This window comes from Molossus molossus, unplaced genomic scaffold (genome assembly GCF_014108415.1).
Source record: "Molossus molossus isolate mMolMol1 unplaced genomic scaffold, mMolMol1.p scaffold_m16_p_11, whole genome shotgun sequence".
Lineage (NCBI taxonomy): Eukaryota > Metazoa > Chordata > Mammalia > Chiroptera > Molossidae > Molossus > Molossus molossus.
Window position 1 is genome coordinate 98,326,852 of NW_023425346.1, and position 72,089 is coordinate 98,398,940.

The 72,089-nt window shown below is 43.3% G+C and overlaps 1 protein-coding gene across 1 annotated transcript; it reads left to right on the plus strand.

Annotated features, from left to right (window-relative positions):
• Positions 1-8,552: 8,552 nt before the first annotated feature.
• Positions 8,553-49,610, plus strand: DAW1 (dynein assembly factor with WD repeats 1). The gene is made up of 13 exons (XM_036254917.1): positions 8,553-8,607; positions 15,915-15,987; positions 19,628-19,772; positions 21,164-21,222; positions 23,426-23,548; positions 27,917-28,016; positions 31,711-31,818; positions 33,365-33,471; positions 34,576-34,678; positions 35,605-35,719; positions 39,633-39,709; positions 41,580-41,742; positions 49,576-49,610. The coding sequence occupies exons 1-13, from the start codon at positions 8,568-8,570 to the stop codon at positions 49,608-49,610; spliced, it is 1,248 nt and encodes a 415-aa protein (XP_036110810.1). The 5' UTR covers positions 8,553-8,567.
• Positions 49,611-72,089: the final 22,479 nt, after the last annotated feature.

The following is a 72,089-nucleotide window of genomic DNA, read 5'->3' on the forward strand; positions in this document are numbered from 1 at the left end:
TCATTAACTCTGCGTCCAGGTAGCACGGGCATCACCTGCTTGACGGCAGTTGGGGAACACAGAATCTGAGCTACGAGGACATCTGCAGTCTCCAGGAAGCACCAGGATGCCTACCAGGGGGATGACCTGGAGCTGTGAGAGCCCACCTGCCAAATCTGCACAGTGGTAAGAGTTTTGGAAATAAAAGGACTTAGCAGCTGGTTAAATAAGAGGACAAAGAGAAAGGAGAGTCTAGGGATTCTGAAGAAGGGCTGGTGTGGGAAAAGGATGCTGTTACGTAAGTCAAGGTAGAGATGGCAAGGAGGCTAAAACAGGAGAAAGAGGGAAACAGATCAGGAAGGCAGGAGAAAGTCAAAGAAGCTTCTAGAAAAAAGGGAATGCCAATGAGATCAGAAAAAGGGAAGGGAGGGAGAAAAGATTCGGAACCACGCCTACGGTAGAGCAGCTGAGATAGGCTCACCTACGTTTTCCTGTAATTTCCCACAGAAGTTGCCACTGTGAGGTGCTGGGCAACCAGGGGTTTCAAGTCCTGGGACAGCAGTAATAAGAGCACCATAGGTCTCAGATATTTCTCTTTTAAACGCATTTTTGTATATATTCCCTTGGAAAACAAAACCAAATAAGGGTAGTTTGACTTTTTCCATTTCAACTATTACTTTTTGGCAACCATGTATTCAGTTCAATAGACACGCGTGAAGTCAAAGTCCTGCTGAGCCACAGCCCGGGTATCATTGCCAGAGTGAGGCCTGCAGACAGTGAGCTGTCCAACCTGCACAGACTCGTCAGTGAAAGTGTTCACGCCGGTCTTCATTCGCCGTGAAAGTGCTACCTTCTAAAAAGGAAAGGTAGGAGGAAGTAGAACGTTAGTTTTATTTTTAAATAAAAAATTTAGACTAAAAGGCAAGCACAGAAGTTGGCTACATAAAAGAACTATTTTAAAAGGCCATAAACATACACCTGAAACATATAATATTGTATGTTGGTGGTAATTTTAAAAAGGAAACCAGACAAACAAAAATAAACAGCCTACCGTAAAAAAACAAAAAGGCCAGAAACAGGGAGAGGTTAGCTCAAGCCGGAGCCCCAGGTTCTCACCTGTTAAATGCGGATACTGGTCCTTACTTCATAGAGGTTTTGTGGAGATTCCATCAGGTAATAATTTTATAACACACTCAACCCCGGGCCTGGCACACACTCAGCACCCAGTAAATGCTGTCATTGTCCCATGGCTAGCAATTTGTGTGTCATTAGCAGGGATATTTAAAGCACAGTTTGATTTCATATAGTGATGTCACCTATAATTATCACGCTTTTATTATCTATTCGAAAAGTAATGGTTTTAAAAAACCTGTTTAAAATACATTAAATTGTGGTGAACAACACAGTAGTAACATATAAGAAAAGTTAAATGCAGTTGAAAACAATAATACATCTAACGCACCAATTGTATACGTTCTTTCAAAGCGAAGGGAAATTGGCAAAGCCTCAACAAATAACCACATAGTTATAACAAGGTAAAACAAACAGAAATCTGTCTTAGGTACTGTTTTAGTATATCGGGGCAATGGCTTTCAAAACAAGTTTCAGGAAGCCAGAAGGAAGACATGTGCTCTGTATGGACCCTAAACTCCTTGTCTGAGTCCCTGCTCTGGACCTGGAAAGGGAGCAAGTGTTACCCTTCATATATAAAACATGTGAACACTACTGCCTAGGGTTATTTAGCAGCTAAGAAGCCATAACTCCATTGTAAAAAATCCCTTGAAATTATATTTTGATTAGATAGTTAGATATATTGTGCATCTATGTATTTTAGAGTTAGCTAATTTAGTTACAGAGGCAGATAACTGCAGCATATTAATGTTTAAGGGAAAAATGTAGGTGTCTAGAGCTATCAAGGGGCATGCAGTACATTGCATATATGTTCACATCATTGCATCTGCTCAAGAATCCTGTGGGGCAGATATTATTATTGTTCCTACTGTAAGTAAAGGAAACTGAGTTTCTTAAAGTGACTAGTAAGAGGCAGGATGACAGTTAAACTTCAAACTCCTCGGACTCATGTTTGTGTCCTTTCTAAGCCACACTCTGTCTCTAAAGAGGACAGAGTCACCCACAGCAGCAAAAGTTTGACTCTTGGCCAAGTTGAACCTAGTCACATGTTACACCGTCTTCCCCCCACTTCTGTATTGAAAAGCGACTTGTGAGCAAATGCACTAACGATAGAGTATGAACCAAACAAGGAAGTTTATCGTTTTTCTTCATGGCAAGTAGGGTTAGAGGCTTTTGTGGGAACAAGATTATAAGGATCATCAATCTGCTGGGCATGCATGGAGGACTATTCCCACTGGATTCGAGGGGGCAGTCTGAGCAATTCACTAAGCCCTTCCAGGGAGGAGGAGGAGGGGGAAACCTGGTCCATGCTCTGGAAGTGTCCCCTGAAGCCTGGCCCTGGAGGCCCTGGAGGGGTGAAGGGACACCATTTGTAATCCTCCAACCCAGAGGTGATGTAACTGAAACCAAGGTTTGGTTGTCTGCTGCCCCGAAAGCCAAACTCATGAGACAGGTGCTGGTGAACAAGGAAAGAGGGTTATTCCAGTGTTGGCCACCGGAGAAGATGGGGGACTCTTGTCGCAAAGCCCATCTCCACATCTCAGTGCAGGCAGAGCTTTTATAAGGAGGGAGAGAGAAAGTGGAACAAAGAGCTCAAGGGGGAGGGGACTGAAAAGTTCTCTATGTGCAGGCCAGCACAGTCCATCCTGATAAGGACCTTGAAACTGGTCAAGTGATGGTCTGGTGTGCGTCATGCTGGTTCTACATCATCCTGGTTCTCTGGCTGAAGGTCACAAATCTCCGGGAACTGGGATGACTGAGGGTGGGAGTCTGTATCTTCTGAAGATAGTCCCTAGGATTCTTATACAAACATGCCGTTGGTCTACAGGTTGCATATTAGTCAGAGTCAGCATTTAGAGAAACAACGTTAAAATAATGGTGGGGTGGATTACATTTCTCCAGTGCTCCAGCAATAACTTTTATAATTTTCCCAAAGGCGTGCATTCAAGTGAATTTACCAGAAAGTGGCCAGCTACAGTCTTCGGATGGGGGCTTGAGGAAGGGGTGGCTCAGTAGGGCTATTTTAGAGTCTGTGATGGGAAACTCACGTCCGTCACATATGCTGTATGAATTGCATTGAGCATGAAGAAACGGTGATTCTAGCCTGGTAAAGCTTCAGAACAGATGGCATGGGAGGCTTATCAGGTGTAAGGAATGGCAGGAATAAAAGCCCAGAGCATGAGTATGCTAGTTGGGTGGCATGCTAGAGCTGAATGGAATGAAAGAAAATGATTTGCTGATGAGTAATCACAGGTTAGAATGACAAAGGGCTTGCTTAAAGGTCATTGATGAAAACATCAGGATCGAAATTTCTGTCTTCCAACATGCCATGCATTGCTGTTCACCTTTTCATTTGTATTCTCTTGTGAAAACACACATGCGAAGTCATGGAATCATTGCATTAAAAGAGAAATTAGACCTCTCCTCTCGTCCCGTGCCCCATCCAACTCAGTCTTGTGTTCTACAATGATCCTGGCAGCTGGTCAAACTGCCTCCTCAGCTAGAACATGTCCTGTGCTGGGAAATTCTCAGTACTTTTAGGTAGGACTGACACACAGCACAAAGTTCTTCACACAGAGCTGAAATCTGTCTTTATGTGTATGACTCTCTTAACCACGACTTCTACCTGTCCATAATAAGTTACTTCCTCTTCCAAATGGATCCCCACATTCTCAAGCATCAAGCATGAATGGAGGACCTACTGTGGACCAGGCACGGAAGGTGTTATTGTGTCCCCCGTAGGTCCCTTGTTTACATCCTTTAAACCTTCATTGTTCTTCTCGGGATGACCTCCAGACTTGTTAAGATATAGAACCTTCTCCCTTGTTCTAAGTTCTCACAGGCCACTTCTTTAAGAAGATGTATTTATTTGGACATACAGAGAAAATAGTTACGTCTTAAGGAATGTAATCTAGTTTTAATATTTAAAATAATTGTTCTAACACTAATTAACATAACTAGTAAGGTGAACCTATTGTCATGTATCATACAAAGGACTTCAGCTGCATGTCAATGATTACCAGAGTAATTATTGGTCTAGATTATTAATTTAAATGGGCATGATATGCATACACCCTTTTCCTATTTCCAAAAGATAATCTTAGGATAATGAGTAATATTGTTATCTACACCACCCTTGATACTTCTGGAGAGTTCCTGAATGAGCCAGAGTCAACAATACAAACTCTATTCATTGGATGCTGCAATCATTCTTTCCAATGAGGAAACTGAAGCTAGAAGAGATGTGAACTTTGCACCAGGTCATACAGCAGGTAGATGGGAGAGCCAGGCATCAAATCAGGTCTTCTGCTCTAAGGAAGTACGACAAATGGCAGAGTTATTGTTTGTCAGCCCTACTGGTGTGACTTGCATGTCTTAGTAGTAACACATCAGTGAGTGTAGATGTGGGCACATCTAGAGATGGCCCCTTCTCCATAATTTCAATAGTTCCAAATCCACCTGAAATCTGATTCTTTCTATGAATAATTTCCCTGAACTATTTTTTTTTTTCAGAATTAAGTCCCTGACACCCTCTATACATACTGATTGATTCAATTCGTGAGCCCTGGCCCACCAGGTAAGATCAGATGCTCTGTGAGTTCTTCAGTAGGGTGGAGGCAGGCATGAGGAGAAGGTAAAAGGTGATGTGCCATCAGTGTTCCCATGAGCCCCTCTGGGGCATCTGCAGAGCTGCTCCTAATGCCAGGCTCGGGACACCCAGACCTCCTCTTTCTGTCTGTCTCTCCGGGAGGGAACTGTACCTCTCTTTCCTATCTACTGCTTCCCATGAGGACTCCAAAGACAAGTGACACCATTTGTCATTGATTGATGCCATGCATCTCTCCAGCAGGAGCTGGGCACATGGAAACTGCCAAGCACCACTGTAGCTAGAACTCCTGCTACCTGTCTGGCCTCAGGGCCAAGTCTGAACCCCGCAAGGCTGCCTCCTGCCTCACTTTAACCTTCACCCCTCCCGCTCTCCCTCTCCCACTCGTAGAGATCCCTGCCCATCAATTTCCTTCGCAGCGATTCTTATCCTTCCTCAATCGAATGTCCATTGGTCTCTCTCGGTGCATTGGAGAATCTTACATTCAATGAACTAGGAAATGCCGCCTTATCCTTACATTGTTTCTGTGTCTTACTCACATCTTGGGATGTGGCCGAGCAACCAACTTCCTGTCCTTGGCAATCAGGGAAGACGGTTTAGAATACAAGAAAGGTCTGGTCATAGGGACACAGCAGTCCATTTTTTTGAGCTCTGGCCAAGCCAATGTGCTTTATTACATTTACTACAGCAGTGTTTTGAAAACTTTGTCACTCATTAGAATTACCAGGAGAGCTTGTTCAAACACGGATTGTTGGACTTCATCACCAGCATTTCTGATTCTGTAGGTGGTGGGGTGGGGCAAGGATTTGCATTTCTAAGTTCCCAGGAGATACAGAAGCTGCTATCCCAGGGACCCACTGTGAGAACTGAAGCCCAGAGTGGCTTCAATGCACTGGATTGAACTGGTTTGGGGGAGAAAAGTTAACACTACCAATTTTTTAGTTTCTTGCTTTTTAAGGCAGGTCTCAGTGGGAAGAAACCCAACATCAGATATTCCATTTATCTGTACAAATCCATATGGATGGCAATTATTGTGTCAATGGTCAAATCAACAGAGAATGCCATGAATTGATTAAAAGTATTGCCCTGGCGGATTTGGCTCAGCGGTTAGAGCATTGGGTTGAGGACCAGAGAGTCCAGGGTTCGGTTCCCGCTAAGAGCATGTACCTCGGCTGCAGTTTGTCCCCAGCCCGAGTTGGGGTTGTGTGGGTGGCAACCACTTGATGTGTCTCTCTCACATCGATGTTTCTCTCTCTCTCTCTTTGTCCCTCTCTCCCTCCCGCTCTATCTGAAGATAGATGCAAAAATGTCCTCTGGTGAGGATTAAAAAGAAAATGTATTATGCAACTTTTAGGAAGGTTTCTACAATAGCCCTGTGAGGAAGTCATAATAAGTCAGCCACAGACTGGGATGGGTGCTTGGCACTTGGGTAACATAGGAGTTTGGGTTTGTTTTTTTTTTAATTTTTTTTTTATCCTCACCCGAGGACATTTTTCCATTTTTTGCTCAGGTAGAGTGGGAGGGAGAGAGAGGAACAGAGAGAGAGAGAGAAACATCGATGTGAAAGGGACACATCGAGTGGCTGCCACCCTCACAACCGACCAGGGCCGGGGACAAACTGCAACAGAGGTTCGTGCCCTTAGCGGGAACCGAACCCGGGTCTCTCCAGACAGCAGGCCAACACTCTAACCACTGAACCAAACTGGCCAGGGCTGATTTTTTTTTTTTTTCTGGTTCAGGATCCAAGCTCTCTCTCTTTAGTGTCCTTTAATCGGGAGTCGTTTTTCAGTCTATCATTTCTTTCTTGACCGTAACAGTTAATTTAAACAATTTCTTCTATTTGGGAGGCTCTGGTGCGTCCTCATGATTCTAGGCAGGTAATGAGCTGTGGGCAGGACGTCCAGGGAACTGCTGTGTCCCTTCCAGGGCATCGTGACAGGTGGTACAGATGTAGTGTGTCCCAGTGCTGGTGATGTCAAATTTGATCCCGTGGTTAAATGGTGTCTGCCCTATTTCTGCACCTTAAAGTCACTATTTTTCCAAAGGCCTAATTTTCAATGGCACGCACTTAAATAATACGAGTGAACAAAATCTACTCGAGACTCCCTCGTTTCTGTTGGTGAACGCTTTGCCTCGCTGTACCCCAACCTTTTCCAGAGTCCTAATGATGAGGAGGAAGTTTGAGCTGGAAGGTAGCTTACATTTCACCTGGTTCCGTTTCCCTAATGTGGATGCTGCCGCGCGGGATCAGATGACTCCGTGTGTTGCCCATTAATAGCCAAGGCTTTCCCATTTCCATCCTCTCTGCAACCATCCGAGTGTGTGTATGTCACTGAGTCAGCTCTGACTCCTGGTGACCCTATGAATGAGTGATGTCCACAGTGTCCTGTCCTCAACCGCCCTGCTCAGCTCCGTGGACTCATGCAGATGGTTTCTTTTACGGAGTCAACTCAGCTCACGCTTTGTCTTCCTCTTCTCCTGCTGTCTTCTGTTTACGCCAGCATTCGTGTCTCGTCCAAAGAACCAGTCTTCTCGAGATGTGCTCAGAGCAGGACAGCTTCAGAGCCTTTGGACTCCGTGAAGTCGGCTCAGTGGGGTGCCAGCCTGTCTTGAAGATTTCATAGGGTTGCTACTTTTTTTTTTTTTTTTAAGAAGAAAGGGAAGGCCTTTGTTTCACAGTATATGGCAGGTCATAGTCTAGAGTAATTGGCTAACATTTGAAAAAGTCCTATTTATTCTTAATTGCTTGCTGCTCTGCATTGGAAATTAACACGAAAATTTAGTATAGAGCATTAGCAACAATTTTCATCTGCATTTTAAAGTGGGAAGTAAAACAAGTGAGTCAATTCGGAGAAGTAAGAACTTGAAGAAAACTCTGTAGATAGGGAGATAGGGCTGTGGTAGAGATATGGCAGGAACTGCTTCAGTCTGGGGAACCCCAATTTAGGAAGTGGGAGGCCAAATTCCTTAAAGGAAATCGAGTCTGCCTAGCCAACTCCTGTCAACAGCCTTCCTGATGAAAACTCCAGGGGCAGGCGGGGGCCCATGCTGGCAAGGAGTAGAACAGGCCAGAGACGGCCTGGAGAGCCTTAAACCCGGGGTTGAGGGTGCAGACGTCGGCCACAGGGTCCCCGCACACCACCTTCCCGTCCTCCACCACTAGACCCGGGGTAATTCTCCACCGTTTCTCATTCTTGACATGGGATGGTAATAAATGCTGCATAATTCACACCTTTCTTACGACTCTGTGATTATAGGAGTGTAACGTGCTTGGCACAGTGTCTGGCAACGGGTCAACAGATGTAGGCTGTCACATCGAGGTCATTGTTCTGTAGCGGGGACAGGGCCTGAGGAGGAGCCAGGACTGGAAAGTGGCGGAGGGATTACCCTCCCTCTCGGTTTCTCAGAACCCAAGGCGAGCGGGTGCGCAGCCCAGGCGGTGACCCAGGCCAGCGGTCCCTGCCTGCGCACCTGCCCTTATGAGGTCCCCCTTCCTAAGGACAGGAGGGGACCTGGTCCCAGGCACCCAGAGATGCAGATTCAGGCGGTGGCAACGTGGGCGGGAGCGCTGTCCAGGCGCCGCACTGTGGAGCCCCGCCCGCCCCGGGAACCCCGAGGCAGATGCGGGTGATGGCGGGGGCCGGTTGCGCTCCCCTCCTGCGTCTCACCCGCCGGGACTCACTTTCTGCCCCGGGTCACCCGCAACCCAAGCGGCGCCCGGCGAGCCTGAGCTCCAAGCTCCCCACCCCGGAGCCCTCCAGGCGCCCGCGCATGCGCCCCGGCGTTCCGCAGCTGTTTGGACGTTTCCATGGCTACGAATCCAATCCGTGTGGGGTCCGGGAGCGAGAAAATGAAGCTCAAGAGCCTCCTGCTCCGTTATTACCCGCCAGGTACCGGGCGGACCCCTCCGGCCTGGCGCGGGACCTGGACCCCGGCCCTGGGCGGTGGGCGGTGGGAGAGGGTGCGGGACGCGGGCGCGGTCCCTGGGGGACAGGAGCCGCCGCTCTCCGACGTCGCTCCTCGCTCTTCAGACGCAGGCTTCTGTGGCTCAGAACTTTCACAGCGACTTTCGGGGAGTCTACACTTTTAGATCGCCGAGTTAGGCTTTCTGGTTCGTAGGGATGGGGCCCGTGCAGAGCAGAGCGGGTGGTGGGGGAGTCCTGGGCTGCCGGTCTCCGCAAGGGGGGGCACCAGGGCCACCTGGTTTCCGTCCAACACGCCAGCATGGTAAGGTCAGGTGCGCCAGCGTGAAAAGAAAAATGCCCGCTCAGCCTGGCATCCCGTTAGTGACTGTTTTGCAGACTGCGAGCATCAGTCGGGCCGCGCGAGCATTGAGGGCCTGTGTCCTGGGTGCTTGGTGCTCCCCGCCTTGGGCCTCAGAGCAGGTTTCAGGCCCGGATTCTAGTAAGTTAAGGAAATGACGAAATTAGCCCCTAGAATGCTATACTGTTGATAAACTTGCCTAGTTCTCTTGTCTCATAGAGGTCACGGTCACCTCTTCAGAATATTGGAAATCCACTAGCCACCCAGCTTGTTAGGGACAGGAATAGGAGCAGAGCTCTAGGCTTCTAATGCAGAACTCACTTGAAGAAAAATGTAAAGTAAAAAGTCTGAGAAACTTGCCATGAGTCTGTCGATGACCCCCCATGCTTGCCCAATGTAAAGGTCAGGTCGGCGGCCGGTGTGCACCTGGGCAGCAACTCTCTCCAGCTCAAGTTAACATTTGTAGTGAGGACATCCACTTTCTCCTTCCCAGGCTCCCAATTAAAATACCATGAAAAGACCCCCAGGGAGAGAGGCAGTAGATGGGCAATTGTGTTCTCTTTAAGCATTCCACAACCTGGGTGCTTGCCCAGTCTGGGGCTGGCTCCCATAAATAGAATGATAAATGAATGCCTTGCTTCTCATTCCTCTGCTGTGACGTGTAGGTCAAGAATGTGAGCCCTGGGATCAGCTACTCTCACCATGTAAAAATTTAGCTACTTGGACAATTTGTTTCGATGTGTGGAGCTGTCAGTCAAATGGTGTTAATGGCTCCAGTGTCTCAGGTCTGCTGACCCTTTCCAGCTACTCTCCCATTTATCTCCCTCCTTTCAGAGTAAAAGTCCTTGAAAGAAAGTTGTTTCCAATTTCTCTTCTCCCTTCTGTCTTGAGCCCGCTCCTGTCATGTTTGCACCCCCACTGTGCCACTGAAACGGCTCTTTCCAAGGTTCCCCGTGACCCCCAGCATGGCTGAATCCCCGGGCATCTTGGTCTTTGCCTTTTTTGACCTGCATGCAGCCTCTGACCCATTTGCTCATGCTGCCTTCCTGCGGCTTCCAGAACACTCTGTTGTCTCCTGCCTCATTGTCACTCGTTCTCTGTCCATCTTGTTGACTCTTTTTCCCCCTAATCTTTATGTTGGAGTGTCCCAGAGCTTGGTCCTTGAACTTCTCTATCTGTATGCATTGGCTAGGTGATCTCATCTAGTCTCAAGGCTTGAAAACCACTCTGAGACATCCGGAGTATCTAACTGCCGGCCCGATTCTTCATTCGGATGTCCTAGGGTGCATCCTCCACGGACCTCCTGTGTCTTCCTCACCTGAGTCAACGGCAGCTCCCTTTCTCCACTGTGGTTCATGCCAAACCCTTGGCCTCATCCTTTTCTCCTCTCTTGCTCACTCCACATTTGGTCCATTAACAAGCCCTGCCAGCTCACCTTCAAAATACACACAGGCATTCACCGCTTCATCATGGGATACGTTCCGAGCCCATTTCACTGTTGTGCAAACATCACAGAGTGCACTTACACAACCTGGGTGGTCCCGCCTAGTGCACACCTAGGCTATGTGGTCTAGCCTGTTGCTCCTAGGCCACAGCATCTTACTGTACAAAACACCCCAAGTTTAAATCAAGCACAAGAGAAAATGATGCAATCAAGAGATGCGGTAAACACAGGCGTATGAGGCTGCTGCTGGCATAATACAGCTTACTGTTTTACAGCAAACATTTTACATAAGTAGAAAGAGTACATTCTAAAATCACGATAAAAGTATAGTCAGTACATGAACCAGTCGTCTATTATCATTATCAAGTATTCTGTACTGTACACACTTGCACATACTACACTTTTGCATGACTGGCAGCCAATAGGTTTGTTTGCTCCGGCATCATCACAAACACGCGAGCAATGTGTGGCCCTAAGGTGTTACAATGGCTGTGACGTCACTGGGCACTGGGCATTTTTCAGCTCCATTACAGTGTTATGGGACCACCGTGGTGTACATGGTCTGTTGTTGACTGGAACATTGTCCTGTGGTACCTGACTGGACAGAATGGAGCCGCTTCTCTCCACCACAATGACTGACATTCCCTTCATTGCTAGAGTTTCTACCCTTGCTCCACGTTAGTGTATTTTCAACACAGGAGCAGGCTGACTGTTAGAACCTGACTCCAATCATGTCACTCTTTGGCCTCATTGCCCGACTTTGCCTCCCTGACTTAACCCTGGTTCCTGATCCAGGGACACACGTTTCCTAGGCATTCTTTGGGTGGATTGGTTGTGCCCCGATTCAGGGTTTCTGTAGTTGCTGTTATGTTATTTACTTGTTTAGCCTGGAGTCAGCTTCCCCTGGGCATCTGCATAGCCAGCCCTCTCATGTTTTTCTAAAATTTATTAGCTCTTTCCTCCAAAGCCAGTAGTTAGTAAAGTGAGACCTCCCTTTCTAAAATTTCCAACGTCTCAAGATATTTCATAGCCCATTCCCTGCTTTAACTTTTCTTAGCATTATTGCAATTCAGCATCATTTTACTTATTGATCTTAGTCTCCCCAACTAGAATGGAAGCTTCACAAGGGCAGGCACTTTGTCTGTTTCATCTGCACCCATATCTCTAGCACCTGGAATAGAGCACAGTGCATAAATAGGCGCTTACATCTCTGTTGAACAAATGAATGAGTTCAGTGAGATGATGCGTGTTAAGTAGCATGCTTAGAATTCTGCTTGAACTGCGAACGGGTTGAGTAGGCGATCTCCCAGGTCGGCTCCAGCTCTAGAAGTCCAGGGTTCCAACAGCAATCTTAGATTCAAGTGAGGCTTTAGACTCCTACTTGTAATTCTTGCCTTCATAATCTTCTAGTGAGGGCATATCACTAGCATGCTAGACACTTCATTACTGAATTCCAGTCTTTGGTGAGCCATGTATTGTATACAAATTTCTGCGGTACAGCTGAATAGCAGGTGGGTAGTACAATGCCATTATCAATCAGGGAAAAATCACTCACCACTGAATCATCACCATGCTATCTTTATCCCATGGGTCTATAAAGCAATTTTGTTTCACCTCCAAGTCCTCTCATTTCAGTCATTCCACTTTCCTTGGAATAGTGTATAAATCAGGAGCATTATCTTGTTGGCATCCATTGGATGATCCTTCTCCCTACTTAAATTCCTGATGACTAAAGCCACAGAGCAACAACATTACTAATCAAACATGGGACATTTTCTTTTTATCTTGATCACATTTATTGACTGATAAACACTTTGCTTCTTGAAGAGCAGGTGTTGAATGCATGCTTTCCAGCTGACTCAGTTATGCCAGCCTTTGTCTTTTATTTATCATGTACCAGTCCCCATTTTTATGGCCAGGAGATGGAGTCAAATAAACATTCATTAAAATGATGAATATTCTGAGCACTTTAAAGGTTTCTGATGTGTGAATATGATCTGGGTAAGGAACACTCACATCTTTTGAAGCTTAGCCTTTAATACATTGCAGAATTTGGAGGGCAGTGGCTCCTTACCTAAGTGTTTTGGGAATCACGCCAATGGAATGATGATTCACAACCAAGGGAAGTCAGGAATATTCAGATACCATAGGGAACAATCACTGAAAACTACATGCATTCAGGAGCATCTTTGTCTATTTTCTGATCATATTCTTTGCTGCACAGCCTCTAGCTCATTTTGGAGCTCAGTGACCATGGAAGGGAGACTGTGCTCCTTGATGCTTGTCACAGTGAAACAGTCAATACACGTTTTAGATTTTGCACTTCATTTCTTGAGACTCATAACTCAACTAACTTTCAGTGGTCAACCTAAAGACTTTTAACATTTTTTTTCATTTTATTAGATAGTTGTGAATAAAGAAAGTGAAATTGTATACATTTGTTCACTATATTTTAAAGATTTATTTCCTGCAGATGTTAGATTATGCTGTGTTACCTGTCGAGTGCTAATTCTTTCAACCTTTTCCTGAGTTACAGGTTATGACTATGTTACTTATTCATTGTTTATATCATGTGTTTACTCAGTGGTTTACTGAATGCCCACTTTTCTCAATAATACATAGTAAATATTAAGTACTTATATAGACTGCAAGGCACTTAAATTCACGAGTCCTGGATAATGATGCTTTAAATTGACAGAAACTTTGCACCTGTCGAGGTGCTGGCTCTTGGGTTTTCCATTAAGTTAATGGGCCTCTTGCTCTTGAAGAGTTCATATTCCAATAATGTCGATTGCTATCATTTTTCTTTTTCTTTATGGTCTTATTCTTCTCCTACTTATTTTTATATAAAAGTAATATTAACTTATATCCAAAATTTTAAAGATACATAAAAGGATGGTTAAGCTCACCCTTAACCCACTGACTGTGTAATAGTCTCTTGGAAGGAGTCACCTATCATGTCCACCAACACGTATTTCTTCAACCTTGCTAATATTGAGTGTTATCAGTCGTTGTAATGTTTGCTCATCTGATAGGCAAAATTATATCTTTTTTAAAAAAATACGTTTTTATTGATTTTTTTAGAGAGAGAGGAAGGGAGAGAGAGAGAGAAACATCGATGTGAGAGAGAAACATTGATTGACTGCCTCCTGCACGCCTCCTACCGGGGAGCGAGCCTGCAGCCCAGACATGAGCCCTGACCTGGAATTGAACCAGGACCTCTCAGTCCATGGGACAACCCTCAATCCACTGAGCCACATTGGCTGGGCCAAAATTATATCTTTTATTTTATAATTTTGTATTTCTTTATGAAGTTGGGGACATTTTATTTTGGTCTGTTTAATGGTCATTGTCTTTCTTTGTTTGCAAATGGAATGTTCATGCCTTTTGTCCATTTTATAAATAATTAAAATTATTTTAGATTTTTCTATTAAATTCTTTAGGCTTTGTATTTATAGTTAAAATTATTTTGCTGATTGTCACTGTTTTTAACTTTGTGGCATCCTTTACTATGTAGAAGCTCAAAATTTATTTAGAAAAATTTATCAATTTTTTTCTTTTTTAGCTGTTGAGTTTCATATCAATCTTAAAAAGCCAATTAAAAACACTAAGATAAAAATATATTTTATTATTTAGACCATATTATATTTTATTTTAATGTTAAAATTTCTAATCAGCCTAGAATGTATTTTGTACATCATGTGGTAGAATTATAGTTTTATTAATTTTTTTCAAAATTCAGACAATTATTAAATCATTATTTATTGAATAATCCATTATTTCCACATTAATTTAAAATATTACCTTCACTTTATTTATTTAAGAAAGTATTTTTTTTAATTGATTTTAGAGAGAGAGGAAGGGAGAGGGAGAAAGAGAGACAAACATTGATGAGAGAGAACATCGACTGGCCACCTCCTGCAGGCCCCTCACTGGGGATCAGGCCCACAACCTGGACATGTGCCCTGACTGGGAATCAAACCAGTGACCTCTTGGTGCATGGGTCGATGCTCAACCACTGAGCCACACCAGCTGGGCCCTTCACTTTATTTTTAAAATAAAGGGACTTCTCAGGTAAAGGTGATTTTATTCCACTGATCTAATTTTGTATCAGAACCACACTCTATTGTCATATAGTTTGTTATAATAATTGGTACATTTTCACATTTCAGAATATAAAATCATTACTTTAACTCCATAGATTAACTTGACATGTGTTATGTCAGATTATGCTCTCTCTAGCGGTGATTCTCAAATTGCAAGGGCCCTTGAACCTCTTCAAAGTGGGACCTCAAGGTCAAATCTTTTTCATAATAATGATAAGGTATCACTTGTTTCCCCCCTGTATTGACATGTGCACTAACGGTGCGGAAGAGTGGAAGGTGGTACTGCTGCTACCTTACTACAGATCAAGGCGGTGGCCACCAACTCTAACCCCGGGCCTCGTGTCCCTCAGTGGCACGCGCTTGTTTTGGCTCCAATGGCAGTTCGGTTTTCTGAGGCCTGCAGTGCCATCCTGGTCTGCTTTGTGTTCTGGGGCTGCTGAGGCTTCTTCCTGCTCAGGTCTTGCCGGCGCCACCTCCAGGGGCAGAAGGTGTATCCCAATATGCCTGTTCTCACTGGGTGACCTTCTGGGGGGAGGGGATGAAACGCTGGGCCTGGGTATGCCACTGCTCGAAGGGCAGAGCTACAGTGCTTTGGTACCTGGTTGTAGAGTGGCATCTGGGACATCCTAGGACCTCAGGGCTGCCCCTTTCGGAAGTGGATGAAACTGCCCACCAATGGCCTGGACGTGAAGTGGGTCTGGAAGACCCTCCGTGGCAGACTAGATAGCTCTCTGGCCCAGCAGCGGAGCACGTGTTGAGAAAGTCCAGGACTCTGTTGCTGGGTCTGCTGACCGGGGAGCTGCGTGGCCAGCTTTCCAGTGGGAACTGGGGCAGCACAGGGCTTTCCCTGCTGCATGGACTCCTGCAGGGCCCCCCACCCTGTGGAGCAGGGTTTCGGGCTCCCCCTAAGTTCTTTGTGTGACTTCCCTTCTCTTGAACTTTTGGCCATAACAAGCAAGCTTTGTTGTTGCGGTTGTGGTTTTGTTTTTGTTGATCTTTTTTTTTCTATGCCTTTTGGTGGCTCCAGGCTACAAGTCCCTTGGGTCCCCAGTTTGGGGGTAGAAGAAGATAAAAAGAAAACCCAGGAAATTCATGACATTGTCATCCGTCAAGCCTGGAGGCTCCTGGCCAGTCCACTTTCTTCTGCACACCTCTCCATTACCTTCTCTTTGCCTGATGCGCGATTTCAAGGGTGTTTAGTTGTACTTAGAACCAGGGAGAAGTGAGTTCACATGACCTCGTTTTAGAGTTAGACATCACTACAGATGTTTTGAAAATTTCAAGAAACTGAACAATGAAAATGAAACAAATTGTCAAAGTAGATTAGCTTTTGACATCAGTTGCCATCATACATATCTTATGACATGTTTGTTTATTTTATCAGGAATTATGTTGGAATATGAGAAGAGTGGAGAACTGAAGACCAAATCCATCGATTTGCTCGATCTCCATCCCAGGTAAGCTAGGTATACAACGTAACACGTGCTTCGTACCCAGTTTTCTGTTGGAACAGCCTGGCACAGGGTGATGTATCGGAGGAGCTGCGCACACCAGACAATACATTGCTTTAACAATGTTCTGTGGTGTTTGAGTTCCTTTTTGCTTCAGTGAGTTCTACTTGAGTGCCTTGTTGAATGAGGAGGTGGAAAATGGATCATTAGTCTGCCTTTTTATTTCCTAAATAAACCTTTCAAAAATAAACCTTTTTGTAGTTTAGAACAGTTTTTGAAAAGTGAGGAAAAAAATTCCCACATAACCCACACTCAGTATCCCCTATAATTATCATCTTAGATGAGTGTGGTACTTTGGTCATAGTTAATGAACCAGTGCTGATACAATATTATTAACTAAAGACTGTATTTTACTCAATTTTTCTTGGTTTTTGTCTAAATCTTCTTCTCTCTTCCCAGATCTCCTCCAGGGTCCCACATGACATTTTGTTGTCTGTGAGGGTTCTCAGACTTGCTTTATTTATTTATTTATTTTTATCCTCACCCGAGGACATTTTTTGTTCAGATAGAGTGGGAGGGAGAGAGAGGAAGAGAGAGAGAGAGAAACATCGACGTGAAGGGATACATTGAGTGGCTGCCACCCGCACGACCAACCAGGGCCAGGGACAAACTGCAACCGAGGTACGTGCCCTTAGCGGGAACCGAACCCGGGTCTCTCTGTACTGCAGGCCGACGCTCTAACCGCTGGGCCAAACCGGCCAGGGCTAGACTTGCTTTATTTTTGATGACCTGGACATTTTTGAGAACTACTGGTCATTAAATTTTAAGACTATTACTGAGCCTATTATTTTCTTGGTAGATAAAACATCTCATAGGGCTGACTGCACAGGATCTTCTTTATTAATTACCACAGGGCCAGTGGAGAGATCAGATTTTTGTCTTTGAGATTTGTGTGCCCAGAGGAAAACCCCATGAGATCACATTGCTCAGAATTCATTCCCTTTGGGAAATCTTATGCAAAGCGTCACTTGAAGAGGCAGAATCAGCACAGTAAAGATACCCGCGGGAGCTCGCATTCAGATTAGATGAAGATATTCTAAATGGGAGAGAAAAAATAGAACAAAGATACTGTAATATGAGTTCTAGAGTAATGGCCGGAGAAAGGAGTGATTTTCCATTGTCACTATCCAGAGCCCGTTGGCAACGGGACTTCTCACGTAGCCCAAGTTACACAGGAGACAGCCTGCTCTCTAGGTCAGGACACACCCAGCCGGCTGCGGACAGGTGCCCGCCTGGCCGTGCTGGAGGTGGAGTCCAAGTCTTCTTCCAGGTGCCTGGCACAGAGAAGCTATTTTTTTTTTTTTTAATTAAAGAGTGAACATTATTTGCTTTCCAGGTAGATTACCCAGATGTTTTTTTTTTTTTTTTTTGGTAGTGCCCCTAGCGGGAACTGAACCTGGGACTCTCTGGTCCGCAGGCTGACGCTCCAACTGCTGAGCCAAACCTGCCAGGGTCAGAGTGAACATTATTGTCTGACGAAGATAATGTCACCAAATCTTATCTACATCAATCCCTATTCAACCTATTTTCAGGGAAGACAAGGCCTCAGATCAAATCAAGCCTTTTTGCTGCTTTAGTAAAGGGAACGTCTTACTGCTGCGTGTGAGGGTGTCAGTGGGCAGAGAGTTCTGTGGCCAGACATTCATTTCTTCAGTCAGTAATGATGCATTGGCACCTTCTCCATGTCAAGTTCTAGGTTAGAGTCTACGAGAGGCTGTAACGATACTAATCACAACTCCCACCTCAACAGGCTTATTGTCTACTTTGAGGAACAAAGAATATGAAACAGATTAACACACGTGAGTGGTGCAGACAGACTTCTGCATGAGAGAGTAACTTCCAGGTGGAGATTCAGAACAAGGCAGATTTCTGTTTAAAGAGTGTAGATCTTTATTTAGTATGCCATAGTCATCTGATAGAGTCAATTAATGTCTCACAGTTTTTTTGTTTTCAGAAGTGGATGGGTCTTATATCTAGTTCTGCCCAAGAATCTGGAAGTATTCTGCACACAAAAACAGTTGCCTTATATATGACACACTGGAAAATGGCAATTAGAACAGGACCGAAGGGTTGGGATGCAGCGATTAACTTTCTGGTTCATTTAGATCTTGCTGGGAAATCTGTATGGATTCATAACATTTGTTGGAAACTTTCCCAAAAGGCATTACGTTTTTAATTCTTATGAAAGTATAATTTTTTTCGATAACCGTCTGTCTTGGAATTTATCAAAGGCATCATTATAAACCGTCTGTGGTTTATTTCCGTTCCGAATACTCACTCCTATCGTGATGGAGCGTGTTTCTTGAGAGCTGGGACTGTATCTTTTACGCCCCCAGCAACTAACCCACCGTGGGTACGCAGTTCATGTTAATGGGATGAGTAGTCTCCCAGCTCAGTGCCTTGCACACGGCTGGAGCTCGGGAGATGTGTTTTTACAGGGAAGGAGGATGCTCATCAGAGGTAGGTGGGCGGAAGGTTACTGGGCAGTGACACCCGGGACAGACCAGGGGCTGAATCAGGGTGGGGCAGAAGGAGCCATGGAATACGATGGTGCAGATTTGACAACAGCCTCCGGCAGCCCAAAGGGGAGCTCCTGAGTAAAGATTGCTGGTCAGAGGGGTTTCTCAGGCGCCCCAAATGGCCAGGCTCTTGCTCTGTCCCTTTGCTCAGCCACGGGCTGAGGGCCACTGAGAAGAGCAAGCCCTGAGCTCACATATGAGGTGGGTCCCGAAGCAGCTGTTGCTGGAGGCTGCCCACGGACTCATCACCCTCTTTGCAGCCGGGCCACAGGCCTTCTGGAGGGATGGGCGCGGACAGCGCATCTTTGACTCGTGGTTTGCAAAACTGCCCCATTGCGGATGCTTTGCGGTTTAGAGTCATTCCTGTTCATATCATATTATATTATTTGTCTTGATCAAATATTATTCTGGCCCAGCAAAATGTACCAGAATTGTTAAAGATTGTTTGAATACTGGGGAAAACCACGGATCTGCCCTTTCCAGACCAGCTCTCTTCCTGGGAAGTCATCTTCTAGCCAAAAAGAAACAATAACAATCATTGCTATTCTTTGAGTGCTTCTTTTTGGTAAGGTATTTTCTTTCCCTAAAAAATATGTAAAACCTAACCTTGCTGAGCCTCAGTTTTTTGTTTTTTGATCACAAAAACAGTTATGATGAGAGTAGTAAATTAGAGGGTCGTTATAGGATTAAATTAAACGAGAGAACATATGGAAAGTGAAAAGTATAGTATCCCAGGAACATTCAATATATGTTCATTTAAAAGACAGAGAAGCAGCAGGTGTTCAGAGCCTTGGTCTTCTAGAAGTAAACAAGTCAGAATCTTTGCACCCCGACCTCGGGAGGTCTCGGGAAGTGCACGGGTTCTGGAGAACCCAAGCGACTTCCGTCCCTGCCCAATGCTCTCTGTTGATTTGCACGACCCCCCTTCCCCCTGAAATCTCTTGGTGAAGATGATGGTGTTCTTGACATTTTATAAATGCAACTCTTCGTAAAATGATGCCACTCTTCCATGAATGTCTCTGCGACTTTCTGCATGGGAAAAGTGACTTTCCTTTTGTGAATTTTAGTACCGATGTCAATGCCTTAGTAGAAGAGATACAGAGAGCAGAACCTCTAATCACAGCTTCACGGTCAGACCAAGTGAAGCTTTTAATACGGAGGTTACAAGAAAAACTCGGACAGCACAGCAATCACAAATTCTCTCTTTTCAAGGTAAGATGTGGTTTAGAAACGCAAGAGGGAGGGCTTCGGCGCTCGCTGATGTCCTGTTGGTTCGGGGCGAAATGCACATCTCGTCTTTTCTTCCACTCAGCGCCTCCCATGCGTTTGTGAACACTAAGTCACAGCGGTGTTTGCTGAATGCATGAAATTCAAACGTTTATTTCTTGAGGTTTAATAAAGATTTGTAGTAAATATAGCTGTTTTTTTACACTGACAAATTTAAAGAATAACCACTAAGGCAACATTAAGTTATTGAATAATTAAAATTATTTTTCCCATTAGAGTAATAGTATGGTCTGTTTCATGATACATTGATATTTCAGACATTCATGTGACCCAAACGATACTTCAGTAATTTATTTATAAATATAACTTATACAAAAATTTTACGCAACACAAATATGATTATTTTTCTATAATTTTGATTACTAACTTAAAAATATAACAAATGTGGTCATTTATTATTTCAGAAACAGCTCTTATTTTTTATGAACAATATTTAATAGTTTTTCTAGAATTGCTTCATATTACATTGATTTCATTTTGTAAAATTAAATATAATTATAGTAAAATATAATTATTATTGACACACTCAGCATATTCTATCTGATACAAAATATTAAGGCAATCTTGGTAGTCATCCAATCAATTTACTGAAAGATGAGGTTATGCTTATAATATTTCTTTGTCCAGCAGGTGGCACTGCTTAACTTTAAATATGAGCCCTATAACTAGCACAACCTTGTTACTTACCCTTCAAAGGGAACATTTTTGATAATGAAAGAAAACACTATTAATAGTTATTACAATCCAGTAAAAGACATAACTGAGTCTGTCTCAGCCTAGTCTATCACTCTTGTCCATAAGCAGAATAATTTATGTATGTTTATCTAATAAATATTAAGCATCTACTATGTGTTAGATTACGTAGGGATTGAAGGATAAAAAAAATAAGACATATCCTGATTCTAAAAGAGCTTTAGGATTCAAAATGTGATAATACATTATAAACATATTTAATGTATTTCCCTTTATACACTGTTCCTATATACATACAAAACCATGTCTCCTACATTAAAGAAAATATTATAAATTAGTGCTATTTGATATCTTATTTAATAGCAATAATTGATCTTAAGGGCAAATTGATGGACAACACAGATTCTATTATGTTTTTGTAATTGCTCATAACTACCTAATGTATTATCGGTCACAATAATAGAAGGTACAATATATTTTTTCTCATTTGTCCATATATTGGATGTTGTCCCTTTTGTTATATATAATTAACACAAACTTGAATAATTTATTGGTTTGAAATAAAAATTAATTAAACTTAATTTTATTTGAGTTTAAAAAAATGGCATTTTCTTTCATTACAGGTCCTCAGAGCACATATACTACCATTGACTAATGTAGCACTTAATAAGTCGGGCTCTTGGTAAGGCTCTGTGTTCATTGTTGAAAAAAATAATTGTGTTAGTCTTCATTTTAGGGCAGTTTTAGGTTCACAGCTCTACGGAGCCAAAGGTAAAGGGGTTTCTCACACATCCCCTGTCCACACCCACACACAGCACCCCCCCATCGACATCCCCCAAAGGGCCGGACATTTGTGTCCACTGATGAGCCTACACTGACACGTCGTTATCCCTCCAAGTTCACAGTTTTCATGAGGGTTCGCTCTCGACTTTGTGCATTCTCTGGGCCGACAGACATGTAATGACAGGTATCCGCTGCTACTGCTCGAGACTCCTCTGTGCTCTGCCTATTTCTACTTCTATTTTTTATGTATCTATAGATTTCTATTATTTATAATTTTTAACATTCAAGGGGTGAAACTTTTTAAGTAAAAACTGTGTATATTTAAGGTGTATAACATAATGATTTGATGATATACCTGTAGTGAAGTAATTACTGCAGTCAAGCTACTTAGCGTATCATCTCATAGTTAACCTTTTGTGGGTGTGAAGAAAGCACCTGAAATTTATTCTTTTAGCGTATTTCCCGTAATCAAAAAATAGTATTATTAACATCATGGCTGTATGGTTAGATATCTAGACTTATCTTACACAATTGCCACTTTGTAACCTTGGACCAACACCTCATTTCTCCCACTCTTCAGCCACTGGTAAGTCCCAGTCCACTCTCTGCTCCCATGAGTTTAACTTCTTTTTAAGATTCCATGTACAATGAGATCATACAGTATTTATCCGTCCCTGTCTGACTTCCCTCACTTAGCATAATGTCGTCCAGGTTCATTTATGTTGCCACAGTCGGCAGATTTCCTTCTCCCTCATGGTGGAATAATATTCCATTGTATACATCACATTTTCTTTATCCCTTCATCCCTTGACCGACACTTACATTGTTTCCATATGTGAGCTGTTGTGAATTAGCTGCAGTGAACACGGGAGTGCAGATATCTCTATGCGATCCTGGTTGCATTTCCTTTGGCTTCGTAACCCGCCCCACGTAGAACTGCTGGATCACATGGAAGTCCTAGTTTTTATTTTTTGGGGGAACCCCCATACCGTCTTCCATACTGACTGTACCAACTTTCATTCCTGGAGAAGCTAAGAAGAGAGTACCTAGCGGAGAATCAAAGATGCCCTGCTTTGTCAACCTTCCTGTCTGGTTGGGTTTAGCTATCAATCTGCTTTCATCTTTTATTATTACCCCTTGACGTTCAGACTCACTTTTCAATTTTCTGCATTTTTTCCCCTGTGTTGGGGAAATATTATCCCTAATGGACCATGTAAAAAATAATGAAGATGCTATTATTTTACTTTAAATGATTAGAGGTCAATATACTACCTATTCCTGTACTAGAATAATCATGTTAAACATTGTTAAATATTAAACAAATATTTATTGAACATTTGAACGTGTGCCGTCCTGCTCCGGTGCTGGGGATGATGGAGGTGAGCCAGGTGGGCAGAGGACAGGCAGGTGTAAACCAAGCAATGCGGGTCTTAGAGAAGGTGACTCACGGGCTGCGCTTCCGGCCGTGGAGGGCCAGGGCCGCTGGCCTCTTGCGCAAGAGCAGAAGGTAGACCCTTCCTCTCATTGCTAGAAAGCCATTTGAGGAAGGTTAAAAAACAACTCCGAATTTGGCGAGGAAAGTCAATTCGTAAGGATCATTTATGAGGCAAGCCCCATTAGACGGTGGTTTTCTTTGTTTAGGTAAGAGATGGAGGCGATGGAATTGGCGAGAGTGACCAGAGCGGGATGTTTTCAGGGGTTGGGGCGGAGAATTTGCTAACAGATTGTGTGACGTGAGGAGAGGAAGACGGGGACCAAAGACGATGCGAAGATTCTGTGGTCTGACCACCTGGAGGAACGATGCTATCCATTGAGATATAGTAGAGTTTCCAAAAGTGTGAATACAATTATTTTTATTGTAAGGCTGATTATTGGCAAGATCACTGTTTATTTTATTTAGTGACTCCTTTTTAGTTTTGGAATATAATTGGAAAGTTGCTCAGGCAAAGGATTTAGATATTGCTCCCACCTAACTGTTCTACAAACACAATTTCCATTATAAAAAGCATGATAAATGGGGTTACGATCTTGTGGGTAAAAAATGGCATCTTATTAACACACTGCAATCCTCACCTTGTGATTAATGGATATTCCTGCGTTAGCTTTATCACAGGCAGCTACGACCGGACCTGCAAAGTCTGGAACACTGCGTCCGGGGAGGAGCTTCTCACCCTGGACGGCCACAGGAACGTGGTTTACGCCATAGCATTCAACAATCCTTACGGGTAAAAACACATTCTCTCACTCACTTATTCCCTGTTAATCCATTCATTCATTTATTCATCCCCTCCTCCATCTAGCTGGGGGAAGAAGGGAGGAAGACAGAGAATGAATATCTACGGTGTGCCTGATGTATGCTTTGCAAGCCTTTTAAATGCTACTTCCAGTGCTTAAAGGAGTTTGGGGACTGGTATTACTGTCCTCAGCAAAGTATGCTAACTCCAATCCCCTTCCCAGGACCACACAGGGGCAAAGAGGAGAGCAAGGAGGGCTGACTGCCCTTGGGAGTTCCTGCTGGTGCCTGTAGCCCTGGCTGGTGCTCCTGGAGAACGTGACATCCACATTGGCAAACCGGTTTACTTCGTTCAGAAGTTCATTTACAGTCTTTCCAGGTAGACAGGCATGTGTATAATGACATGCTAAGTAACAGGAGCAAGTACAAAAGGAGCGTTTTAAAAGCAATCTGTAGTTCATGGAGCCAACAGACCAGCACCCTTCTCCCTTCACCTTTCTGCAGGACCTACTACTGACGCCCACGGATCTCTGAAGGCTTGTAGCGACCGGGCTGGCCACCGGCCGGCCCCCCTTCTGTGCCCGCTGCTGAGGTTCTAGGCTTACCAGGAGTTGGTTGTAGTTACCCGTGCATCTTCTTGTATCGGTTGTGCTTTCGGTTGTAATTATGTGATTTAATTACATGTTGCTCATGACTAATGAAATATAAATGCGAACATGCAGTTGTTGTTTTCTATGAAAACACAGAGGAGGCAGATGTTTGAAAAACCTTACTAAGTGAAGTTGTCGATGATGAGATCATTGTAAACACTGGAGAACACACTGCAAAATGTGAAACAATTCTGTACTCAGACTTTGCAAGTATTTTTAAGTTTAGGCTCTCATTCCACTTGAAAGAGAAAGAGGGGAATTGGAGAGGCTGGACATGGTGTTTCCAAGGCAGACAATGAACGGGACGACGGGCTGAGCCGTGGTCAGAGAAAAGGCCCTGGCCTCTGGTCAAAAGACTGGCAAACCGAACGTGTATTTGTACATATTTGGGTAAAAATTGAAATGTGTGTATGTATATTTTATCATGATTGCTTCCTTTAACTGACCTTTCCATTACCAAGCTGCGGTTCTTTATTATAGTATTCTGATGACTAGAACAAACACCGTTAATGGTTTAAAACTAAGACCATTATTATATATTTTATTATTTTTTTCCCCTTTTATTGATTTTAGAGAGAGAAGAAGGGAGAGAGGGGGAGAGAGAAACACCAATGAGAGAGAATATCGACTGGCCGCCTCCTGCATGCCCCCCACTGGAGATCGGGCCCACAACCTGGGCACGTGTCCTGACCGGGAATCAAACTGGCCACCTCCTGGTGCAGGGTCGACACTCACACTGAGCCACACTGGCCAGACGAGAAGATCGTTATTATTCCTCCCAGGTAGAGTCTTTGAGGACGATATGAGGTTAAAGCAGAAACGTGAAAGATGGGAGCTGGAAGGTCGGTGAGGACACCTGGGCGAAGGGACTAGGCAGCTCAGGTGCGCCGTGGCCAGCTCTGCAGTGCACGTTCCCTGATGAGAAGGGGGGGAGGGGGTCAGACCGCGCCGTGCAGCTTGAACTCCGTTCTGGAGGACTGAGCACTACGAACGGTGTGTGAACAAGGGACGGGGACACGGTGGGAGTGCCCTCTCAGGAGGATACGGGGACACTGCAGTTTCAGGGGGTATGGGGACACGGTGGGAATGCCCTCTCAGGAGGATACGGGGACACTGCAGTTTCAGGGGATATGGGGACACGGTGGGAGTGCCCTCTCAGGAGGACACGGGGACACTGCAGTTTCAGGGGGATATGGGGACAAGGTGGGAGTGCCCTCTCAGGAGGACACGGGGACACTGCAGTTTCAGGGGGTATGGGGACACGGTGGGAATGCCCTCTCAGGAGGATACGGGGACACTGCAGTTTCAGGGGGTATGGGGACACGGTGGGAGTGCCCTCTCAGGAGGATACGGGGACACTGCAGTTTCAGGGGGTATGGGGACACGGTGGGAGTGCCCTCTCAGGAGGATACGGGGACACTGCAGTTTCAGGGGGTATGGGGACACGGTGGGAGTGCCCTCTCAGGAGGATACGGGGACACTGCAGTTTCAGGGGATATGGGGACATGGTGGGAGTGCCCTCTCAGGAGGATGGCTCTGGCAGGAAGAAGCAATCCGAGGCTTTGGGGTGCAAAGAAATGGGGAGAAACAGGAGGCGAATTAGGAACAGATAACAGTCACGAGATGATGGAAACGTCTAGGATAGTGGCAGAGGCGATAAAAGGTAATTTATAAAGGATTGCTGCACAGTAACTATTTTATACCACAAATATTAAAAACATGGTATCTAGGCAGCTGATGTCATATCTTTGAAAAGTGTAATACAGTTTCTCAACATGTTAACTATGATGGCACAATTAGACCTCATTGGTACGTTAAAATGATTAAACATTCCAGTTAAACTGCAGAACACTTCACTTTGATGTATGCATTGTTACATTGTAGAAAGTGACACTTTTCATCATATCTTATTCCACCCGCTCTTGGGAGAGAAAGATTTTATTAAAATGATACATGAGACTGTTTCACTTCCAGTATAATTCTTAGTTTGAATTGAAATATTATTTAAAGGCTTTTGAAAGTATGTTTTCGACAATACCATATCCTTTAGTAGTCTACCTGACATGGCATTTTGGGCTGTCTCGCTGAGAACCAAGTGTCTGAGGCTAGAGAGAGGAGAAGCACTCTTCGCTCGTCGGCTCTCCTGTTGGTTCTGCAAGTGTCCTTGGTGAGAAACACACTTGTCTAATTCCTGGTTGTCCAAGTGTGGCCATTTCTGTATGTGCTTTCCAGTGCACTTTGGGACATTAGGGTTCCAGCAAAATGAGTTGAAGGCAGTTGCCAAAGAACAAGAGGGAGTGTGTGTGCGTGTGTGTGTGTGTGTGTGTGTGTGTGTGATGAATTCAACTAGCTGAGTGTTTATCTGTTTTATATTTTAGTCAGGAGTAAGCTTTGATACAATAAAGTAATTCTAAAACACATTGGAATTATTAATATCTTTTATAATGCGGCATTATGTAGATGTAGAGAACGTGATAGATCAGAAATTGATCAAGAAACGACAGCAACGGGACGGATATGTTTGAGGCACAGGACACATGAAAATGGTTGGGGGTGTTGATAAAGAACTCACAGGACGTTCAGGGTATCTCGAGCAGGATTTGAGAGGCACAGGACACATGGAAAATGGTTGGGGGTGCTGATAAAGAACTCACAGGACGTTCAGGGTATCTCGAGCAGGATTTGAGAGACCGCTGCTGGTGGCACATGTCTTAGACTGGAGGCCACAGGAAAGAGCCAGTGCAGGGACTCTGGCACAGAACCAGCCTGTGTGCCAGGACGTTTGTTGGGAGGTGGTGTGTCTTACCCCCAGGACAGCTGTCCCTGCAGCATCACAGAAAGGGCCTTGCTTTCCTGGAGTATCAGAGACCACAGAGGTGCTATGTGGGTGGACTGGGAACAAAGGAGAGAAGCCATAGAAATTCTGCAACTGTGCTGAGCACTTAGGTTTGCCTTGGGATGCGTATCTTAGATCTTAAGAGCCCTCACACTTTTTAACTCAGCTGGGCGAACACTTCGATGAGCTCCTGTAAAGGACAGATGGGATGAGGGGTAAATGGGGAGGTGTAAGTTCCACAATCAAAGGTTAAACAGGCTCATCTATTCTTACCTGTTGGGTGTTGACAGTAGTGTGCTCCACAGCGAAGACGGGACTGAAGCTGATCACATCTCCTTTCTAAACCCTCTTTCTTGTTCAAAGTCCTTACAACTGGAACAATATAGGCATATTATTTTTCCTAGGAGATGTTCACTATCTAACTTCTTAAAGCCTTATCTAGACATACTGTTAATTGGATTTATGTTATCTTTGTTTTGTTTTTTAAATTCAGTCTATCCTTTTTAGGAGACCTACTCGCAGAATTTTTCTATGTTTATACAACTTATTATACATTATTAATTTTCATTTGTAAATAATATTATAAACGAAAACTTTTACCATATTTATTGTACTAATTAAAAAGCATTTTAAATCCTAAGCATATGCCTCTAATCTAATGTATTTAAAATTAAGCACATAAACGAATGCCATTAAAAAAGTAGACCTTTATTTTGTTACCCAGGAGACACATACAAGGTTGTTTCTTGTTTTAAAAGTGCAGTGAGTTTCTGAGCAGATAGAGATCCATGTATTTATATCTTAATTCAGTGTGTCACATACTGTGGTTGAATTGGATTTCAAAATCCGCATTTTTTTTTTCTTTTTACCTTAGTGACAAAATTGCCACTGGGTCCTTCGATAAGACTTGTAAACTGTGGAACGCAGAAACGGGGGCGTGTTACCACACCTTCAGGGGCCACACAGCAGAGATAGTGAGTACATTTTTACTTTGTTATTTTTTTATATTGCTGTTGTTTTGTTTTGTTTTATGTCCATCCTTTTCTTTTGATAAACTTCATTTTTTAGAGCAGTTTAGGTTCATAGCAAAACAGAGGAAGGTGGAGAGACTTCTCAAAGTGCCCCATCTGCTTCCCACCCCCCACCTCTGCCCCATTAGTAACAGCCTACACAAGAGCGGCTCATGTCTTACAAATGATAAATCTGCACGGATACATATTATTATTTCTTTTTAATATTCCATTATAAAAGTAGTGGTTCTAGCTTTATAATTAACTTTTAAATTCTATCCAGTATTTTCATTCTCTATATATTTTACATGGTGGTGTTGATATAATTTACAGAATCCTCTCATTTTAACATCTTGCAGATACCTGCATTGACGAAGTAGACACATAATATAAGAAGCCTATGAGTACAACAGCCAAACTGATGTTTTTTCTTTCTCGTTCATATTTCTTTAAAGGACAGACTTGATGGGGGCTGATGAAGTTCGTATAATAGCTTTTAAAGTAACTTTGTATATCATGTAAAATATTTAGGCTGATTGTTTTCTCCATAGCATTAGAACTCAAATTTGCATAAATAGTCTGATACTCGAAATAGCTCTCTCTGTTGGGAAGCCCTTGCCCTTGGCCAATTCTGTGATACATCTTATAGCAATTAGTAAGCTAATTGGCACCCCGTGGAACAAGTGATAGCTTTTTAAAAATAAGCAGGGTGCTTATTTTAGGAGTAAAGTGTATTTATACTTATTCTTAAAATTCATGGTCTATTTATACAACAGGAGCTCATACAATGTTCAAGATACTTTGTTAGACACCAAGGATATTGTAGTGAAAAATTATAACTGACTCCTTAATGGCATTCCGCGTGCTCGAAGCATGGTCCTAAGCCCTTCACACACGTGTATATTAGCTTAGCTGTGCCTCAAACCAACCCTAAGAGGGAGGCATTTTCCCATTTCTAAGTTGAGCTGAGGCACAGAGAGTTTGAGTACCTTGCCCAAGGTCCCAAGAAAGATACTCTTTATTATCGGCATGTGGCCATGTGTCCACAGTCCCTTGGAATTTTGCTTTATAAATGGTTTCTAGGAAGATATTTGGGGTCAACATCCACTCAATGCACATCTACTAAGAACTGACGGCGTGTGGACTCTGGCACGTGTGCTTGGCGTACCAACTAGAATCAGACCTCGCTCTTGCCCTCCAGGGATTTCTCAGTGATGGAGAAGGAGTAGGGGCTTCAGTGAGTAAGTTCAAAGTTGGTGGGGAGCTCAGTGAGGGCACAGAAGGGAGCGGTCCAGTCTCCTTGGCCAGGGCAGGTGCTCAGGAAGGATGGCAGAGAAGTGGCAGCTGTGTCCCAGGCAGAGGAGCCACACGGGCACCATGTGCCATGCTGGCGCGGGCTGGAGAGCTCAGGGGCTCTGCGTGGCACGGCGTTCTTGCCAAACCTCTCTGCGAAGCCAGGCGCAGAACCTGCTGACATGGATCTGCAGCACACTGGGAAGAGCTGCCTGCTGCGCAGTCAGAGGTCACTGGGCAAGGATCACAGGGTGTGTGACTGAAGTGGGAGAGGCCATGTTGTGGACACACAGAGGGCCTCCTATGCTATGGCAGGGGATTTGGACTTTACCCTGTAGATATTGCTGAGCTGTTGAGACTTCTCAGCTGGAAGATGACATGGTCCCTTTTGGTCTTTGGGAAGATCATTCTTCTGGCGGAATGAAGGGAGGTGGGTAAAGTCAGAGGCAGGGGTCAGAGGGACCCTTGTTGCAGGCCAAGCAACAATGACGAAAGCTTGTCATGAGGCAGGTGAGTGGAATGTGAGAGAGATTGGGGTCGGGAGGAGTAGGACCAGGTTACCAAGTCGATATGAGGCATGGAAGAAAAATGGGGTTCCAGGATGAATCCCTGATTTCAGGCTTGGATGACTGGCAGTGCCGTCCGCCAATTCTGTACATCAAAGAGGAGGAACAGGCTTGCTTCATATGACCTGAGTGTCTCAGATTGATCAATCCTGCCTGTGTGATATCCAAACATAGGCACCCACTGGGCAGTTGGCTCGTTGGGCTGAGCATGGAGGTCTGGAAGCGAGACATGGGTGTGTGAGTCACTGGCATCTGGGTGGCAGTAGAAACCAATGAACAATTGAAATTTCCCAAAGGGAAAGGTGGAGTATGGGGAAAAGATGGAATCTTGGGAGGATGGAGAAGAGAAACCATCAAGCGATATGAAGGAAGAGATAAGAAGTAAGAGAAGGAGAGCAGAGTGCTAGGAAAGCCTTCAAGAAGGAAGAAAAACACGGAGAATCTCGGGGAGGTTAAGTGGAATACGGACCCCACCGCTCGGATTGGACATCTAGCCAGAACGGTTAAGCAGCGTTGAAGAGTGGAAGACGGGCGGACACTGAGTGACCGTAGACTATCTTTTCTAGGAAATTAGTTTAAAGGGAAAAGAAGGTAGTTAAGGGCTACATACAAGGGAGGATTTATTTTTTGTGTGGGAAGAACTCAGACCAATTTGGCCACAGGGAGGGATCTAGTCTAGAGGAAAGGAAGGTTGATGGTGTCTCTCCCAGTGGTGCTGGGAAGAAAGCGATGTTTAAATTGGGCAAAGGGATCCCTCTTGATCTGAGACCGGAGAAAAGGAAAGTGAGGACATTTCCACTTGTTGGTGAGTTTTCTCAGGGAAGTAAGTGGAAGGCAGGTTATCAGCTAAGGAGGGTGAGCACCGGAGTGGGGGGGGCCGGCAAGAGCGAGGAGTGGGGAATATATTGAGCTAGAGGCACGTTCAACAAAGTAGGGTCAGGGCCGAGGACACGGCTGAGGACAGGAGGAACCAATGAGCAACACCAGCGACCTGCGACGCTGTTTTCTTAAGCTGCTTTTGCGGAGAGATGAGGTAGGGAGGGCGAGTGAGTGGATAACAGTGTAGCTTGATACACGTCGCTACAAGTTTTGTGGACGGTGCAGTCGAAAGCGGAACTACGTGTGTTAAGGAGGCTGGCGGAGGAGATGCTTCCAGTGTTCGCTGAATGGCAGATGGTGGGCCAGGAAGAGGGGAAGGGTCTGAGTGAGATGGCAGGTACCCTGGCTGGGGGAGGGGTGCGGAAAGGAAGAGCGAAAGCGGCAGTATTGAGAGATTGTCCCTAGAGACTGGTGTGTCGGTGGTGAATCTTCTAGAGAAGGCGATGTCAGGGTCTAGGGTGTGGGAGTGATTATGAGGAGGAGTCCAGGATGAGCGTGTGCAGGTGTTGGAGGGATGGCCCATGCAGAGCCTCCTAGGCCTTGACACAGGCTGAGCAGAGGGTCAGAGCCCTTGGTGAGTGAAGGGATGTGGTTGCAGGAACTGTGCTGACTGCAGCAGGAGGGTGGGTGCCCCGCAGCACGACTCTCAAGGGCATCAGGTTTTGCTCCCGTTCTTCTGTGGTCCGGAAGGGTGAAGGGAGCCGGCGCCCCTGCAAGCGAACAGCCGCTTCCTCCCAGGAGGAGACTCCTCAGGGTTCGACCTATAGACCGCAGGCCGCTCATAGCTGGTAAGTTGCCGAGTGTTTGTACAAAGAATTAGGCTGAATCTGTTGAGGTAATGCATCTAGAAGCGTTTCTGTGTAAAATCAACCATTTAAAACGCTACATTTCTAAAGCCTTTTTCGTTTCCTGCCATCCAGGTGTGCCTGTCATTCAATCCTCAGAGCACGTTGGTGGCTACGGGAAGTATGGATACCACGTCCAAACTGTGGGACATTCAGAATGGAGAGGAAGTATTCACTTTAACCGTATGTGAACGGTGTTAATACCTGCCAGAGTTTTCTGTTTTCATCAGCCCTTCCTCGGGAGGAGCCTGTCGTTTGTTTCTATTTGTATTTGTACTACAAAGTTAGCTCTAAAGCAGACAATGGCTTTCAGACGGGAGTGAGAGAGTGTTCTTCTTGGGTTGCTGCTGTCCTCAAAGTCGTGGCTGGATGTGCTGGGGAAGCCAGACGAAGCCAGTTATTTGGACTCGCTCAGCCTGAAAGCCGTACCTGTTACAGCTGAGAAACCACTGCCTCTCTCTGGCTAAAAGCAAAGTACCTGGAGGCCGAACGGGGAAACCTGGCTGGAAAATTCCCCAACGGGCTGACTCAGCAGCCTTCCGTATCACAAAGTCTGCAATGACGAGAGGCCAGCGGCAGGAGGGGACAGGGCAAAGGGCAAGCCCCAGAGCGCATGCTCCTGGTGTGACCTGCTACCTTCTGCTTCTTTCCACCCCGCCCCAACCACCCAACAGAAACAACGAGGCCTTCTAGGGCCATCAGTGGGAACAACCGGATAGGAAATCCTGTTCGTTTTCTTAGCCTTTCACATGAAAAACGAGTTAACAAAAATAGGATCCTTCTCCTGGGAGACCTGTTTCTAAAAAAATTTAAAAAATCGACTTAAGCCAAAGAGAGAAAACAAACAAAAACACCGTGTTTAACTGGCACCGAGAGTTTTTCTTCTTAGCTCAGAGGGCCTAGCATTGCTGATGTAAGCATTCGTCTTCTCGTCCTGGTTCGCATCACTTCTGCATGTCTTTGCCTCTTGGTGGCTCTTCCTCCGGAACATTCCAAGGGGTCAGCCCTGCTCTGCACACCTGTCTCCTGCCACAGAACACATTTGTTTGTGTGTGCAGAATTTGAATGTTTAGCTACATTTGACTTTTGTTATTTGGAACAAAGCAGAGATTTAATTTGTAAATGACCTTTTGTATTGTTTTAAAAAAGTAATTACGTGAATGTACTAAAATAGTCAGGAAAACTCTGCCGCAGAGAGGGGCTTTTCTCGCGTCTCCGTGCGAGCCCTCGGCCGGACTGTCAGGTGCAGGCAGCCCGAAGGCCGGCCGGCATCTATCAACTGGTTCATGTTAGATTAGCACAGGAATTGCTTTCTTCAAAGTTATTTGTCACAATCTTGTTTTGTTTTTTTTAATCATCACCTATTTTCTTAGCCCATAAAGCTTATAGCCTCTCATTTCCCAAAACACGCCCCTCGCTTTAAAAATCAAACAAATAAGCAGACAGCTTTATTGAGTTAAAATGGACTTGCTCCAAGTGTATGTCCACTTAAGTAAACCTACAAAATTGTGCACTCACCACCAAAATGTAATTTCACAGCATTTCCGTGACCCCAAAAAGACAGCCCGTGGCCGTCGGTACGCGCGCCCGTTCCAGCCCAGCCGACCACTGACCTTCCCTTATGTATATAGCTTCGCCTCTTCTGCGTTTTCTATCAGGCGCTGATATTGTGCGTCTGTAGGAATCACTTTAGCTGAAACTGTGCGTGACAATATCCGCTGTCTTTTAGGGACATTCGGCTGAAATCATCTCCTTGTCCTTTAACACCTTGGGAGACAGAATCATCACGGGGTCTTTTGATCACACAGCTGTGGTGTGGGACACCGAGACTGGAAGGTATTTTTTTATTTGCTTATTTAAAAATTTTAATTTATTGATTTTTTTTTTTTAGAGAGAGAGAGACAAGGACAGGGGGATAGAGAGAGAGCCAAGTGATTGATTTGTTGTTCCAGTTATACATGCATTCATTTGTTGATTCCGGTATGTGCCCTGACTTGGGATTGAACCCACAACCTTGGAGTATCAGGACAACGCTCTAACCAACTGAGCTACCTGGCCATGGCTGGTATTCTAAATTTTTAAGAATTTTTCAACCTGGAGCAGAGGGTTAAGAAGACAAATCTTTGTTATTTATTAGTTTAATATTAAACGTATTAACTAAGTTTTGGAGTCCATAAGAATAAGACACAATTATGTATTTCATTTTTTAACAATATTTTTAGTCCACAAAGAATATGTGATTGCTCAGAATTCTGAACAAAGAATGCTGATTAGTAACATAAAAGGGGAATGTTAACAAGAACCTGGTTATGTAGCTATTATTCATCCCTGTACTGGTAATCAGATTTCAAGGGCTTGTCATTAGGGCACGCATGGATATCAGGAGTAAATAAAATCTCAGCTAATTTCCTAAACTTAATTTAGTTTGAGAACTTCAGTTTCCTTCCTAATTATTTTTGGCTCTAGTTGCTAAGAAGGTAACTAAATTAGCCCATTTGTGTTGTAAGACGCCACTCTTGAACTTGTCTGCGTTTTGATAGAAGGGTTAATTATCGGGTTCCGAGCAGGATGGAGCCTACACGAAACGAGAGACCAGGAAGGAGCCCTGAGGCACGGACAGGCAGTGTCTCAGCTATCAGGGGTTCACTCACCTGGTGTAAGAATATCTCCTGAATTTTACCTTTATTCTTCGCCCGTGTCTTTCTGGAGTGTTATCTTAAGCAATGTTGTCGTCTTTGATTGTTTAAAATGTAGGTATATTTGTCTTGACATGAAATGAATAGTGGACTCTCTCTGAGCTGCAGTAAGGCCATCTTTGTTTTGTCATCAAGGACATTATTTTGTAAAAACTAGAGTTTAGACTCTTCCGCCAGGGCCTGCCGTCATTAGTTGTGCATGTATGCTGACGCAAGGCATCTCTGAATCATCTCCACCTTGCAGGAAGGTGTACACCGTCATCGGGCACTGCGCGGAGATCAGCACTGCCATGTTCAACTGGGACTGCTCCATGGTGTTGACTGGCTCCATGGACAAGACCTGCATGGTGAGCTCAAGAAACGCTTTTGCTTTATTTATTATTAGAAAATTTTTTCTTTATTGATATGAGAGAGAGAGGAAGGGAGAGGAGAGATGGAAACATTGATGAGAGAGAACATCAATTGGCCATCTCCTGCATGCCACCCACTGGGGATTTGGTCACAACATGGGCATGTGCCCTGCCCAGGAATTGAACTGGCGACCTCCTGGTGCATGGGTCAGTGCTGAACCACTGAGCCACACCGGCCAGGCAATAATTGGTAATTTTAAAATTTCAAGTGTTTGATCCCTGAAGTTTAGAGGAACTATGATGTAGGTAAAAAATTTTAATGGATTCAAGTGTATTAAGAGATATTATTTTTAAAAGGCACTTTGTTTTTGTTTAATGTTCTTCTGCTCACTTATTAAACACTGATCAGAGTGAATGAAGCTCAAGAAGTCTCAACAAAGGGTCTCCCTGCCTTTAAGTTTCCATTACTAAGTGCTTGCACTCTGGAATTACTATTTGATTACCTATCAGATGTATTGTAATCTTAATGAACTATCATTTTCTGGCATTATAGCTTAAGATTAAGCTCCTTGTCCTTTAATGACCTTGTTATGAAAAGTGGATACTCCCACTCCAATCAGTGAAGTGGGCACTTTAACATTTTTTTCCCTCATGTAGTGTCAGATTTGCGCTGCCTGTTCTAGGTGGCTGTCTTTGGTCTCTTGTGTCCAAAGTGTACCCTGTTAGCTGATTGGGTGTGGTCTCTTGTCAGAATCACGGTAAAATTAACAGAACATGTGAAAATTATACACATGGTTTTGGCACGGTTATTTAAGGAGCCATAAGAATGCCGTAATCACCACTTTTGGCCTTCATTGCATCTTAGACAAGAAGTCATGATGTTCCTCCTCCTCCTCCTCCTCCTTCTTTTTAAATAATTGCAGTTGTGGGACGCTACAAATGGAAAATGTATAGCGACATTCACAGGCCATGATGATGAAATACTAGACTGCTGTTTTGATTATACTGGAAAGCTTATCGCAACTGCTTCAGCCGATGGTAGGTCATCTGTTCATATGTTTAACTGGTGGAGGGATTATGCTCTGCTTGATGAATATGTGTGATTCTACACTGTAGGTCCTCCTCCTGATGACCAGCTATGATAGAAACTGTAGCTGCCTCATCTCTATGCTGTCCATGTATGTTACTACACCATGCCTGTATCATACTCTCGATAACCACGTGTGATGCTGTACATTACAATGTCTGCATCACCTCCTGGACAACCACATATGATTGTATACTAGATCTTCACTGTCTCCTTGATAACGATATATAATGGCATATTCCAGCCTCTCCCTGATGTTCATGTATTATGCTACACAATGCCAACCTCATCAACTAGACCATAGTCGATGGTTCTACAATAAATCTGCATTATCTCCTTTATGACCAAGTATGCTACTCCACTATGTCTAGCACATCTTTGTGATGAACATACATGCTGCTCTGCTATACATCATGTCCCTAATGACCACTTATGATTCTATACTATGTCTGTGTTTTTGATAACCACAGGCTAGTGCTACACTATGCACCTCTACTTCATGAAGACCACACATGATGCTACAATGCATCTATGTCATTTTCCCTGCTGACCACATATGCTATTATATTATTTTGCTGGTGACTCATTTTTAACTACCCAGTTTTTATTTCATCATTGTCTTTCTTTAAAAATTGTATTTGTGCCCTGGTCAGTTTGGCTCAATGGTCAGAGCATCGGCCCACTGACAGAAGGGTTGTGGGTTTGATTCCCGGTCAAGGGCACGTACGTGGGTTGCAAGTTCGATCCCAGGCCTTGATTGGGGTCAAATGGGAGGCAACCAATTGATGTGTCTTTCTCACATCGATGTTTCTCTCTCTCTCTACCTCATATCCTTCCACTATATCTAAAAATCAATGGATTAACAACAACAACAAAAATATATATTACATTTGCATACTTGTTCTCTTACCAGGACTTTTCAAAGGTAATCTTTTGATCATACATACAAGTCATTTTTATATCCTGGAATTATAAACCCTCTGAATCTGGACAATTTTATTTTTTAAAGTAATGACTTTTTCACTTTCTCACAGATCTTGACTTTTAAAAGTCATCTCTCAACTATAATTAATCTGCCCTTTTCATTTTAAATATCAATCTCATTTATACAAAAAACTCCACTCAATAAATAGATATATGAAATACCTCTTTTGTGCCAGGAATTGTTTTAAGAACAGGGGGAATATCAGTGAACAGAAGAGAGAATCCCTGCCTTGTGGAGGAGACCGAGCGGTGCCGTGCACGGTTCCGTGCGCAATGTTAGCTTATACGGGAAGTTACACTGTGTAGAGTGGTGGGGGCGGGTCAGCACTGGGGGGCGGGTCAGCACTGGGGGGGCGGGTCAGCACTGTGGGGGCGGGCCAGCACTGGGGGGGCAGGTCAGCACTGTGGGGGTGGGTCAGCACTGGGGGAGTGGGTCAGCACTGGGGGGGCGGGTCAGCACTGGGGGGGCGGGTCAGCACTGGGGGGGGCGGGCCAGCACTGGGGGGGCGGGTCAGCACTGTGGGGCGGGAAACAATCAGGGCTGGGGGATGAAGACGTGGAGGCATGGATGACAATGGAGTACAAGTTCAAATCTTCCAGGTTTGTTTTTCCCATGATCTGCTCTTCTCCCTTTCTTGTTTGGTAAGACATTACTTCAAAAAACTCTCTCTCCGCTTTTTTTTTTTTTCTTTTTTCTTTTGGTAGTTTGTAAACCTCTTCTCATTCTGTGCTTCCTGAGAAGAGTTGATGTTTGGACCGATCTTTATTTATCTTTGGTTTTTGTTCCTCATTTTCTTCTTAAAATGGAATCGGCCAATGGAGTGAGTTCCCTGTGAAGGTGGATCTGTGTCCTTGAATTACCTTTCCCTCCTCATTGGAATTGCTCTCAGGGCTACGTTTTTTTTTTTTTTTTCTCTTATTCATATTTCTATCTTTAAAAAATTACATTTTCAGGCTATCTTATTTCTGTGTTCTCTGAAGATTAAAAATGATTCTGTGTTAATTTAGAGTATTGCTCTAAAACACCCCTTTTGTGTTATTAACAAACTCTTAAAATGGGTTGGCCACTTTCCTTAAGGTGTTTGAAATGTCCCACTGAGTAACAAGTTTTATATTTTCAATTATATTAATTCTAAAATGGCAATTAAAAAATAATTTTTCTTTTTTTTAAGTAATTAATTTATTTTTTATTAATTTACTTTTGTTACAGATGTTTCTCCTTTTTTTCCCCATTGACACTCTCTTCCCCATTTCCCCACCCCGTACCCTGCTTGTTGTCCGTGTCCATCTGTTATGCGTACATGCATATAAGTTCTGTGGTTTATCTCTTCTCTCCACCCACCACCCCCTCTTCTGAGGGTTGTCAGTCTGTACCCTACTTCCACATCTCTGGGTCTACCTTATTCTTCAGGCTGTTATGTTCATTATATTTCACAAATAAGTGAGATCATGTGATATTTGTCTTTCTCTGCTTGGCTTGTTTCGCTTAGGATAACACTTTCCAGGTCCCTCCATGGCATCTCAAAGGATAAGAGATCTTTTGTTCTTACAGCTGCATAGTACTCCATTGTGTATATGTACCACAGCTTAAAAAAAATAATTTTTCCATCCTCTTAAGTTGACATTGTCAGGAAGGTAAGTAAAAATTAAGATATTCCTCAGGCGTATGCTTCAGTGTTAGGAACTCTGGCTAAAAGAGGGGGAGCAAACCCTGTGCCCCGCTGACCTTCACTTTCTTGCTGTCGATATCCAGGGAGCGCCCAGCCGGTGTGGCTCAGTGGTTGAGCATTGACCCACACACCAAGAGGCAGCAGTTCAATGCCCGTTCAGGCCACATGCCCAGGTTGTGGATCCAATCACCAATGGGGGGCGTGCAGGAGGCGGCCAGTCGATGTTCTCTCTCTTCGATGATGTTTCTATATCTCTCTCCCTCTCCCTTCCTCACTCTTTAAAATCAATAAAGAAAAAAATGAAAAATAAATAAATAAAAATTAATAAGATAAAAAAGTAAAATAAAAGATTTAAATATAAAGCACGAAATCATGGAAGTACCAGGAAAAAACATAAGTGTATTCATTTTTATCATTGTGGAATGAGAAAATTGGGTTTTTCAGTAGGACAAAAAACCCAGAACATCTGTGATAGTATCAACAATAAAAATTAAAATAAAAAAAAGATAAGGCCCTGGCCGGTTTGGTTCAGCAGATGGAGCGTTGGCCTGCGGACCAGAGAGGCTCGAGTTTGGTTCATCAAGACTTGTTTTCATTCCCTTTTTCCTTATTTTTTTTGGTACCTCCAGTGTCCAGAAGTGCCACTCATTAAACAGATGTAGGGTGGGGGGATGGATGATTGGTTGGATGACAAATGAATGGATAGACACGAAGAAGAAAAAGTGTATGTTTATTTACAATTAAGGAATGGAAGAGTTAAATAAGTATGGAAGAGAAAAACAGCAGTAATGCCATTGTTGTCAGAAAAAAGTTAAAATTTGTCATGCTAGGTGAAGAATACCTTCTTATTATAAATTACAGCATTACACAGAGGTGAAATTCTCAGGAATAGAGTGTTTGAGGTCACTCAATTTCCCCCCCCCCCCCCATTCTGAATTGCTGGTTCTTCACCTTTTCTACCTTGGAACCCATGATCTCTTACAATAAGCTCGGGGCTAGAGAGGCAGTCCTCACACCCCTCACCCACCGTGGGGTCACCTTGCACCTACAGTATCAAGTGTCTGGCTCTCACCACAGAAGACAAACCCAGCGAGAGCTGTATATCCGAACAATAGATGTTTAGATGAGTCAAGGCCTGTGGTTCAAAGTTCTGTATTTCAGATGAATTTACATGTATATCTCTCTATATATCCCCCCTCCTCTCAAAAAGGAACAGCGAGAGTTTTCAGTGCAGCCACCAGAAAATGCATTACTAAATTGGAAGGTCATGAAGGTGAGATTTCAAAGGTGGGTTGCGTTCTCATTTGGAGCAATTTATTTACTGTCAAAAACATAGATAGCATGTTTAGTATAAGCATTGGACCTAAGCTACTCAGATTTGTCCAGTGACCTCATTCTTTCTAGAAATGAGTTACCTATGAAGACATTATTTTTAAATGTGTCCTCAAACTCAGTATAATAAATTATTTCTAACACTTTTCCAAAACGATAAAAGTGTTCTCCTCAGCCATGAGCAAAAGATTTAGTTAGCTGAACATACTTATTAAAGCTATTTAAGAAGCTTACACAGTGCTTTTCCGGGTTCTAGTAGACACACACGTTTACGTTGTGCAAAGAAAACATGCTTTGTAGTAAGTATCGAGTGTTCTGTAAATTGGATGCAATTGAGGAAGTATTTCATGGAAATATTTAACACTCAACGAAGTTTAAAGTGACCTGTTTTGAAACTCCAAGGCTGTAGCTTAGAGTTTTGTATTAACTCCTCCCAAAAGCTTCTTCACAGAACAGGGCCTTCCTGTCAGTGATCTGAGATTTAGAAGTGTCCTCAGACATTTTAGAGAAGGCTGGGACTTGGTGACTGACACCTCCTAGCTCAGCCCAATTCCTTGGTCTCATCCCTGAGGTCAGAGTTGCTCTTTCTTTGTAAAATATCAGCCAGATGGTTTCAAGTCTCTGAAGGTTGCACCTGGACCCTCAAACCACCCCCTGCCATGCTCTTTCCCCTCCTGCACCCACACCCGCTGCTTGCTGGTGCCCATGGCCAGCCCAGCAGGCCTGGTCTCCAAGGAAGTGCGGAGCACATCCCCTTCGTGGGCTGGGAGACCTTAGGGCCTGGCAGGACGTCGGGGGGAGGGGGGGTGGCAAGTGTGGACACGCGAGACAGGCTGGGGAGCGAGTATCTGGCTTGATGGCTATTGATATGTCTGGCATGTCTCCCTGAGCAGTTGCACATCTGCTTTTGTGTGTGTGAATATGACGAGCTCTAAGATTCTATATTATTGCATTTTACACATAAGTGACAATTGCTTCCTGAATTGCCACCCAGTAATGGCATTTCCATGGACTATCAAACTAAGGGTTCATTTTTATTCATTCATTCATTCATTCATTCGCTCATCCATCCATCCATTCATTCATTCATTCATTCATTCATTCAACAAATGCTTCTTTAGAGCTTGCTCTGTGCTAGGCATTGCTCTCGGCACTGGTGACACAGTGATGAAAAAGAGACACGGCTCTGCCCTCACCAAACCCTCGGTCGTGGAGGAGGGGGCACAAGTCATTGTCTTTTGAGGTTTTGGAGAGGGATATAAGCATAGTACCCAAAGGAATGGCAGAGCAACAGTTCTCTTTGCTGCTCAGGCACCATTAGACAATGCCTGGCACGTGGGAGACACGTCTGTGGAAAGTGCTGCACTTTGAGTAGCAACAGACAGAACGCCCTGCCTTGTAGGCCCCGATGCTCACTTCTTCTCTGGCACAGTGTGTGCTTTTGACCACGGAAAGTTGGGTTGCAGAGGCAGCATCGGGGTTTGGGTATAAAGGAGACTGACGTGGGCTCTCATCCACTTTTTTTGTATGGAGAAGGGCATCAGGAGTCTTTGGGAAGAAGTGGGTGTGGACTATTCAAACCGTAAGGGTGCTTTGGTCTTTGTCCTTAGAACTGTGAGGGGTAGGCGAGTCAATGTTTCTGTCTAGGTTTTACTTGGCGTGTATTAGTCCCTGCTCTTTTACCGATCATGAAGGAACTGCTCTGTGTAAGAATAGATACCAGCTGGGAAGGTAACAGGTGCTTAGTAATGTCCCCTTTTACCATTAAAAATATGTTGGGGTTTGTTACACAAAACAACCGTGTTTTTTTCTTTCTCTCTTGTAGATTTCCTTCAACCCCCAAGGGAACCGTCTTCTCACGGGTAGCTCTGACAAAACGGCAAGAATCTGGGATGCCCAGACTGGCCAGTGCCTCCAGGCGCTGGAGGGGCACACTGATGAGATCTTCTCATGCACTTTCAACTACAAAGGCAACATAATCATCACAGGTGGGGAGAAAGAAGTGCCATAGACTTGTGTTTGCTTTTAAATTGGCCAGTAGAGGTCAGGAGCTGAATACCAAAAGTTTACCTCCATCCCCCACCTCTCTTCCAGGGTCCTTGGCTCAACTTGGGGGCGGGTTCCATGTCCATTATTCAATGGAACCGCGGGCATGAGCTCTGCCACCAGCTACGAGGCTCTGATTTTGGATTTCAGTGGCTCGAGGCAAAGTTAGAATTCTGTAGCCTGCCTTGCTGGCTTCCATATTTTCCCAGGCATTATCCACCGAGTGGTTAACATCCCGTTGATGTCAGTTTGGTGTTAGGAGCTAAAACAAGTCAAGACTTGGGTTCTCACAGTCGGATTTTTAGCTCATCAGAGATTTATTCTTTGAGCTAAAGTTTTTCCCTCGATGTCCCCTGCTAACATACAAATATTTGGGGAAGAAAACAGGTATTGAGCATTTTTCAACAATTTATTGTGAGTTAATCATATTGACAACATTCTGTAAGAACTGGATTGAGAATAGATCAATTCAGATTGCAGAAAGGAGAGAAAAAAGGACAAGAATTTGGTACAATGTCAGCGCAGTACCCTGGGAGGAGGCTTGGCAGGGGTGGATGCTACAAGAGTGTGGGGGAGGGACGCCCTAAGAAAGCACAGAAAACCCAGTGTCCAAACTAGCAGTGATTCCACAGCGCGGAGTAAATCTGAACATCGATGAACTGTCTAGGAGGTTCAATGTCGCCTAGGCAAGGCTGGCTCTGGGTATTAGCTGCTTCCTAGTCATAGAACTTCTGGTCTGCTATAAATCATCCCCTTTTGCCCTACACCACCCCCCTCCTTCTATTAATTAGGGGTACGTTCTAAAATTACTGATTACTTTCTTTGGATTTATGATTTTTCAGTGCTACTAAAATGTAGCACTCTTCCCAAGAGAGCACCACTGGAAGTTATGCATTTTATTGTGAACAGCATGTGAAATCCCTTCCCGTGACCAGGAAGGAGGTGGGGGTGGGGGGAGGGGGCTGTGATGACAGGCGCAGGACGCTCTGCGGGGACCTGCTGCCAGGAAGGAAGGAGGAAGCGTGGCCGGGAGGGCCCTCAACCAGTTTTCATAAAGGCCCCGGACAGCTTAGGGAGGGATGTGCATTGTCGGTGCCTTGTTTTAGCGCTGGCACTTAGATTCCTGAGCTCTTTAAAAAGTATTCTTGGAAGATGGCAGCGGGTAGGACCGGAGGGAGGGTGAGTGTGTGAGCGAGTGAGCGAGTGTGGGAGAGAGTGTGAGTGGACGTGCAGGTGGACGACCAAACCCGAGCAGTGCAGAACCGCGGAGCAGAAGGTCCTGTGCTGGGGACGGAGCAACCGGCTACCGCCGTGAGCGGCCCTTCAGGGCGCTTCTCCCTGCCCACGAGGAGGTCCCCCCATTTTGGAAGATCCTGGGTCTTCCCTGGGAGGAGACAGTGGGAGCAGCTAGGGCCCAGCAACCTGAGCCCACCAGCGCACCTGGCACCATGGGACCAGTGGACACTGTGTCAACACAGACCAGTGCACAGTAGTGGAGCTGCCAAGGTGCCGGTTGCGGAAACCACAAATGGCTGGGAGCCCAGCACCATCCCCCACAGTAGCAGCTCGATCAGAGTCATGATACACCCCCAGCAACAGAGGCTGGGGAGCAGACATCCATCCCCAGGCAAAAGAAGCACAGACCAGCAGCAGAGACCCATCCCCAAAATCTACAGCAAAAGCTGAGCAGGCATTGAGCCCCACGGGGCAGCAGCACTCCCCAGCCGCCAGCGGGACCTGGGGCTCCACAGAGGCCTGTGTGACCCAGTGTCCCACAAGACAGTGGGAAGCCAGGGCTGCAGAGGGACTGTGCAATCCAGCTGCCTGTGGGACCTGCGGGGCACTGGGACATCAGAGAGGCCTGTGTGACCCAGCTGCCCACAAGATAGGTGTGGAGCCGGGTCTCCTGGAGGAACTGTGCTATCCAACTCCCCACGAGATCAGTGGGAAGTGGGGGCTCCAATGGGGCCTATACAACCCAGCTGCCCACAAGATCGACAGGGAGCCAGGGCTCTGGTCTGGCCTGTGCAACACAGCTGCCCACTGTACGGGCAAGGAACTCGGCTTCAACAGGGCCTGAACTATACAGCTACAGGTGGCACCAGCAACCAGCTGGGAACACAGCTCCAGAGGGGCCCACGTGATCCAGCAGCAGCACCTACCAGGACACACCAATACCAGCCCCTAGTAGCCAGTCCTCCAGGATCCACAGCAGCAAGAGGCAACACACAACAAAAGAGTCTGGGAGGCACAGTAGCCTTATTTGATATACAGTGAGCTTCCTGCACATCCAAACATCCCTCACCAGGTCTAGAGCTACCAGACGGCTAAAATGGGGAGACAAAGAAACAACACCCAAAGGAAAGAAAAAAGGAATCACCAGAAAAGGAACTACAGGAAATGAGAGAAAGCAACTTGCCAGATAAAGAATTCAAAGCAATGATTTTAAGGGTGCTCAAACAATTTGGTAAGAACTACAAGCAACTTGATAAGAATTATGAAGAGCTCACTGGAAACTACTTCAGCTTTAAAAAAGAGGTAGAAGCTATGCATAAAAATCAAGAGGAAATAAAGAATGACATAACTGTTCTAAAAAACACCTTAGAAGTGTTCAATAATCAATAGTAGATGAAAAGAAGCTGAAGACCAAATCAGCGACTTAGAAGACAAAGTAGAGAAAAACACCCAAATAGAGCAGCAAATGGAAAAAAAAAATTAAAAAGCAAGAGGAAAGTTTAAGGGAGCTGTGGGACAAAACAAAATGTAACAACATTTGCATTATAGGGATACTGGAAGGAGAGGAATCAAAGAAAGGAATAGAGAACCTGTTTGAAAAAATAATGACGGAAAACTTCCCTAAACTGGTGAAGGAAGAAGTCACACAAGTCAAGGAAACACAGAGAGTCCCAAGCAAGATGAACCCCAGAAGACCCACAGCTAGACACATCATAATAAAAATGGCAAACATTAAAGACAAAGAAAGAATCTTAAAAGAAGCAAGAGAGAGACAGAAAGTTACCTACAAGGGAGTTCCCATTAGACTGTCAGCTAATTTCTCAATAGAAACGATGCAGGCCAGAAGGGAGTGGCATGTGTACAAAGTAATGCAAGGTAAGGGTCTGAAACCAAGACTACTCTATCCAGCAAGCCTATCATTCAAAATTGAAGAAATAAAGAACTTCATGGATAAACAAAAACTAAATGAATTTACTAACACCAAACCAGCACTGCAAGAAATGCTGAAGAAGAAGAAGAAACAGAGAGAGAGAGAGAGAGAGAGAGAGAGACACAGGCATAAAATTAAAAATGGCAACTGATAACTATCTACCAATAATTATCTTAACTGTAAATGGCTTAAATGCTCCAATCAGATCAAGGAAGAAATTAAAAACTTCCTGGATACCAATAAAAATGAACATCCACCAACACAAAATCTATGGGACACAGAGACAATAGTCCTGAGAGGGAAGCTCATAGCACTACAGGCCTACTTCAAGAAACAGAAACAAATTCCTAATTGACTATATAACCTTACAACTTAAAGAACTAGAAAGTAAACAAAAAGAAAAACCCAGAGCCCTGGCCGGTTTGGCTCAGCAGTTAGAGCATCCACCTGCGGTCCGGAGAGGCCCGGGTATGGTTCCCGCTAAGGGCATGTACCTCGGTTGCAGTTTGTCCCCGGCCCTGGTTGGTTGTGCGGGTGGCAGCCACTCGATGTGTCCCTTTCACATCGATGTTTCTCTCTCTCTCTCTTCCTCTCTCTCCCTCCCACTCTGTCTGTACAAAAAATGGAAAAAAGAAAAAGAAAAACCCAGAGCTAATAGGAGGAAGGAAATAGTAAAGGTCAGAGCAGAAATAAATCACATAGAGACTAAAAAACAATTCAAAAGGTCAATGAAACAAAAAGCTGGTTCTTTGAAAAGATAAACAAGATTGATGGGCATTTAGCCAGACTCACCAAAAAACAAAAACAGAGAAACCAAATAAACAAAATCAGTAATAAAAGAGGAGAAGTAATAACTGACACCACAGAAATACAAAGGATCATTAAAACATACTATGAACAATTATACATCAACAAATTGGATAATGTAGGAGAAATGGACAAATTTCTAGAAACACACAGCCTCCTAAAACTGAACCAGGAAGAGATAGAAAACTTAAACAGACCAATAACAACAAGGGAAATTGAAGATGTAGTTAAGAAACTCCCAGCAAACAAAAGCCCAGGCCCCGATGGCTTCACAGGTGAGTTTTACCAAGCATTCAAAGAAGATCTAATATCCATTCTCCTCAAACTATTCCAAAAAATCCGAGAAGCTGGAACACTCCCAAACTCATTTCATGAGGCCAGCATAATCTTAATTCCAAAACTGAATAAAGACACTACAAAGAAAACTATAGGCCAATATCCCTGATGAACACAGATGCCAAATCCTTAACAAAATATTAGCAAATTGGATCCAGCAATACATCAAAAAAATTATTCATCATGACCAAGTGGGTTTCATTTCAGGCATGCAAGAATGGTACAGTATTCTCAAATCAATAAATGTGATACACCACATAAACAACAGGAAAGATAAAAACCATATGATCATATAAATAGGTGCTGAAAAAACATTCGACAAAATCCAGCACCCATTTCTGATAAAAACACTCAGAAAGGGGGGAATAGAGGGATCATATTTCAACATAATAAAGGCCATATATGAAAAACCTACTGCCAACATCATACTCAATGGGCAAAAACTTACGGAATTCCCCTTAAGAACAGGAACAAGACCAAGATACCCACTTTCACCACTCTTATTTAACATAGTACTGGAAGTCTCAGCCACAGCAATTAGACATGAAGAAAAAATAAAGGGGATTCAAACTGGAAAGGAGGAAGTGAAACTGTTATTATTTGCAGATGACATGATATTATACATAGAAAACTTTAAAGACTCCATCAAAAATCTACTAGACTTAAACAAATTTGGCAAAGTAGCAGGATACAAAATTAACATCAAGAAATCGATGGCATTCTTTTACACCAATGATGAAATCACAGAAAGAGAAACTGAAAAAAACAATCCCATTTACCATCACAGCAAAAAAATTAAGGTACCTAGGAATAAACTTAACCAAAGAGCTAAAGGACCTCTTCACAGAAAACTATAGGTCATTGAAAAAAGAAATAGAGGAAGGTTTAAAAAAGTGGAAGCATATAACTTGTTCATGGATTGGAAGAATTAACATCATTAAAATGTCCATGCTACCCAAACCAATCTATAGATATAATGCAATCCCCATCAAAATACCAATGACATATTTCACAGAACTAGAACAAACACTCCAAAAGCTCATATGGAACCAAAAAAGACCCAGAATAGCTACAGCAATCTTGAAAAAGAAGAACACAGTAGGAGGGATCACATTACCAGATTTCAGGTTATACTACAAGGCCACTGTAATCAAAACAGCCTGGTACTGGCACAAGAACAGGCAGATAGATCAATGGAACAGAATAGAGAACCCAGAAATTGACCCAAGACAATATGCTCAATTAATATTTGACAAAGGTGGCAAGAGCAGACAGTGAAGTCAAGACAGCTTCTTCAATAAATGGTGTTGGGAAATTGCATAGCTCCTTGCAAGAAAAATGAAGCTAGACCACCAGCTTACACCATACATGAGAATAAACTCAAAATGGATAAAAGATTTAAATGTAACTCGTGAATCCATACAAATTCTAGAAGAAAATGCAGGCAAGAAAATTTCAGACATCATACGCAGCAGAATTTTTACAGATACAATACCTAAGGCAAGAGAAACAAAGAAAAAAATGAACACATGGGACTATAGCAAACTTAAAAGCTTCTGCACAGCAAAATAAAATCATCAAAACAGAAAGGGATCCCACTATATGGGAGAGCATAATCGCCAATGATGCATCAGATAAGGGGTTAATTTCCAAAATATATAGAGTGCTCATACAACTCAACATAAGGAAGACAAAGAACCCAATTAAATAATGAGTAGAGGACCTAAATTGACACCTTTCCAAATAGAACATACAAATGGCCAAGAGACATATGAAAAAATGCTCAACATCACTAATCATCAGAGAAATGCAAATTAAAACAACTATGAGGTATCACCTCACACCTGTCAGAATGGCCGCCATCAACAAATCATCAAACAACAAGTGTTGGTGAGGGTGTGGAGAAAAGGGGACTCTAGTACACTGCTGATGGGAATGCAGACTGGTGCAGCCACTGTGGAAAATAGTATGGTGTTACCTCAAAAAGTTAAAAATTGAACTTCCATTTGATCCAGTGATCCCACTTCTAGGAACATACCCTAAGAAACCTGAAACATCAATCAGAAAGAATATATGTACCTCTATGTTCATAGCAGCACTATTTACAATAGCTAAGATCTGGAAACAACCCAAGTGTCCATCAGTAGATGAGTGGATAAAAAAGCTGTGGTGCATGTACACAATGGAATACTATGCAGCTGTAAGAAAGAAAGATCTCTTATCCTTTGAGATGTCATGGAAGGACCTGGAGAGTATTATGCTACGCGAAACAAGCCAAGCAGAGAAAGACAAGTATCATATGATCTCACTTAGTTGTGGAATATAATGAACTAAACAAACTGATGAACAAAATTGACTCAGAGACATAGAGGTAGGATACAGACTGACAAGCCTCAGAGGAGGGGGGTTTGTGGGGGAAGAGATAAACCACAGAGCTTATATGCATGTATGTATGACCAATGGACATAGACAACAAAGCTGGGGGTGGGGTCGGGGGATGGGGAGGAGGGTGTCAATGGGGGAAAAAAGAGAAACATCTGTAACAAAAACAAATTAATAAAAAATTAAAAATTCTTAATTCATTTAGTGTATCCCAAAGCACCAAGGTCCACTGGACAACAGAACCTGTTAGAACAGGGGTAACACGTTCGTGTTGCTACAGGAGGGGAATCCCTTTGTTTGAATTGATCCCCCCTATTTTCATGGCGGACCCCAGTGCCCACCATGCATTTTTCAGTGGACCGCCAGAGGTCAGGTTTAGAATGTCGCACTGGAAGAGACCTGGCCAGTGTGCTCGGGAACATCTTTAAAGACAGGAGGCGCCACGGGCGGAATGTGCAGTGTTCACAGGCTTCCCAGTCCACGCAGCCCGCACGGCCCGCACTGATGCTCTGCGCTGGCCTCGGAGAAGCCACACCGGGCCTGGCGTCTCCTTTGCGGAATGTGGAAGGTGGCCCTGGGGAGGACTTCGAGACTGCTTGGGAAGGGTGTCAGTTGTAAGTGAGGAGTGTAGGAAGGATGCAAATTGTACATTTTGACTGACGCTGAGAAACATCTCTGGACATTTTGCTATGCGTTAAAGAGGAATGGACTGTCTTGTACGCTAACACCCTAACCTGGAGATGTTCAAGTTCACTGTATTTCTTCTTGGTGGCATGCTGGGGGGGGGGGGTGGGGTGCGGCTGACGGGTTGCAGTCTCGGGTCCTCTCCCATTTTAACATAACGTGTGTCTTGCTGGTTTGGGCAGGATGTAGCTTTCACAATTTTGGACTGCCAGAATAGTGCAAAAATGAGAAAGAATAAAAGATTCTCAGTCCAGAAATACCTGAGCTGAGTCTCAGGGGCTGGCCAGCGGGACCCCGGGAAACGAGCACATTCAGCACTGGTGGTAATCGACGGGGACCCAGAAAACGCCAACTTGTAGAAAGAGACAGTGGCGTAACTGCACGCATTCTGTCTTCACAGGCAGCAAGGACAACACCTGTAGGATATGGCACTGACTGAGGAAAGCAGTCGACGACCACCCTTGCTGGGGCTGGGAACAAACACCGGAGGCAGGCAGGCCGTCTCGTGCTTCGTGTTTCTCTCTTCCCACAAGTCAACTCTTCATACACCGTCCTTCGCTTCACAGATACGACTATGAAAACGGACGGGCTTCTATCATTTTTTGATATTTGGTGGCGATGACAGAAAACCGCCTATTGTCTGGAAAACGTGGCTGGTTATGTCAGTTTTGTTCTCTCTTTCTCTTAACAGCCTCATGACACTGATCAGTGAAACCGCAGCAATTTCACGACGTGTCTCCTAGATTCTGCTCTGAGGGCTAGTGTTTTAATTTCTGTTGAATAAAAGTCTTTGGAGAAATTCTTTGTGAATTGTATGTAGATATTCATCACGTGTTTTTAGGGGGAAATTTATGTTAAGAATGTGATTAGAAGCTTTATTGTTTAATTAGTTTACCTTTTTTCAGCTAAGAATGAGAAAGGAAACCTTGGAGTAGAAGGTTACTCTTTCTTCTTTTACATTCAAGAATATATATCCACCCCCCAAACAGAAAATGGATCTCTTTAATAGCAGACATATTCTGCTATTATAATGGGCTGAAAAAGCGTAGGCAGGTCTATTTATAAGGAAAAGTTAAACTAGAGAGACACTGAGACTCCTGAATTATAAATCTCGGTGGAAACCACCTAAAGTACCAGATTAAAGAATGAAACACCGACCGGTTGCAGCTGAAACAGTAAAACATGTTTTATAAAGGCTGTTACGTGTGAAAGTGCTACTACACATGGTACAAACCAATGTGAAAAGAAAACACACAAGATAAAACCAGCGATACCTGAATCCAGACAAAGAGAACCTTACAGAATTATTTTCTTGGTGATAGAATAGCAGCCACTGTGCTCACTGGGCCTCAGACATTGCCCAGCCCTTCACGTCGACGATCTCGCTTCATCTTCTTAGCAGGTGGCAGCTCGTCATCTGACTTCCACGTGAGGAAGGAGAGACTCTGAGGCTGAGGGTTTTAGGAAAGACATTCAGACAGCAGGCGGTGAGCCGCACCCAGGGATCGAAGGCCGTCGCACTGCGTCAGGTGAGCGAGGCTCACTCGTGGGAGAACAGCGTCAGTCCACGGCAGGGAGGTCTGGGATGAGGGTCATCTTTCAGACCCCCCGTGGATGTCTCACCCGCAAGAAGGAAAAATTAAACCCAAGCAGCACAGAGCAAACAACGTGCCCGTGCGGCTGAAGCCAGGGAGAGCTTGGGTTCGAGGAAACAAGACCGAAATGCTCTGCTGCTTTGAAAACTCTAAAGCAGCCGCAGACACTGACTCCCCTCTGAGTCCTTGGTGACTCAGGGAGAGTGGGGTTCCACTTTGTCTGTCACTCCAAGCAGTCTGCAGGGGGCGAATCCGGGGATCATCCTGCGTCTTACAGGCCCAACTGGGTGGAGGAAGCCTTGGCCGGGAAATGGCTCCCTCCTCTAATTTTTCTGCACTAATGCATTGTTCTCTTTATACAATACCGGCGAAGCTTTCCAGCTGTCCTAACCTACTTGAAAATAAGTGTTTCAACACTCACGATGGTAAGAAAAGCTGTAAGACACTATTTCGTGTTGGTTCTCGGCCCAAGGCGGCGATGCTGTTGTAGGAGGCACTCACCTGGGCAGGTACAGCTTGTGGGGGCCCCACTGTCCTTTCCTCGCCCGGAGCGATGTCAGGGCTAGACGGGACCCTGTGCTTCTTAGGACTGCAAAGCACCTCCACAGCGACCATCTAGACGGGCCCCTGTGCTTCTTAGGACTGCAAGTGCACCTCCGCAGCGACCATCTAGACGGGCCCCTGTGCTTCTTAGGACTGCAAAGCACCTCCGCAGCGACCATCTAGACGGGCCCCTGTGCTTCTTAGGACTGCAAAGCACCTCAGCAGCGACCATCTAGACGGGCCCCTGTGCTTCTTAGGACCGCAAAGCACCTCAGCAGCGACCATCTAGACGGGCCCCTGTGCTTCTTAGGACTGCAAAGCACCTCCGTAGCGACCATCTAGACGGGCCCCTGTGCTTCTTAGGACTGCAAAGCACCTCAGCAGCGACCATCTAGACGGGCCCCTGTGCTTCTTAGGACTGCAAAGCACCTCAGCAGCGACCATCTAGACTGACCCCTGTGCTTCTTAGGACTGCAAGTGCACCTCAGCAGCGACCATCTAGACGGGCCCCTGTGCTTCTTAGGACTGCAAAGCACCTCAGCAGCGACCATCGGGGAGAGGCGGCGCTGTGTGGACCGGGCCTCTGCCTTTGCTCGGGTCAAGGCTGGGGTGCCTCCGGTTTCAGGGGTTCACTCTGTATTGGTGAATTCATCGCATAAGAGCGGATTGGGACATGGGAAAGCAAAAGGGGGGTTACCCAAGCAGTCAGTTATCTAGGTGGTCCCCAAAGGGAAACCTCACGGGTGACAGAGGCCTGGCTCCTTGCCGAGCTGTTTAGCCGGCAGCTGGCTCACTCAGGTGGCGACGTGCGTTCCAGGTGGATGTCTCCGAGGAGATGCCTCAGCCATCAAAGCTCAACGTCACGCATGTGCACGCGAATACCCGCTCGCTTTTCCTCGGAAGTCGTGTAGGGTTCAATGAAGTGTGTGTGGGTCTGCAGTCAGATGGCCCTGGTGTAGGTTCTGTTTCCAAACTCTCAGCTGTTGGCAAGTTACCTCGCCACTCGCCCCAGTTCTCTTATCTGGAAGGGGGTAATAACAGTTGCTGTTGGCAGGGATACCTGCCACATAACAAGCGTGGTGATAAATGCTTTAATCTTATGCTCAATGGTTAACATACGTCTTTAAAAGAGTGTGTTTCATATGTAGACAAAATTTTCAAGAAAGAACACAGTGTTATTTACTCATAAATCAGAGTTGAAATATATTTCATGTATTATAGGCATCTCAGGGAAAACTGTAAATGGAATTTTTATCAATTAAATTAAAATTTAAGAGCCCTGGGAATTTTTTTCTTTTAAAGGTTCTCTGTTGAAAGAGAAGCTGAGATGGGAGGAGATGACGACTATTATGGTTCCGTCCATTTCCACACATTTAGATTTCATATAAGATTTTATGAAAGAGGATCCTCATAAAAATGAAATCTCTTTTCTAACAACTCATATCTAAGACTGCAGTAGCTCGTGTCTAAGCACAATGCCCGATTTAAAGACAAAATACATGCTTTTTAAACTGAACAGTGCTTTTCATACCTCTACATCTTACATTGTCATTTAAAAACACATCAAGATCGCCTTGGCCGGTTTTGCTCAGTGGTTAGAGCATCAGCCTGCGGTCCAGAGAGACCTGGGTTCAGTTCCCGCTAAGGGCACGTACCTTGGTTGCAGTTTGTCCCTGGCCCTGGTTGGTCTGCTGGTGTCAACCACTCGATGTGTCCCTTTCATGTCGATGTTTCTCTGTCTCTCTCTCTTCCTCTCTCTCCCTCCTACTCTATCTGAACAAAAAATGGAAAAATGTCCTCGGGTGAGGATAAAAAAAATAAAAATAAAAATAAAAACACATCAACATGAACAAAATAGACCCAGAGGCATAGAAAGGAGTATGGTTCAGACTGACAAACATCATGGGAAGGGGGTGAGGGGGAAGGGGAGATAAATCAAAGAACTTATATATATGTATACATAACCAATGGACATAGACACCAATGCTTGAGGATGGGTAAGGAGGAGGGTGTCTAGAGGGGAAAAAGGAGAAACATCTGTAACAAAAATAAATTAGTTAAAAAAAAAAGAGTTATAGGAAATATCATACTTAAAAAAAACACATTAACAATCTAATTAAAATTATAACTGAATTACCTTGTATTTTTCCCATTGCTGCTGTTACTCTTAAAATAATTTACCTTTTTGGATCTCCAAAGGGATGATATTTGAAGTAAAAACAAAAAGCAATTACGATAGTTAAATAAAGAGATATTTCTTCTTGAACACAAGGAATTGTCAATGGACTCAAAATATCCTCAATCATTTTAGTTACCTTATCAAGATTATTGTATGTTTTGTTTAATTCGACGTCACTAATATCTTGGTTCATATGGTTTGGGCTGCAAGTAACAAAATCCATACTTAGAGCAAGGTCAGTCCCAGTCAGTCATTCTGTGGCCAGAGGCTCAAGAACCTGGAGTTTGGGGGCTTCCTCTTTGCTCCCCTGGTTAGCATCTGTTCTGTGTACCCTTCCCAGCAGCAGGAGGTCAACACAGTTTTCTCAGCTTCAGCTTCTTGCCATCTCCTTTAATCTCTTCAAGTCCAGCAGGGAACTTCTTTCTACTCCTCCTATTTCTATTTGCCCCATCATTTTAGCAGTTCTGGTCCCCCCTTTATATTCTCTGTCTACCCACCCAGTCATAAAACATCTTCTTTAATTAAAAAACAAATTTTAGCCCTGGTCGGTTTGGCTCAGCAGTTAGAATGTTGGCCTGAGGACCAGAGAAGCTGCAGTTCGGTTCCCGCTGAGGGCACGTACCTCAGTTTCAGTTTGTCTCCAGTCCCGGGTGGGGTGGTGTGGGCGGCAACCAGTTGATGTCTCTCTCACATCCATGTTTCTCTCTCTCTCTTCCTCCTTCTCTCCCTTCCGCTCTATCTGAAGATAAATGCAAAAATGTCCTCGGGTGAGGATGAAATAAAAAATAAAAACAAAAAATAAATTTTAGCTAGGTAGTCTTATTGCCATTTTAATCTATAATTTCATCACTTCCTTTCTGCACAAAATACCCAAACAATCCTCAAGTTATTTACGTTGGCTTTTTTGTCCTATCAGATTATTTCTTTCTAAAATATAAAGAAAAATATCTCCACATATTTATAAGACTTGTGTAAATTAGTACCTTTAGTAAGAGGAATGAAGTAGAAATTATTAGAACCCTATGCTAGAACTGATAAAACAAGCTTGGGGTGGCTTGCCTGACATCATTTGGCCAGTAGGTGGCCCTGCATGAACTCGAACCTAGAATGTCTGTGTCCTACAATAACCCCATGAGGCTACTAAATGGTGCTGTACTTCCATGAGTTTTTCCATGTGGTTATGGACTGTGGTGTATGGCTTTTATGAATTTATTTGGTCTGGATTTCTTTTGAATCCCTTGAATAAATAAGTTTTAATCAGTAAATATTATGAAGCATGGTGCTTCCCCCCCCCCCCCAATTCATGAGTTTGCTTTTGGATCTTTGTTATGTGTATCAATATTTTGTAATCAAGATCTGCTTTCAAATGGCCTGACAATTCTAAATTTACTTTCATCCCAGCAGTTACATTGTAGCAGATTAGAAATATTTCTTTTTAAAGATTACAGACACGAGATAAAAATGTAAAATAATGGTCTTTGAAAATATAAAGAAGCAAATTCTCAGATTCTTATTGTTCACACTTACACAGTGTTAAAGGTGGATTTTTGTAACAGAAAGGACTGTGTGAGGTTGTAAAAGCAAAGCTGTTCGTTCTCAGAAGTTCTGCCTCACAATAGCCACAGTGAGAGTGAGCCCCACTCATTACGACTACGGAATTCATTTTATAAATGCAGATGCTGGAGTCGCTCATTTCAAGGCAAACACTCTTTCTACAACAATGGAAACAAAGGCAAAGCCATATGTGTGTAAAACAGGGCTCCCATATGTTAAAATGTGTATTTGTATAATTACTTAGTAAAATGGTCTAACCTTATATAAAGTGAAGAATCTGAATAAAAGGCTTTAGAAATGCAGAACAAAAGAGACTGCAAAAGCCAGTTAAAAACACTATGTTAAGTAAATTGAGTTAATTTTGTTTAGTGAAATCAATGCATTATTAAATGAATATAATTAAATAATAACACTATATGGATTCCCCCCCTCTGATTTATATAACTGTATTTATGACTCTTAATATTTCTCTGATGGTCATTATTTATTACAAAGGATTGCATTTCTAAAGGCAGTTTGTTAAATCCAAGGCAAGTGATCAAATTTCCTGGTTTTCACAGCGTAATACACTTAGTGTTTTCCTTGTAGAAACATGCTATTTAGAGAAAAATCAAAGATTGATTTCATTGGGGAAAAAGACAGAAGCCATAAAGATACTGATATTAACTCACTGGGTATATTTGAGATTGGATTATATCCCTCAACAATTACTTATTGTCTCTGAGACACAATGTTAGAAGGTATAAACAAGCAACTTGTTTTTTAGTGGAAAAGCAGGCTATGGAAGTTTAGGGGTTTCTTTTCTTTATTTAGAATGAAGAGTATACTTTTGAGACCACCACTTAGTTTCTGATGTTTAGTATGATAACTAATGCAACTGACATATTGGAAATAAAAAATAAAACCTGAATGGTGAAATAATATACTCTCTTATTATGGCATTAAGTCTGGCCCAGAGGGAGGATCCAGTTGGCATTTGATGCTTTTGGAATGACAAGACTCCAAAGTTCTCAAAAAGTTTTGTCTTAAAAATCCATGATTTGATGCTTTCCGATGTTGCTTTGGCTGTATGCGAGCAATGTGTGTTTGGGGTGCCACTCTGAGGGCTACTTGCTCTTCTAGAGCAGCCCAGGGGGGACACAGGCCTCTGAGATCAGTCATCACATCTGGAAGACTTCTCCTGGGAGCTGGTATAAGTCGGAGTCTTTTACTAAATCTTTTTACTGCCCTCTTACATCTTCTTTCTTCTTGAGAGACCCTGGTTTTTAGGAGAAATCCCTGGATAGACATTGGCTTAGAACAGTGATGTTCAACCTGTTTCATCTCATGGCACACATAAACGAATTACTAACATTCTGTGGCACAGCAAACAACAACAAAAAAACTAGGTATAATTTGGATTTAGTCAGACTGGACGGCTATGGTTGTGTTGGCTGTTGCCATTTTTTTTTATTTGATCATCTGAAGGAAAAGAGGTCAATGCCCCTGACACAACAGTGGCGCACCGGTTGAAAATACTGGCTTAGAGTATGGAGGAGAGGTGATGAAGGGGTGTGTGTGTGTGTGTGTGTGTGTGTGTGTGTGTGTGTGGTAAGGGTGCTTTGTGAATTCTGCATGTCAAGGTAAAACCATCATTTTCTCTTTAAATTTGAGTTTGAGTTTGGAGTTTCAGGTTGTATTACACAGAAGTTAATGAGTTCATGACAGTTTGTGGGGACGCAAGGGCTGGGGGCCCTAGAACGGTTGTGTGGGGATTCTAAGAGCCAGGGCTGCTACTTTACTTTTTGGGAAATGTTGGCTGCATCTCCTTGAACGAAGTTGCCTTCGCTGCTGCTCTCTTGGGCCTGTGGGGCCTTCATGGGGTAACTCCCACAGCACATGAGAGATCTGTGTTCCTTCTGCCCAACGAAGAGACACTTTTACTGCTCTTAGTCATGGAAACGAAAACGTGTTGCTGTGTTTTAAAAATGAATAAGCCAGCAGGCTTTATTTACTCTCTTACCTCAGCAGGGGGCAGTGTTTATCTTCTGGCAGACACACTCTTGTTTCTTCAGCTACAGGTGAAGGGTATAAAGAGTAAAGTTTATTTTATGTCCTTGGCAGATCAGGGTTATGTGAGGATATATAACAATGCCCAGTGTATGGTGCAGAGCATAGGAGCATCTTGGCGAATCGGGGACAAATGACATAGCTCATTAGTCCTGAAGCACTGTAGAGACATATTTCCATCTATTTATGAGGACACAGACCAGCAAGGAAGAGCTGGTTCTAGTTCTCTCTGTAGATCCCTCTGCTGGAAAGTGTGTTATACTTATCCACTTTATAATAACTCAACCTACCTGGAACCCAACATTTAATTAGGTCTTTTAATATTAATACTTGATCAGAGTGTGACATGGATGTCTTTTAATGTTTTTAATAAACTTTATTGTAAATTAAGAGGGTCGAATTGATTTGTGTTTGTTGTTAAAGACAAAAGTAAGTCTGGAACCAAATGACTAAAGACTGCTTGTTCATCAAGGTGTCGAGGGAACTACTGCTGTCATGTTCATTGAAGCCGGTGTTCAAAGTGTTAAAGACGAGTCAGGGCCGAAGAGTAAAAAGGTGCAACACTGAGATCGTCTGATTGTCTAGTGGTGTGTTAAGGGGGAAACGGAGCAACTTTCTAATTGCTGTTCAGTACACTTGGCAGCCCTTGGTTGGCAGCAAGGGAGCGACAGCTACTTGAGACATCCCCCATAAAACCCCAAACAAAAGGATTGATCAGTGTTGTAGTGGAGGGTTTTCTGCGGTAGCCATTTCCTGGAACAACTGGGGTCAGAGGGTGCTTTGTTGCCATTAAGTTGTCATGATGATCCTTATTTGGCGTGTGTGTGGGGGTGCCTGCCATGACAGCCACTCATGAGTGACAGAAGTTTGGCTTTAAAAACATAGACTCAGGAATCAATAGCAGTTTTAATATCCCACCCAACCACTTTTTGGTTGTGAGACCTTGAGAATTCAAACACTCCCTGACTCAGTTTTCTCATCGATAAAATGGGACTAATAATGGGTTTAACTAAATTAAGAAATACATAAAGAGCCTGATACATCATAAACAAAGGTTTGCTAATATTATTTGTGGACACTGTTTCAATGATTTGGAGTTAAAGAATTTAGGAGTTGAGAAAGAATTTGTATTTTCAATACAAATTCTCTCATTAATGACCATGCTTTGAGGTGACCCTGCAGAACATGAAAATCTTCCAATCCGCCTTCCCCTAGGAAACCGAAAGGGAGTAAAATAAACGCAGCCACTATTTTCAGTGCTGATCTCTCACCAATTCTTACGGATTCAGGCATGTGAATAAAATTCTGGTTCAGCTTCATAAACGTGGTCTTGGCTCTGAATCTGCTCCGATGCTCAGTAATTCCCTTCCTTTGCAAACCTGTGAACTTCTAAGAAAAGTCTGCCTGTCTGAGAGAGGTTTATTTCCTTATCCATCAAAATCACTGTGGATGAGAAAAGAGATGCAAATGTCACTAAAAGGAATTTCAAAATTCTGCCTGAAACCCCAGGACTTGAGAAGATATTTATATTAGAAAAACTAGAGGGAATTTGTCAAATACTTAAAAACATATTTAAAAAAATATTTTCATTGATTTTTTTTTTTTAGATAGAGAGGAAAGGAGACGGGGAGAGAGACAGAAACATCAATGAAAGAGAAACATCAGTTGACTGCCTCCTGCATGTGCCCCGACTGGGCATCCAACTGAGACCTCTCAGTCCATGGGACGACACTCAATCCACTGAGCCACACTGGCCGGGCAAAAAAAATATCTTAAAGGTGGAAATACTCCCCAGGGTGTTTTTGATGGGCATATTAAAATTCCAGTTATTCATATATATTGGAAGAGTTGACATAGTCTTAAAATTTGGATTTTATTTACTCATAGTGTCAATCAGAGAAGCCCGTGGCCCTTTGTAGAAACAGTCACAGGCGCCCCTCCCCTGGGCTCCTCCAGAGTGTTGACCTGTATTGTTTTCCATGTGGGCTTAGGCCAAGTATGTGATGATCCCCTTGAAATATTTTGAGGTGTGACTCTTGGTTTAGTATTTTTCTTCATTTACACACTTTATTTATAGGCATATCTCAGACACACTCTGTTGTGTTTAACTATGGAGAGAGCCATTCAAGGGGGATGCCCGCGTTTTTGCTCAGCGGAGATGTGGGTTTCCCTGTTTTCCCAGAGGAGCACATATTCCTGGAGTGGAGCATGATGCAGGGAGTTTCTCCCCAAGCGAGAAAAACTCTTTTTCTAGGTGTGCCGGAAGCAAAGGACATGCATTTTCTATTTCCCTAGGCTGGAAAATCTCCAACAGGAACTAGAGTGGCAGGTACAGATACCAACCCTTGGGTTATTTCCATGAGCAAATAATCAGGCTGAATCATATGAAATTGCTAAATTTGACAAATTTTGATCTAAAAAAATGAATGTGATCTAGTTCAGCTTCATATATTGCTGTAGGTGTGCGTGGTGGGAGATTTTCTGTCCAGGCTTGTTCTCAAACAGATCCTTGATGGTGGCCGTCTCCCCACCACCGCAGACCAGTGTCTTCTCCTACAGAGGGCAGATGGTGGGGTTCAAACAAAGGCTGGTGACCTTGGAGTCACTACGTGATCCTGGGAGAGAAAACCCACTTCACATGGTGAGTGACAAAGAGCTTGGACTTTGGAATAACAGAGCTCAGCTAGGTGTCCTATTATTATGAACAAGTCACTTCCCTTGAGTTGGTTTCCTTATCTACAAAATAAAAATATGACAATACAATACACGATAATAATAGAATGAAATGAGATGATACACAAGAAGAAAAACTAGCCCAAAGGCCTGTGGTATAGTTGGCAGCTAATGTGTTCTTGAACTTCCGTCTCTCCATTGAGAACGTGCCGTTTCAAGGTTAGAATCGGGGCTGTCTTGTGTGATGGAAGCTCTTGCACGAACTGTCCTTCTTGACTGAGCAAGGGCAGCTCCTCTGTCTTTCTGTGGCCGTGTGCCCACGCTGCAGCCCTGAGCCTGCCCTTTTCAGATGTGCTTCTCAGCCAGGAGCTCAGGTTTTGCTGAATCCCTTGGGAAAACAGCTTGCGTTTAGAATAGCCTCAGCTGCTTTCTTACGTATTTGGGCTAAGCCTCAATTCCTATTTAGTATTAATACATTTTTTTTATGCATTGGCTATATGTGAACATGTTCTTTCAGACCATCTTTCAAATGTGTATAAGGTATTTTTATATTTGGTTTGAAAGAAGATGATAGAAATAGAAGAATATGAATATATATATATATATATATATATATATATATATATATCTGAAAGCAAGTCTCTTTAGAGAGAAGTCATTTGTTGAAAAATATCGATTATACATTATAGATAATTTATTGGTAAATGAATCATATTGGCAGGTTTCACCTTTAATTTTGAACAGTCCAATGAGGTGAGGATGCCATAGCATATCAGGCATTTATATAAGACACTGTCTATAGAAGTTCAAATTCCCATGTACCAAGCCACCTGTGAGATGACCCTAAACTACATTTCTAGTCTAATCTCTCTTGCTCCCCTATATCCTATATGTTAGGGGCTGAATTGTGCCCTCCCGAAGTCCATATGTTGAAGTCCTAATCGACTTCAGAATGTAATCAGAATGTAATTGCATTTAGAGATAAGGTCTTTAAATAAATGATTACGTTCTAAGGTCATTAGGGTGGTTCCTCATTCAATATGACTGATGGCCAAAGGGGAGATTTGCACATGCCAAGGGACACCAGGGAGGAGCATGAGCAGAGAGAAAACCATGCAAGAGGACAGCCATCTGCCAGCCAAGGAGAAACTCAGAAGGAACTAATGTGCCCATAGCTTCATCTTGGACTTCTAGCCTCCAGAACGGTGAGCAGTACATTCCCGCAGCCCTTCTGGGTGGTGGTTATGGTTGCCCAAGCGGGCTAGTGCAGCACAGAAGTAGGGCACTCAGCGGGTCTCAACCATGTGCCAGGCTTCTCTTTCTCTGTGAGTTTGCTTTCACCTCCTGTCTTAGCCCATTTGAGCTGCTATAACAAAATGCATAGACTGGGTGATTCATAAACAACAGACATTTATTTCTCACAGTTCTTGAGGCTGGAAAGTCTAAGACCAAAGTGACAGGAGATTCAGTGTCTGGTGAGAGCCAGAGGTCTGATTCATAAACAATTATTTTCTTGCTGTGTCCTCACAGAGTGGAAGGGGTAAGGGAACTCTTCAAGGTCTCGTTCATAAGGCACTAATCTCATTCAAAGGAGCTCTGTTCCCATGACATAATGGCTTCTCCCAGACCCCCACTGCCTAATTCGATCACACGGGGCTTTAGTTTTGAAGGTGCACAAACATTTCATCCACAGCACTCCCATACCCTAAACTTTCTTTTCCTGCATCACTAGCTAGGACATCTACCTTTCCTTACAATAGATTTTTTTTCTTGAACTCTTCTTTATTCCTCCTACCCACACTCACCTCTTCAAGGTAGAAAAAATATCCCTCAAAAATTAATTTTTTTTCTTTATTTGTTTTAGAGAGAGAAGAAAGGAGAGGGAGAGAGAGAGAGAAAGATCAATGAGAGAGAACATCGATTGGCCACCTCCTGCATGCCCCCCACTGGGGATTAGGCCCACAACCTGGGCATGAGCCCTGACCAGGAATCAAACCGGAGACCTCTTGGTGCATGGGTCGACGCTCAACCACTGAGCCACACCAGCCAGGCTCTTTTATAATTTTTTATCTTTTTTTTTTTTTTTTTTATCCTCACCCGAGGATATTTTTCCATTTTTTGTACAGATAGAGTGGGAGGGAGAGAGAAGAAGGGAGAGTGAGAAACATCGACGTGAAGGGACACATCGAGTGGCTGCCACCCGCACGACCAACCAGGGCCGGGGACAAACTGCAACCGAAGTACGTGCCCTTAGCGGGAACCGAACCCGGGTCTCTCCGGACCGCAGGCCGACGCTCTAACCGCTGAGCCAAACTGGCCAGGGCTCTTTTATAATTTTTAATTATGTTCTTCTTGAACATAGTAATAGACCAAGGTTGATAGAACTTGGGCTAGGGATGGAAAAGACCATGGGGTCACCGAATGTAATTATCATACGTTTTTAGAATAAAAGAGATTTATGCCTATTTTTGGACCAAGGAGATGGTTCTTTGTAGGAAGAAAGGTTGAAGAATTAGAAGAAAATTGATCTTTGCTGGAATGAGGTATTAGAGGAGGCAGAAGAGACAGAGTGGGGGGATTAGTATTGAAGGGAGAAAGCAGTTCACAATCTGAGACCAGAGGGGAGAATGTGAAGAAGAGAACAGTCTTGCTAATTTTGGAATTTGTTATTTCTAAAATCAAGAGCAGAGCTCCAGAGCCAGAGTGCTGAATCCTTCTACCTCTTAGTTAACCTGGATCTGTGACCAAGATGGCTTTTCAATTCTGTAGCTTAGTATTTCTATGTCTACAATGGGTAAAATCACTGTCATCAAAGGATTAAATGGGTAACACATGTAAAGTATTCAGCACAGAACAAAACAATAGAGATAATAATAACAATGCTTATTACTATTGTCAATGTCCCTCAGCCAAAGACCACCAAGAATATATGTATAGTTGAACAAATGGAATTATTTTCTCCTTGGTGAATGCATTCTCATGGAGAATCATGGTTCATCTCAGAAAGAGAACGTTAAAAAGAATTTATTATAGGACTTGGGTTTGTGTTAGATTCAATGGGGAGGGTTTAGAGACTTTGTGCCTTGGTCTACAATGGGTGATGTTGGAAAGTGGGGGTAATTCTTTGACTGAGCATTTTCCTAATTTGCATGCATAGGGAAGGTAGACTAGAGCAAAGCAACAGCTGAATTCCTAAAGGAGCAGCACTGCTCATATCAGCCAGGAGAGGCGAATACTTGGTCATTATTGTGGCTTGGACAATGCTCAGGATTTGTCTGTTCAGACATGATAATGGCTGGGTCTTGTGTTTGTCTTGACCCATCATGGGCACAGTGGCCTTCTCTGATGTTGATGTTCTGTGAAGTTGTTTATGAGAACATCAAGGCAGAAGCAACTCCAAGACCTGGCTGATTAATGCCTGATGACCTTGGTTTCTGTGAAGCTGTCTGTTGAGAATGAAGTGTTTAGGGACTGAGATGGCTGCTGACAATTTTTTTTGGTAATCATCGAAGAATGATGGCCAGACCCGAAGGTCCAGCCCAGGTTGGAGACCACAGACATGCTATGACCATCTGCACGGTGACTGTGTGATTCTCTCCCATGGCAATGGCCACACAGCACAGGTAAAATGAAGACACATTCTAACACTGGTCCTGGCCTGAGGTTTACTGAGAGACCAGGACCAAAAGGTAGGAATTCAAAGCTGAAAGTATGGGTGAGAATAATTCTGTCGGTTTGCTGTGGGGTATGGGCAATGCAATGCATAAAGACAGAATATGAAGGGACTGACCTCTGAGAGGAGACTGGAAGTCTTTCAGAGACTTTCCGAGTAGGAGCCTTTCTGGGCAATGAGTTAGTTGATCTTTGGGTGGAAAAAGTCTAGAGCATTGGAAATGAGGAGACTGGGGGGAAAAATGAAAAGTCTGCATTGAAACATGGACAAACAAGTGGACTTTAAAGTCTCCTTGGCCATTTAGAATTTGTCAGCCTTTCTGTCTCTTCCAAGACACAATGCAGATAAGGTGAGGAGTAAGCCTGCCTCCGCCCACCATGACCCTCACGTCCCCTCTTCTGACAGCTGACCTCAGCTCACATTCCATTTTTAGAGTCTCTTCCCCTTCGAGTGAAGATGATACCTCTTGGCACCGCCCCTGTGTTGCAGTGTGGGGTATGCAGCTGCTTTGCCGTCATTCCCATGTTTCAGAGATTTTTATGATGCAGCACTTTATTTTTGTCTGCTCTTCCCAGGGCTCTGGCACAAGTTCATCAAGGAGAGATGAAGGTAGAGAAAACCTGGTGCACCCATATTCACAGTTTTGTACAAGACTGTCCTCTATCAGGGACTTATTTTCTTTGGAATAAACTTCAAAGCCCTTAGAAGGCTACCTGTCAGGCCTCAGGAGAATCATCACTGCCCCTCAGGCTGGTCCACCACCAGGAGACATGTCTTCTCTTTTCATTCTGAGCCTCTCCAGAATGTTGCATGGCAGGGTGCTCTAAATAGCTGATGACTGCTTGATTGATTGATTAAATGAGTGAAAAATGTAAATATGGTCCATTACTTTGGCACTGCTTTTCAATTGATGCTTTAATGGGACATTAGCTGTTCTTTAAAAGGTTCCTTAAAGGCAAACAGGGCAGTGAGTGAGGGGCTGAGCACATATAACCCTGTCTTCACATCTGAGTGTAACCAAAGGAGCCTCATAAAAAACAATTTTTCCTTCCTCATTTCAGCCTACGAGTAAAATGCATTTATAGAAAGTTTTCTGAATTTTTAAGAGAGAGAGAGAAAGAGAGAGAGAGAGAGAGAGAGAGAGAGAGAGAGAGAAAACCTCTGATAGAAAGAATAATTCTGCACTAAATCATACAAAATCTGGTCATGATCAATTCTTCCAAACTCATTTTCCTCCACATGCTTACACGATTCTCTGTCCAGTTTAGCTTAAATAATGTCTGAGTATGCCATTCCCAGTCCTGATGTGTTTCCTTTCCCACTCTCCATCCTTCCACCTCAGTTCATTGGAAATCTTCCCTGGTCTGCATGGCAGGGTGTTCTTGCTGCTTCTGCTGACTTCCATAGCTCTGAGTGTGCCTCGTGGCTCACTGTTTGTGTTGCACACTTCCCTTCCCTAACCAGGTTGTTCATTCACTCATTCATTTATTCACCCATCCATTCATTCAACAAGTATTTATTGGTCCTGTTATGGGCCGGCATGTGGCTAGGTACTGTGATTCATAAGGAATAACACAGACACCTCTGATCTCAGAGTGTACAACTTAATGGGGGTTGGGGAGTGTATTTGTCAAGGTTAAAGAAAAGAAATAGAGTTAGTAGAAGATAGATAATAAGGGCTCATTGCAAAGAATTGGCTCATGTGGTTGTGTGAGGAGGTGGGGCAGACTAGGCTAGCCTGAACTCCTCCGGGCGGAGGAGCAGGTGAACCGCTGAGGATGTTCACAGGTGGAAGTTCTGAGAAGCCTCAGGCGGCCCTTAGGGTCTTGAACTCACTGAATCAGGCCCTTTCACATCGTTCAGGATAATATGCCTTCCTTCAAGTCAACTGCTTAGGACTGGCATCACCTCTACACGATGCTTCTTCATAGCAACTGCTATATACTGTTTATTGAATAACCAGGGACTGTGGCCTCGCCAAGCAGACGAAGAAAACCGACGGTCACAGAGAAGAATGTAAAACAAACCACTAAAACTACACTGATAAGTTCCAGGAGGGAGAAAGCTATTTCTATTTTCCTTTGTTTAGCTGGAAGCTTGGCTGGAAATGTGATGTTTAATTTTAAGACTTAACTGAAAAGACTTAACTCATCCCAGGAAATTAATGCAATTACCACATTCACTGAGTGTCAGACTAGGTATCTTTGGAAAATGCCTGTGCTTGGGACCTACTCTGGAACAATTAAAGCAACCTCTGTGGGGTAGGGCTCTCACACTGGTATTTTGAAAATGTTCCCCCCGTGATACTAATATGTGGGCAGTTTTGAGAACAATTGCTCTCGATGAATTTGAATATTATAGTTGGCCTGTTTAAAAGATGTTTTGGTATTGAAATTATCTTTTCATAAACTTGGAAGGAAATAACTGTATAAATCAGAAATAAATAATTATTCTAGTTAAAAAAATGGGTGCTTATTAAAGCCATGGAGATACTTGAAGTCACTGTAAACCTATCCAGGGGAGGTACCAGATATTATTTAGTTCTCAAATATGACACATGAGGTTATGCTGTGGTTTAAAAAGTACCTCAGTTCTCAGCAGGTTAATAAGACAGAAGTCTGTTATGCAAAGTCTCCTATTCACATACCACCTTTTCTTCACTTTAGGACACTGTGTGTGTGTGTGTGTGTGTGTGTGTGTGTGTGTGCGCGCGCGCGCCCATGTGTGCATGTAGTGAACTGAATTCTCCTTTCCGGGCAAGGGCTTCTCAGCTCATTAGCTCTGCAGATCTATCGCTCCGCAGATCCGTGAGTCCTGGGAGTGGAAGAGTGGCTCTGGGACCCCACATCCACAGGCATGGTGCCAACCGCCATGACAGCATCCCTAAAGAGAGGCTCTCTTGATGCTAAGGCAAAGATGTCTTCCAGAGATTACCCTGTTAAACAGTCTGTTGGCCGTGAACCTGGCAGGTTTGATTGACAATCAGTATTGAAGTTCCTGGAATACTTCCCCGGTCAGATACACGGCACTGGTCTGCAGCGGCTCCAGCCTGTCCCAGGTCTGCACAGCTCTCCAGATGAAGGCTTGACTGGGGAAGGGAAGACAGGCTGCCCTGAGGTCAGGGCCTTTGAAGCATCCTACCTGCGATTTGCTAAGCTTCTATGTTTCCCACCCAGGTGTGTGAGCTGTTGCCTCCTTGTAAGGGAGGTTCACTAACAGAGACTTCCAGAGAGTCAACTTCCCGTGAACCCTCTCTCCAGGACAAGTGAGAATGCGAACACTTTTCTAGCAGAGTGGCAATGACAGCAGACACATCTTTATGCAGATGCTCAATTTTCATTGTAAATACTTGATCTGAATTTAGATTTTACATAATTTCCAGTTGAAAAATTAGAGTCCCATATCCAAATTGTTCCAACTCTATTTGAAAGTTGTCAAATAACTAAACCGAGTACCAGCTAATCATTTCCTTTCATGTTCACATCCATATCGATAGACCCTGTTTCCTCTTCAATGTAAAAATTGATTCGCCATGGAAGCTAGAGCATCTGTTTCAAAATCGCATTTGTCCAAGTTAAGTAAACGATCAATCCTTGGGTCAACTCTGTATTAACAACAAGTTAATAAAGAAAAGTAAGACATTACTTTCTTAGTCACACTAGTGTACGTTTCAAGTACTCAATGGCCATCGGTGACGAGCGGCTACCACACTGGATGGTGCAGGTTTTGAAGATATCAACTCTGAATAATGCAATCACATGGATTCACAGCAGTTACTCGGTAGCCAAATCAAGGCAGTGGTCAGGGTCATGGGCATATGGACACCTTCGGCTTGAGCCGCGGAGCGTCCGACCTCCTCACAGTCCAGGGCCTTGCACTTGGCACTTCATGTCTTTCCTGTGACAGACAGCCAAATATTTGTTCAATGGCTGCTAATTTCATCTACTACTTATTTGATTCTTAACTTGTTTGACCGTAGGTGTGTTTTCTCCCCCACATCCATTCTAAGAAAGACAGAAGCAGTCAATTAACTCTTCCAGTTTGATACATGCACGTCCTCTACTCTTTGTTTTTTTGTTTTTGTTTGTTTTTACATAAACTACGCCTAGCCCTTTCTGAAATGGTACCAGATGAAAGAAAATTAAGTCAAGACCAATGAAGCGTTCTAGGTAAGATTTGAATGTGGGTCTCCTGGCTTTGTTTTTTTGGCCCACCTCATGTCTTTTCCAACTCAAAAATTCTATGATTTAATTGCTTTGGAAATAGGTTAAAGAACATATTCAGAGGAGTGAATTCAGAAGAATTTCCGGTTTGAGGTGCCTTGGTTTTTTTTTTCCGTATGTAGCTTTACAAATGTAAAGTTTTGATTTTAAACATAATTTTAGCGTTAACTCTGTTCACAGCACAAGGACAAATGTATCACCATGTGGAAATGCATTTCTTGAAGGAAGCAACCCTAAACGACTTGAGCAATCTGTTTTGATAAATCTTTATCCACTTGAGTATGTTATTGAGAGATCAACCAGCAGGAAAGATAATTTTATCTGGGTTGGTGCCGTTCGTTTTAAAATAAGGAAGACAGAAAAATAGCACGATTTCTGGGTACGGCCCAATGTGACCAATGGGCTGTGACAGAGCCTACCCTGAAAGTCGTTCTCATGTGCTTGGAGTTTCTGATGAAAGTGTGGGGTTTAAGAATAGACTCATATACCATTGCCTATGCCTCTGGCGTAATTCTGCACGGACCATTTTGCACTAAGAGCGAGCGTTTCTTCACGGGAAACGTCAAACTCATATGCACACATAAACACTCACAGGCAGACAAACACTTCATGTCATTATAAAACTGAACAGGATAAAAGGGAGGAAAGGTATCACTGACCGGGATAAATGAGAAGAAACCAAGGTAAGTAGAACTTCCACATTTCTTAACGGGTGAGTCACTTACCATGACTCGTCCTTGTGTATTGTAGTTATTGATGTACACAGACGCTTTTCTGGGAAGTGGGCCCTTGTGTTCAGTTTTGGTGTCCACAGGACGCCTGGGTACAGTGGTGCTTAAGTGTATTCAACTTAAATCTGTTAGGCAGCTAAGACCATCACCAAGGATTAAGCTACTCTCAAGTGCCCTTAAAGGGCATTTTATAAGGGATTCTAAAGGTTAACACGTCTATACTTTTGCCGGGTCCTAATAATCTTCAGATTTTCTCTGTGTGTTCATACTGGGATCCGGACAGAGAGGCACACACAGAGCAATCACAAGTTCTCTTTTACGACTCGAAAAGAATCTTCAAAAAGCACACTTCACCTCTCACACAGTTTCCTCCTTTGCTAAAATATTAAGAGTTAGAACGGCGACTGGCCAGGTAGCCTCATAAGGGTCATTGTTTTCCATGAAAGAAAATATATTTGCAGACCGGAATGCCAAGGGGTTTGGGCACTAAAGTGCCCACCCCTGCCCCAAGCCCCTTCACATCGGCCTGAGAGATCTAGGAAGTCAGTGTCTTCACTTCCTGATAAGCATTTTTTTTTTTTTTTTTCTAGTAAAGTGCTCTTCCCTTATGGAAATTCTGGACCTGTCAATGTGCGCATGCTCAACTGAGTGTGTTATAAAATATATTTTTCTCAAGTCCGCGTTAGCTGCTTCAGATATATTTCATATATACATATACACACATATTAGCTATTTCATATATATATTAGCTATTTCATATATATATATTTGAGTTCATAGTTTCATCAATTGAGGGCATTTTGAAAGGCTAACACGAAAGTGTACTTTTGAGTATTAAAGTGGATTCTGATTTTAATCTTACCATGTTGATGCTAAATATTTATTTCCCAGGATGCTGGCATGTGGAACAGCGGAGGCAAACGAACGCATGATGGTTCTAGGAAGGTCTGCTTTGTGAAGTATGTTTCCACAAGTGGTTATTAATAAATACGTGTGAACTGGGCAGAGTGAGAACAGAGGGGGAAAGTTATATGCATATTTTAGCATTTATATCTTCTCTAAATAATAATACCACACTGAAAGGATTTTGTTTTCCCTTGGCTATAAACAGAATTTATTAGTTAATTATCCCATGTTTGTTTGCCTCGAATTTGAAACAGAATGACCAGACAAACCATTGCTCCCGGCCTGGTGCATCTGTTCTCTAAAACTAGAGAGAACAGAAGAGGACTTGCATTTCCACTGCTCTGCTCTAAGTTTTTATTGGATAGTGATTTTCAGAGCATCTCTTGTCCAAATGTTTCCGACTTTCTGTCATTACAATTTGATAAAACAGTGACTTGAAATTTAGACGCATTTTTTAAGTTGTTGATGTTGAGGGAAGGGATTAATAAAGGCATTTACATTTAGCATAAAATATCTAGATGTGGCAAGTGATTTGTAAAGTTGTTACATTTAAACTTCACAAAATCCCTGGAATTTAAGACGCTAAGTGATCCAAAGTGACCCAGTTAGTGATGACGGAGCAAGAATTTGAACCTTAAAGATCTGCTTAAAAATCTTGTACACTTTCCAATACACTTTACTACTTCTATTAGTTATGAATTGTCCTTCATTTTGCAAATTATGGCCCTTAGATGCTAAAAACATATGCATATATGTTACATATACGCATATACATATATACATACACATGCATAGATATATGTACATACATATATATCAAAAAGTATATATAATCATACTTTTTTGAGATGTGTATATTTATATTTATATGTATTAATAATAATTACTCAAATTTCACTACATTTTATCTTCATTTGTGTCTCAAAGGACCTCCATTTAAAATCTTTCAATTACTTTTTGGAGTCCCTGGAAATATTTATCAGCTTAAAATTTACTCATGGTATTTTTTGGGACTGCTAACTCTGCAAATCATTCAGTCAGTATTTTTGAGTGGATACTTGGTACCATTTACTGGGGATGGGTCAAAGGTTGTTTTCCCAGAACTTCCAGAGTTGCAAATCCTGAAGCTGATAAGTGGCCTTTTACTTACTTACACCCTTATGTCTCACACTGTTTTCTATGAAAACAGTTCCCTCAGCTTTTATCTGCAGACTCACCCTCCACAGGGCTTAGATATCTGTTTGGGGAGGGGGTGTTAATGTGGGGGGCCAGTATCTCTATGTTGTCTTTCTCACTTTAATATACAAACCTCTCACTCCATGCAAATCATCTCTACTGAGACCTCACCACTGCATGTACCCCCAGACATAACTGTATATCTAAAATATTATAAAGGAAAAGTTCAACCATGTTTGACTTTGGGTGGTATATTGTTTAAAAATACAATTAGAATGTGTTCTATCATGAGTTTTAATTTTCTGATTCCCACTCAATATCCCACTCTAATTCAATTCCATGTTAACTGAAGTTTAGCTTTGCCATCATCCTGGAGCTTGTTAAAAATGCAGAATTTTGACCCTGACCTACGACCTGCTGAATCAGAACTGCATCCTCTTGACCAGTCCACCACTCAACAAGATGTCAGGTGATTTGTATGCATCTTAAAGTTTGAGAAGCTTTGGCCTTTATTAGTTTACCATTTGCTGAATATATGCTTTAGGTAATGGTGAGGTAGGTCATTTGAACCAAACCTCCAATGATACAAATAAAAAACACTAGGTAGAACACAGAATGAGGCAGTCTCGACTGAAAAACATCTCAGATGTTGGTCTGGCAGAAGCAAGCAAAAGTCCACTTTAGGAAAAGTTTCTGTTGTCATAGTTCTAAAATAGAGCATCTAGCAGGCATCAAAGACACCAGATGCACATGTGTGCACTCAGACATGAGTGAGAACCAGCAGAACAACAGACAAGAGGAATAGACCCACTGTGACTTCAGATCCAGGAAAGATCACACAAAGACTGCAAAGTAACAACTGTGCTTGTTATCTGTAAAGAAATATTAAAAAAAAAAAAATCACACTTGAAATATCTGTACGGAATAGAAAACTATAAAAAGTGACCTACAGATTTAAAAAACAAAACAAAACATCCACAACTGAAAAACAATAACAGAAATTTAAGCACAATGGATGGGCTTAATAGCAGACTTAGCTAAAGAGAGAATTTATAAACTTGAAGATAGGTCAGAAGAAATTATCTAGCATAAAGAGATACCAGAAGAGTGGGTAAGAAACAGAAGACACAGTATAAATGTTTAACTTGTATAATTGGAGACAGGGAAAGAAAAGAGAGAGAGAGAATGTTACAAAAACTGTGATAACTGAGAATTTTCTAGAAGTGTTTACACCACTCAGAAATTCAGGAAGCTTAATGATTCTTAAATATAACCAAAAGGAAGGACTATTTAGACACACAGTAGCTGAAACACATCAAATAAAAATCTTTAAAAATCTATTTTTGAAGAGGAACAAAGGCAAATTTTTCTTTTACTATGCTGTGTAACAACTTAGTGCTTGCTACAAAGTACATGATTTTATTATGCTAAAGAATTCTGCAGGCTAGGAATTTGGATAAGGAACAGCAGGATGGTTTGTTTTTGCTCCATGATATATGGTGCTTGGGCTGGGTAACTTGAAGGCGAGGTTCACTGGGATTGTCAGCAAGAATGCTATACTTGTTGTCTCCAGCATGATCATTTCAGTCTCATCTGAGTTTTGATATAGCAC

Coding starts and splice junctions, on each gene's coding strand:
- DAW1 (XM_036254917.1), top strand. CDS start 8,568: ATGAAGCTCAAGAGCCTCCTGCTCCGTTATTACCCGCCAG. Junction 19,773..21,163: donor ACAAATTCTCTCTTTTCAAG/GTAAGATGTGGT, acceptor CTTTCATTACAG/GTCCTCAGAGCACATATACT. Junction 39,710..41,579: donor ATGAAGGTGAGATTTCAAAG/GTGGGTTGCGTT, acceptor TCTCTCTTGTAG/ATTTCCTTCAACCCCCAAGG.